Below are 72,089 nucleotides of genomic sequence, written 5' to 3' on the forward strand. Positions count from 1 at the left end.
GTTTTTTCTTTCTTTATCTTTTTTTAAAAAATTATCCCCCTGTCAAAATTAAATGTGCAATTCACAGGAAATTTAAAGACTAGTTAAAATATTTCAGTATGGTTAAAGTCTTTCTGAATTTCCAGATGCATTATTTCTTCAGTAAATGTTATAAAATGCAAAATTAATTTAACATCTTTGTATTATACACTATTTACTCATTTTGAATCTGCCATACTAATAGTAATTAATGTTTGATACTTAGTAACACTAGTTATTTTGTTAACTAATGTTAACATAGTTAACATGAGCTATTTTGTTAACAAGAGCTTTCCTTTATTTTAAATTCTCTAACAGAATTTTTTCCTAATTCAAGCAGACTATCTGATTTTTTTGCCTGTGACTTACATCTTTTTGTTCTACTTGTGTCTGTGTTTGAAGTTAAATATCTATGCCACATTACCTATATCTAAATGGTCTGATGGAAGTGAAATAGGACTTTATAACTTCAAAGAACAGTATAAGAGAAGGGTAAAGAACAGGGTAACAGAAATTCAGAAGGAAACAGATTGTTCTCCCTGAGGGAAAAGTGAAAAAAATTTGCAAAAGAACTGGTCTCTTTTTTTAATCTCTGGGATGAAAACGGTAACCATAGAAATAACAATAAAACTTAGGCTTTCTTGTCAAAGAATATTTCATGGTGAATGACAGTCCTCGATACTATTTTTAGATCTTTGCCCTTATAGCCTTTCCCAATATTTTAAAATTTCTAGAAAGAATACACCTGTGCCATTCATGGACCAGCAAGTTGGCCTGAAAATTGAAACAGACTTAAAAAAAATTGGGCACAGATATCACACAAAGCATAACAGTCAGCTTTATATGAGGATGGGAGAGATGAAGAAAGGATTGAGTCTCAGATCTCTACCAGTTATATTCTTTCAGTTAATAAGGCATAAAAACTCCTTGACTAATTTAAGAGGAAACTTAGTAGAAGAACAGAAAAATAGCTTATGGAATTTAAGAAGATAGCTAAGTATCCCATATTTGAAAGAAGGAAATAAACTACAGCAGCAGATGTTTGTAAGCTTTTCTTTCTAAGAATGCTATTCTTATTGAGAATTTACTCCAGTGACTCTTGGTCTTGGGCTTTTTATCTACCAAACATCCTGGAAGAGAGAATCTGAAGGGATCAAGTAAATGAGGCAACTACTCAATTATCTGTGACCAAGCACAGGTTCAGGAAGAATGAATAAAAGCAATTGGAAGAACTGCCCCAATCTGCCCCAGACCCTGCCTCCTACTTGGGAGACAGCTGCTATGGAAGGAGAAGGCGTTTTTGCAGGGCCATCATTTTAAAAGACCACGAGAATAACCATACAATAAGGGTCAGCATTCAAAACTACCACGCTGTGATCATAAATTACTAAACAGACTTCAGTATAACAAAACCAGTGACCCCACTGCTAAAGAAATCCATTCAGTTATCTTCTCATTAATGTATTTACACATTAATTAAGCATTTATTATGAAAGAGACATTAGGCTATATAATTAGGATGTAAAAATGACAGAGATACAACCATAGGTTTTAAGACTTTATAGTTTACCGAAAAGAACAAAACATGCATGTATGAAAGATAAACATAAAATCTTCAATGATAAGAACAATTAAAGATGCTAAGCAGTGAATTTAATTTTGAGGAGAACAGAATGCATTTTATGTATTCATATTCTCCTAAATTCAGTGCGACCAGGACTCTCCCAGGATCCATATTTAAAGCAAGCATAGCAGATCCTGTCTCTTGCATCTGTGTCTGTGTTCGTATGCTATGGGTTTCCTGCCTCTCTCTGTTGCGCTCATATCACTTTCATTTTTGAATGAAAGGCCTTGTTTTTTAGATTGGATTTCGGTGTCCTCACAAAGACTCCTCTGATTTCCATATCATGTCCACCTGCACATTATTAGTGCCTGAAATTTCCCTATTGTTGAGTTGTACCTGCTGTCCTCAAGAAAAGAATAGAAATGAACACTACAGTAATGACGGTGATTTTTTTTTTTCCAGTTTTGCTCAGGGATTTACATGGATAAGAAAAAGTAGAATGAAAAGGAGGTTTTTAATCTCCTATGTCCAGAACAATGCCAGAACAATGCCTGCATGAGGTCCATACAGGGGCTAAAAGATATAAAAACTGAATGACTTTTTTCATAAATATGATGCTTTGATTTGTTAAAAGTTGTTGGGCCTGTTTCCAGCTTCTACAGTTAGAAACATGAATGTAATATAGCAGGTTTGCATTTACTGCAATCATTTAATTCTATTTAAAGAGGGCTGTTCCATGTATTTGAAATCCATGCAATGAAGTAGTTTCCTATTCAAACAGAGGTATATATTCTTATTCAGTACAAATTTTGTTTCTACAAGACAATGTCTCTGTATAACAAGAAGCATGTATTTTTACTTAAAAATTTGATGTTACATAAAATTATCTGATGGCAAAATACTTAACCTACCCTGATTGGAAAAGAAGAGATGTGCATGCTAAGTCACTCAGTCATGTCCAACTCTTTGTGACCCATTGGACTACAGCCCACCCGGCTCCTCTGTCCAGGAATTAAATGCTATTCTCCAGGCAAGAATACTGGGTGCCCTCTTCCAGTAGTCTTCCCAACCCAGGGATTGAACCTGTGTCCCTTATGTCTGCTGCATTCACAGGTGTATTCTTTACCACTAGTGCCAAACAGCTAACTTTAGACAAACTATATGTAAATGATAAATAGACATACAGGTTTTAATGAAAAGAGTTGAAGATTGGTATATTCAGTTATACAGTCAGCCCTCTGTGTCAGTGGGTTCAGTTCAGTGTCTGTGGGTTCAACTAGTAACGGATTGAAAATATTTAAAAAATTCTAGAAATTTCCAAGAAGCAAATCTTGAATTTGCAGCATGCCAGCAACTATTTACATAGCATTTACATTATATTTACAACTACTTACATAGTATTAACATTGTATTAGGTATTACAAGTAAACTAGAGACGATGTAAAGTGTATAGGAATGGGTATACTTGGTTATCTGTAAATAGTAGACCATTTTATTATAAGAGGATTTTGGTATCCACTAGGGATCCTGGAACAATCCCTCTTACATCCTGAGGGACAATTGTATGTATTATGAAATGCTCACCATGCTAAGTCTTGTTAATCTCTACCACCACACATAATGGCAAATATTTTTTCTTGTGATGAGAACTTGTAAGATCTATTAGCAACTTTTAAAGATATACTATAGTACTATTAACTACAGTCACCATATTCTATGTTATGTCCTCATGACATATATTTTATAAATTTGTATTGTGACCATCTTCACCCCTGCTTTCTTTGTCATTAATTTTAATCATCATGAATTTTAAGTTTAATTTTAAACATTATCTTTAATTTGGGGAGAATATCCATGAATAAATATAATGGGTAATTATAAAGACACAGAGCTTGGGTCCTGAAGTCAGACTGTAGATCATTGCTTAATTTCTCAGTGTCTTATTTTCCTCACCTATAAATAAGAATTATAGTAGCACCCACTTCCTACGGCCCTTGTGGAATTTAAATGGAATAATACATATAAAATGCTGAAGACAATACCTGTCATATAAAAAGCAATCACAAAAGTTAGCTATTTTCCACAGGCAATCAGAATAATTTTTTAAAGGATTACATTTTTCATTGACATAAGCCTTAGTCGTCACCATTTTAAACTCTTTAGTATACATTCATTTATTCATTTAGCAAATGCTTTTTTTCCAGTACAGATTCCCAGGTGTCTCAGTGGGCAAAGAATCCACCCTGTAACACAAGAGACGCAAGAGATGCAGGCTTGACCCCTGGCTCTGGAAGATCTTCTGGAGAAGGGCATGGCAGCCCACTCCAGTATGGGGAATCCTATGGACAAAGGAGCCTGGAGAGCTACAGTCCATAGGGTCGCAAAGGATGGGACAAAACTAAAATGAGTGAGCACAAACATATTATGACAAGTACTTTATTAGATATTGGCAGCACAAAGATGTTTGCTCCATTCAAGGAGTTCAAGAACTGAAATAGAGAAGCAGACTGTGCCAAAAAATATTCATGCCAATATCATAACTGGAGTGATCGAAGTAGGCATGGGTTGCCATTGGCATATATGGGAGATAATATGAATCAAATCTCCCTTGCATGTAAGTACCAGAAAGGCTTCAGAAAGTGGTTGACATAAGCTGAGTCTTTAAATCTAGTAGTGTGTTCACTAAAACATTGTCTGGGAGAAATGTTGTAACCTAAGTGAAGCAACACAGGTAATAGGTGTAAAAGTGATGAACATTGAGAATTGTAGATAATTTTCTAAAAATGAAACAGTGAGACAAAAGATGGAGAGATATAAAGCTTGATATTTGAGCAGAGTTGGATCATGTGTAATCTTAACTGTTGTGATAAGAAATCTGAGCTTGGAGACTATAGATACAGTCTCTACAAGGTCATGTTGAGACCGTAGATACAACGAGACTTGTTTAGAAAGAAATTCAGTGAAGCAGCAGGTGACAGGTCAAAATGATGGGATCAGATAGTGTTTATCATCTTTAACATGTATGCAATTTACTTCTTATATTTTTATTCTCTATCCCCTCGCACTAGAATGTATAAACTCAAGAAAGACAAGGATTCAGTCTTTATCCCCAGCAGTAAGAGTAGTGCCTGACACATGGTAGATACTCAATAAATATTTGCTGAATAAATTGAAATCTCAACAATCCAGGTAAAAGAAAATGACAGTCTGAATGAAATCAGTACTAATGAAGAAAAAAAAAAACACAGATTTTAAGGAGCACAGGATCAGAATTTGTGACTGATTAATGATCAGGAAAAGAGAGGATTTTTTTTAAAGCAAATACTCAGTGTCCAAACTGAATATTATGTCAATTCCCAAAAAAGTTATGGAGAAGGAGAAAAGTCTGGCGTGAGGAGAAAGGTGGTCAAGGCAGTAAGAACTTAGCTTTTGGTTCATTGTTCTTGCGGGACACACAGGCAGGAATTTAGAGATGTCCAGGAAGTACTTAGGTATAGGATTCTCAGTATTAGTATGGTTTAATTCATTTGTGAATGTATTTAAATCCAATATCTGAATGTACATTCAGTGCCTCCAACGAGATGGTAGTAATAGTTTTGTTTATTTTTCCCCTATTTTCCTGCCACTCTTCCCTCCTCTGACCCCTTCCTCCACTGACTCTACATCTTTAAAATATATGTATACTTCTTATACATTATTATTAATCTATATTACTCTGAGTAATATACTCTAATTATAATTTCAATAATAGCCGTCACAGGTGTAAAGTGGCTCAGTTGGTAAAGAATCTTCCAGCAATGCAGGAGATTCAAGAGATGTGGGTTCAGTCCCTGGGTTGGGAAGATCCCCTGGAGAAGGGAATGGCAACCCACTCCAGTAGTCTTGCCTGGGAAATCCCATGGACAGAGGGGCCCAATGGGCTACAGTTCATGGAGTCACAAAGAGTCGAACACAACTTAGCAACTAAACCACCACCACCACTCCAGGTGTAAAGATTGAATTATATCTAGTAACAAATCAAGGATGATAAAATTGAAGGTTTTTAGACAATTTTGACTGTCTCTTTTGAGCTTGTTCTGTTGTAAATTTGAGATATTTTTTAAAAAATATTTTGCACATAAAAAAAGCACTTTGGTACACTTTTTTTTCCCCACAGAATAAGTGTTATCTATCAAGAGTAAGTATATTTTATTTGATTCTGATACATTTTAATAATTCACTTGCATGGGCCCTAGTTGAAGCAACTCCTTCTGGATCTAGGTGTTTTCTGCCATAATATACTCTGTACTTTGTAAAAGAATAGTTCATATTTATGTAACAGTTTCAAATGCATGATTCTTTTTGATAATCCTAATTACCCTATGAAACTGGAGTATGGGAGATTATCTCTGTGCTATAGATAAGGAATTAGGCTCAGACTGGTGGTACCAGATTCACACAGCAAACAATAGAAATCAGGTCTCAAAGTCAGGGTCAGCTGAATACTAGTCTACTGTCTTTCCCCTACAGTTACCTCTTCATCTAGCTCTGACCAAGAGGCACTGCCCAGGTGGTCACTAGGCATGAATTATAAGAGAGATGATAAATCTGGACAAAATTAGCATTGATTGCAGATGTTAGCCAGCGATCACAAAACATAAAATGCAAGAACACTTAAAGTTGCATAAGATTAAACCTATGCTTCACGTGTGCTTGGTTGTGTCCGACTCTTTGTGACCCCATGGACTGTAGCCTGCCAGGTTCCTCTGTCCATGGAAATTCTCCAGGCTAGGATACTGGAGTGGGTTGCTATTTCCTCCTCCAATGAATCTTCATGACCCGGGGATCAAACTCAGGTCTCTTGCAATTCAGGTGGACTCTTTACCACCTGAACCACCAGGGAAGCCCCCCAAACCTATGCTGCTATATTGCAGAATGCATCCCAGAATGACTTTCATATTCTATACGAGTTATTTCAAGATATTTCTAGCTTCTAAAGCCTCCACCCCATCATCAGCCAAAATTCAAAGATTCAGTGGAAGCCATAAGGCCTCCCCACCCCACTACCTGTTCATCTATAACCACATATGCTTCATTCCTTCCCCAAGATCTCACATAAAATGTTGCTTCCCTTCCATCCAGTGTTAATAACATGCCTTGTGGCCATGATCCCATCGACTTACACCTACTCAGAGACCATATTCTTTTAATTATACTCTCTTAAGTCTATCCAATATTGAAGCAAATAAATGAGTAAACAAATAATCGTGGATAAAACTAAAACGGCTCTGTAAATCTTTTATGCCTTATAAGCTGCTGAATTTCTCTCATGCTGTAATCATGTCTATAAAGAGGAGTCTGTCTGTCCTTCACTTCCTAACTTCTCTCATTTTCCAGGCCACTGACTACACTATTCTGTTTCAGTGTGGTTGACCAATAACCACCTAATTGCCAAGTCTGATAGACTTATTTTCAACACCTTTTTTCTGTCCTCATTTTACCTTATTTTAATGTCACTTTTGACAGTAACTTTATTCCCTTTAAAATTCATTTCTCTCAGTGCTTCCCTAAATGTCCTCTTGTCTTATACTTTTAATGAATCTTATGTAGGTTGCTTCTCTTTCACTGGTTATTCTGTATTTATTGGTGTTCTTCAGGGTCTCATCCTCAACTCTGTTCTTATGCTCTCTTCTCTTATAACTTCATTTTCATCTCTGTGTTGGTGACTTCCAAGTTCCTTTGTCATCCTGTGTCACTCTGCTCAACATCATTGAACATGCCTAATGCTTCCACTTCTGTGGGACACTGGCATTTTGAGTTCAATATGCTTCAAACGAACTTTGTGATTTTTCCTAAGCATCCACCTTCTGTAAACTTCTCCTTGCCCTATATTTTTATCTTGCTGCATGGCACCACCATCCATCCAATGTTCCAACCCATATGCTAAGAATCGTTCTTAGCTCTACCAGCACTTTTATCCCATCCCTAAACCTATAAGTCTCTTAATTCTTTCCATCCTACTTCTTAAATATCTCTCAAATCCACTGAAGTTTCTCCAGTTACAAAGCCACTGCCTTATTTAAGATCTGTATTACTTCCCAAGTGGATTATTTCAGGGGTACTTCCAACCCATTCTCCATTCTACAGTTAACGATCTTTCTAAAACTTCTTTTATGCCAAGTTCCTATAAACAAACTTTTAGTGATTTTGTTCCCTTCGAATTACAGTCCAATTTTAAAAAACTGAATTCACATGATCTTTGGAAATGTGAACTTGCTGACATATTTCTCCAGCCATCGGTCTGTTGCTCCTTCATTTGGTCAATTCTTGTGCATCCTTAAAATCTTTGCTGAGACATCACTTATTATAGGTAGTTTTTCCTCATTCCTCTGTTTTAGAATAACAGAGGCATCTCCTCTGTGCTCCCACATTTCCGTGTTTCCATTTAACAGTGGAGTGTTTCCATTTATCATATTTTGTACCATCCTTTTATCTGTCTTTACTGTTAGCTCCTTTTGCTTGGTGAACCCAGAACATGCCATCCAATGAAAATTTGTGAGATGCCTGAATATAATATAGATTTAGTGGGAGCATACTGCCTGACATGCACCACTCTAGACATTGATCATACAACTACGAAAAATACAGAGTCCCTGCCCTCAGAGAACTTACCTTCCAAAAGAGATAATAGGAAAATAAACTCATATTCTAAATGGTTAAAAAAAATAGAGCCATTAAAAAACCTCTAATCAGCTGTTTTTTTGTTACAACCAGAAAGACAGCTATTCTTCAAATTGCAGATTTTATTTTCAGTATCAGAATTTCTGGATAAAGTGTAAAAATGATACTAAGCTAGAAGTTTTATCTATAAACCTCATATCAAACTTCAGAATGTCTCTGAATGTGTATGATTTAATGTAAGTATGATGATCATCTGATAAAACTCATAGAAAATACTGTAAACAATTCCAATTACATTGGCTTAAAACATTTAAAATCAAACTTTGCATATAAAATTTATTTCAGAAATCTCAAACCATAAAGCGTGCAAAGAAAATGGGCTGTGAATGGATATGAGAGTCTAAAAAAGTGTCTAATTTCTAATTCCAGCTGCAAGGGAGAAGAATGTCAACTATGTGAGACTGTGGCTGTGTCTGCATCCACAAAGTGATTTTAAAAATGATTGAATTCATTTAAATGGCCAGTTATTTTGACAAAACCAACAACCAAAAGTGGCCAAATCTTGTCAATACCGGGTTGTTTGCATTCAGCCTACTTGCCCCCTCAGTTTGGTTCTTATGTGTAGATAGTCTGTTTATCAAAAATTCAGGGTGGGCCACTAATGTCATTTTGTGGAAACAACATGATACCAAATAAGAGTGTTTTCTGGCCATTTGCTCTTGGCCACCCACGTGTCTGAGAATGCAGTACACAGGACTCAGTACCTTAAGGCTTCATATTTTTTCTCATCTTCTGAAGGTGTGGGAAGAAATAGTTTGATTGGAAAGTAGTCAGCCTGGTGGTTGTAAAGACACAAATCCCATAGAAGATTGTTATCAATCCAAGGATCAACTAGCAGGGACTGCTACCTAAGGACCTAGCAATTTGTACTTTTCTATAATTAACCTGTTCATGGGGTTCTCAAGGCAAGTATACTGAAGTGGTTTGCCATTCCCTTGCCTGGGCTGTTGGATAGAAATGTTTACTCAGAGGCATAGACTTGCGTAAAAAAAAAAAATTTTTTTTAAGTGAAGCTACTTTTGCTCTTGAATTGCATTTGTTTCTGTAACAATTCCCCAACTTTAGTTTCTGTCAAATAAAAGACCAACTAGTATTTTTCTAAATACAAACACCAACAAATATGCTTACTGCAATTACGATATCTGCTTTTTCACTGTTGTCAGGAGATACTGAAAGGCCTCATTGCTTTTATTTCTTGTAATGCTGATTAAAAACAAGAAAAATGTATGCATACAATTCAATGAGGACTGTGAGGAAAACAAGGTATGGCTGAAAATGTAGTCTCATGGTCCCACTGATCTTTTGCCAGCGTTATTACAGTATTAATGTATAAAAGTACAAAATACATATAGAGGCTACCACATGCTACTATTTTAGTGTATTTTTAACAATGCTTATTCCTTACACCTAATCAGTACATCTTATTGCTCTACGGTGTCCGAAAGTAAAAATTTATCCTTGGAGCCTAATGCATATTTGATCTTTTCCTACCAGGCAGGTCAAAAGTCTTTTTAGTGAAACAGATATTAAATAGACATAGTATTATTATTATTACAAATTTAAGTTGCCCTGACTAATCATTTTGTGTAGTTTAGAAATAGAAATGGTAGAGATGGCAGAACTAGAAGAGGACGTGGTAATTCATTTGCTCATACTTTGACATTTACATTGGGAAGAAATGACTAGAAAAACAATCGTTTATTATTCTTCAGGATGACCGAGTCAGCAAAATCACCTGCGCATGGTTGAGAGAGGGGTCCCTCACAGTGCAGATTTTGTGTTTGATTTTATGGAGAACTCAAAAGCCAGTAGCTGTGGATGGCATTTATATTTAGTAAGAGTGCAATATACTCGTTTGAAGTTGGGAGATGAGTATTTATTGAAACAGCTGGCAAATCAGCAGGAAAATGCTGATTTTGAAAAAACTATTCTTCTTCTGTGGAATCAGACCTACTGTATTTAGCAACACTATTATAATTGAACACAAAACTGCATTAAAATACCATTAAGAAGGAGACAGAAATCCAGAAAAATAAAGAGAATTCTCAGTTAAAAGCTGTCACAGCAGTCCTGAGTCAGCTCTTTTAAGCATAAATGCACAAATGCACAAATGATCTTTCAAGTATGACACCAGATGAACCCACTGGACTCTCTTTCCTCATCACTTGCCGCCACTGTCAAATACAGCCAGTACATTTTTCCAGGCTGACTCACCTACGGGAGCTCATCCATCTCAAAACTCAGGAGGACTGATTCCATCCTCTTGTGAAATTTAAATGCCAGGAAATTGGATGAAATTTAATTGCAAGCAGGACACAAATACAGCTTAGCCTTCCCCTGAAAATAATCTATGTCATAGTAAGGGACATTTGTAACTCCTGCCGATCCTTGATCCACCACTTAGAAACACAGACTGTATTTCTGTATGGACATAAGGAAACCAAAGGATCACCAGGTCTTTTTTTTTTTTTTTTTCCAAAGGGGAATACTGGGAACTGCTTAATATATGTAACTCACTAAAGGTCACAAAACTGGTTTGTGGCTAAAACCAAATCTTCTGACTTTCAATCCAGTGTCCTTTCCACCACACTCTTTGCCTTCTCTACTTTGTCACTGATGGTGGTTGCTATGTTGAAAATAAAGATAGACTTCATCCCCACCCTGGCCCTAAAAGGCAACTAGGAGGATTGGAGTGGGTATGAACAGTGGGACATTTTGTGAAGCACTTAACTGTTACTATTTTCTCCTCCTACATTTAATAATGACAGCAGTCAAGTAGGGTTCGTCTACCTCCCCACACAAGCCAGGAAAGTCCTGTGGCATACCACTGAGCAGTTTCCAGAGCAACAGACCATTTCTGTGCCTTCTGCTGCCCTGGAAAAGTCAGGGAAATACTGGCCATTTAGAAGGGCACGATGCAGATACCTGAGAACTCTCCCAGTGTGGTTCAGCTCTGGCCCAGGTCCATCTCAGCGTCAAAAGTCCATCCAATCATTCCTCAGAAATGTACTAATGTTTGTTTTGTTGTTGTTGTTTTAATGGTATATAAGAAAATAAAAGAGAAATTCTCTGGAGATCCAGTTGAGTTTCACCTTTATTTATACCGCAGTCTAAGATAAGTCTCATCTTCCCTTGTACAAATTATATCTGAATCTAGCTTTCAATAACTCTCTGTGGAATCGCAACAGCTTAAGGGTGAGTTGGCTTCCCAGGATGCACTGCTGGAAGTCCATGTGGCTTAGCAATGTCCATCTCTTCTTAGATCTTAATCTTCTTATATCTTAATCTCTGTTAATTTAAGATACTGTAGAGGCAGAGAAGGCAATGGCAAGGCACTCCAGTACTCTTGGCTAAAAAATCCCATGGACGGAGGAGCCTGGTAGGCTGCAGTCCAGGGGGTCGCTACGAGTCAGACATGACTGAGCGACTTCGCTTTCACTCTTCACTTTCATACATTGGAGAAGGAAATGGCAACCCACTCCAGTGTTCTTGCCTGGAGAATCCCAGGGACAGGGGAGCTTGGTGGGCTGCCGTCTGTGGGGTCACACAGAGTCGGACACGACTGCAGTGACTTAGCAGCAGCAGCAGCAGAGGTGGTTCCAGTGGGTTTCAAGAGGCCATTTTTTTTGTGTCCAGCCTTACTCCTCAAGGCTTCCCTGGTGGCTCAGACGGCAAAGACTCTGCCTGCAATGCAGGAGACCCAGGTTCGATCCCTGGGTTGGGAAGAGCCCCTGGAGAAGGGAATGACAACCCAGTCCAGTATTCTTGCCTGGAGAATTCCATGGACACACTACGGGATTGCAAAGAGTCAGTCATGACTGAGCGACTAACACTTTCACTTTAACACTTCCTCCTCAAAAGTGCAATCCTGCCACCTTCCACATTCTCAAGATTAGAGATGGGTTTATCTAGAACATGCATTACCTAGCTCTCACCAAATCCCACCATTTTTCACCTTTGGAGAAGCTAGAAATTATTCGTTAAGATTCCTATCATGGCTCTGGGAAGTTTAGCAGGTAAGAAACAGAAAACTTGAGAACTTACTCTTCAGTTGAGAGCTCAGTTAATGTTTTTGTGGTTGAAAATTTAAACCTAGCTTAAACTTGTGAATATTCAAGTTCATACCTTCTTGGCAAAGCATGACCTCCCTTTCTTCATGGAGAAAAAATGTAAAAACTTTAAAAGTTACTTTTTAAATCATTTTAATTGCAAATGAATTCAAAACATAAGGATGAAATATCTCTGAAGTTGCACATAGTTACTAATACTAGAAGGGAAAAGATTGAAGTCATTTCTTCTAGACTTCATCAAACCATAAATATCCAATGTTCTCTTGGAAAATTTGGAGGGTTGTGTGCATAAATTCTACATGGTTCCTTATTTTTTTAAATATGAAATAGAATTGAGGAGAACTTTGTCTAGAGTGTTTCTAGTGAAAACCTCAAATCTGCCTTATTCTGTTTCCAGAGAGGTGTTTTAATTTTCTCTCCTATTCTGTTATTTGCTAATATATTTTTATTCTTCTAACCACATGTATTATCAAGAAAATCATTAATAAATCCTTGTAAGAAATATGGCTTTGGCCTTACCAAATTCTGAGGATGAATCTGTGTTTTTTACAGTAATTGCCTACAACCTTTGTTGGTTCAAAGTTTAAACAATCCTGAACCATAACTACATTACTTTTTAATAGTCCCGTATCAATGATATTGAACATTTTCACATTTTGATTTAAGGCACATTGATTTACATGACAGTCCCGGTATAATCTTTCAATCTATCTTTTAGTAATTTTTGTCTGCCTGTATTTAATAACATTTATTTTGGCATTTCATTTTGCTTCTAGCAGTTTCTTTATGAATTTTTTGATAGAACATTTTTAGCACACTCTTGGCATTGAATGTAATGTTACTTTTATTAATTTTGTGGAGAAACAACATTTATTGAGTGCTTACTTGACACACAATTATGCAAAAGCTTTACATCTGTTGAGTTGTTTTATGTGGGAACTTTTCACACAAAATTCTAAGCCCAATAGTAAATTCTTTTCAAAGGCAAATGTTCCATATTTTTTGTTGCCCTTTCCCATTTTCCCCCCAAGCTACCACTTGGCCATGCTACACAAAATTTCCTGCAAATATTTTGATTAACTATATATTGCAGTTAAACACAACATGGGAATCTAGGTCAAGATGTGTCTATGAGAAGTAGTACTATACTTCACCTGCTTATAAGTTCAGAAGTTGTTATAGGTAAGGACACTCAGGACATCTTTATTGATCCATATACCAGCCTGTTCTGCTCCACTTCTGTATGAAATGATCATGAGACCAATTCTTTGAACTATCTCCTAAGATCAATGCCTGAAGGATATAAAACTTGAAGGTTAAAGAGAGATCTATATATACTTCATATACATTCATGCAGTGATTTACTTGCATGAAATGATTTGCTAGAAAATGTTGGGATAGGAGTGTGAGAAAACCTGATTTCTATGCTTCTTTGGGCTAAAATGAATATGGAAAAGTAGGTTGGGCTTGGAAGTATTGATGTTAAATCTTCACTGTACCTCACTGATACAGTTTCAGTCTACACTGGCCCCAAGTAAATCTGGATTGCCCCAAAGCCAGACAAAACCTATAAATAGGGCAATGAGGAAACAAATAAGCTAACAAATACATACAGATATACATACATTTTGGGTAAAACAAACAAAAAAATGGTGTTGGAAAAGTGCTTTTTTATTGTACCAGCATATAATGATGCTCCTGCTTTCATCCAGAGCAGTTTCCTCACCGATCCCTGGGTGCAGAGGAAGGCAGCCCTAAGTCCTATCTGTGTCAGTTCAGGTCCTTCAGGAGACGTTGGCTGACAAGCTGGAATGAGCCTCTAGGGGTTTCAAGGAGAGGGAGCAAAAGAGGGCAAGACCAGCATTCTTGCAATGGCTTTGTGAAAGGAGAATGAGAAGAAAGGAGAGCAGGGTAGGGAACATTTTAGAGTCATGGCAGTTCTGAGATGAGCCCAGTCAAGCCAGTGAGGAGTGTCCTAACAAAGGCTGTTCACTGGAGCCCAGCACTGGGCATGAATGACCAGGCTCGAGTACCCACACTGGTTTTAGTCATGGATGGGAGGGAAGTATAGAGTTCGCATTGACACTACAGTGGATCCAGAGGTGCTACCACTGGGGACTATCAGCGAGCTGCACCCACAACACATTCAACTGGGGAGAGCTTAGTGGCCTACGTTCATGTCCATATATCCTTGATATCCATAAAGTGTGAATCTTTGTGTTGCGATCTAATGTTCCCTAAAGTGTCTTAAAATGAATCTTCCGTTGGAAGATGGCTTGGTGTATGTCAGCTCACATAATTAAACTAAATGCATCTCCATTCTCTGTGCAAATATCTTTGTGGTTAGTTCTTCCAAGCTTTATGCTGCTCCTCTAATTCTCACAATTTCTTTTGTTTTAATTTTGAACCCTTCTCAAAGTCTCTTTTAAGAAAACAAGAACAATCTGTCCCTTTGTAACATTCTCCCCACAATAAAGCTATTCCATACTTTTAATTCTCTGTACTATGTATCTTTTTGAAGGATCACGTCTCTAAGTCCCATCTCTTATTTCTTTTTCTCTAATGTTGGTGTGGCAATTAAGAGCTATGTAACTTTTATTTGGGAGGGGGGGAAGATACTATGACCTCTGGAAAAAGTAGAGTTAGGTTCAAACTTAATACCTTTGGAAAGGAATTTTCAACTCTTCTTGCTTCCCATATGTTACTAGTTAAGGTAAGTAATGCTGCTGCTGCTGCTGCTAAGTCACTTCAGTCGTGGCCGACTCTGTGCGACCCCATAGACGGCAGCCCACCAGGTTCCCCCATTCCTGGGATTCTAGTTGCTACAATAAAGACAAACTCCAAAATCTTTGTGTCTTATTAATAATAAAAGTTATCCAGCATAGTTTTGTAGAGGGTTCTTTGTCGTTTAGTAACTCAAGGATTCGGGTTTCTTCCATTTTGTTATGTTCCTTTATCATCATATAAATTACAGGATAGTTGCATCAGGGGAAGAGAGTAGGAAGCACGCTGGCTCTTGAGTCCTCTGAATAAGACGTGACATATGACTTCTGTTCACATTCTCATCTGCCAGAACTTACTCCCTTGTCCTCAGCCCAGCTGAAAAGGATCCTGGGAAATATAAACAAGCATAATGACCTTTGTTGAAGACTGTTCTTGCACACCTTGCCAACGTTAATCTCACCCCAGGCTGGTGTGACTGTCTCATAGCCCCTGAAGCATCTCCATATGCTCTCCTATATCAGGAAAGTCAAGTGGGCCTTAGAAAGCATCACTACAAACAAAGCTAGTGGAGGTGATGGAATTCCAGTTGAGCTATTTCAAATCCTGAAAGATGATGTTGTGAAAGTGCTGCACTCAATATGCCAGCAAATTTGTAAAACTCAGCAGTGGCCACAGGACTGGAAAAGGTCAGTCTTCATTCCAATCCCAAAGAAAGGCAATGCCAAGGAATGCTCAAACTACTGCACAATTGCACTCATCTCACACGCTAGTAAAGTCATGCTCAAAATTCTCCAAGGCAGGCTTCAGCAATATGTGAACAGTGAACTTCCAGATGTTCAAGCAGGTTTTAGAAAAGGCAGAGGCACCAGAGATCAAATTGCCAATATCCGCTGGATCATGGAGAAAGCAAGAGAGTTCCAGAAAAACATCTATTTCTGCTTCATTGACAATGCCAAAGCCTTTGACTGTGTGGATCACAGTAAACTGTGGAACATTCTGAAAGAGATGGGAATACCAGACCACCTGACCTGCCTCTTGAGAAACCTGTATGCAGGTCAGGAAGCTACAGTTAGAACTGTACATGGAACAAGAGACTGGTTCCAAATAGGAAAAGGAGTGCGTCAAGGTTGTATATTGTCACCTTGCTTATTTAACTTATATGCAGAGTACATCATGAGGAACGCTGGGCTGGAAGAAGCACAAGCTGGAATCAAGATTGCTGGGAGAAATATCAATAACCTCAGATATGCATATGGCACCACCCTTATGGCAGAGAGTGAAGAGGAACTCAAAAGTCTCTTGAAAGTGAAAGAGGAGAGTGAAAAGGTTGGCTTGAAGTTCAACATTCAGAAAACAAAGATCATGGCATCTGGTCCCTTCACTTCATGGGAAATAGATGGGGATACAGTGTCAGACTTTATTTTTTGGGCTCCAAAATCACTGTGGATGCTGATTGCAGCCATGAAATTAAAAGACACTTACTCCTTGGAAGGAAAGTTATGACCAACCTTGATAGTATATTAAAAAGCAGAGACATTACTTTGCCAACCAAGGTCCGTCTAGTCAAGGCTATGGTTTTTCCAGTGGTCATGTATGGATGTGGGAGTTGGACTGTGAAGAAAGCTGATCACCAAAGAACTGATGCTTTTGAACTGTGGTGCTGGAGAAGACTCTTGAGAGTCCCTTGGACTGCAAGGAGATCCAACCAGTCCATTCTAAAGGAGATCAATCCTGGGTGTTCATTGGAAGGACTGATGCTAAAGCTGAAACTGCAATACTTTGGCCACCTCATGCGAAGGGTTGACTCACTTGAAAAGACTCTGATGCTGGGAGGGATTGGGGGCTGGAGGAGAAGGGGACGGCAGAGAATGAGATGGCTGGATGGCATCACCACGATGGACATGAGTTTGAGTGAACTCCGGGAGTTGGTGATGGACAGGGAGGCCAGGCATGCATGATTCATGGGTTCGCAAAGAGTCAGACACGACTGAGCAACTGAACTCAACTGATACCAGGAAAGAAAGGACAAATCTTTATAAAAAAAATAAATAAATAAAGAATGAGGTGTTGCTAAACACACTTCAAAATACTCATCCAAACATCACATGTTTCTTCATGCCAATATTCTTTATGTTTTCAAAGCTTATATTATTTCTCCTTTTTTCAAAATATCTTTTTTGAAGAATGTTCCTTGAATAACTAGAATCAAGAGGAATGTACACTAAGGGTAGCAGAAAATTAAATGATTATGTTTAAGACATATGAAAGCACACCTAAAGACATGCAAACAAGCCAGTGGATTATTTAAAAACAGATGATTACATTCTGTCTGTTATAAAAGTAGACCATAATGTGATTGTCTTAGTCTTGTCTTTGGAACAAATTTTAAAAAATTGTTTGTTTCTTGGCAGATGAAAAATCCAATTTACTGAATGTATTAGCTTTCTATTGCCAATTTAACAAACTATAGCAAAGTTAGTGGCTTAAAACGATGTATTCTTTCTCAGTTTTGAAGGTAAGTAGTCTGAAATGAATCTTACAGGAGTAACAATCAAGGTGTCGGTAGGGCTGGTTTATTTTGGAGGATCTAGGGAAAACAAAACCCATTTGTTGCCTTTTCCTACTTCTAGAGAACTTCAACATTCTCTGGCTTGTTGTCTCATCTCGCCAATCAGTTCTTCTGCCTTTTCATCACTTTCTCTGTCTTTGATCCTCCTGCGTCCCCTGTAAAAGGACTCCTGTGATAATATTGGGCACACACAGTTAATCTAGGATAACCTCCTTACTCTCAACATTAATTCAATCACATTTGCAAAGTCCCTTTTGCCATGTAAGGGAACATATCCCTTGGTTTCAGGAATTAGGATATGGACATCTCGAAGAAGAATGGGGATTATTCAGCCTACTATACTGAGTCATCTATAATCTTCCTTACATTGCGTTCTTGTCAATAGCCTATGCTTAGCAATCAGCTGGATGATGCAATAGATTCATCTTCATGAAACTAAATGACTGATGCAATAGCAAATCTTCATCATTAGCTAACTATGAATTGGTTAATGAGTGCCCACTTAATAGGTGATATTGATAACTGGAAAGAGTTGAGCAAATTTATGTAGAAGCCGAGGAATCTTTTTGGAATAAAAAAGAGATAAAAAACTCTACCACTTGCCTGTTGGGACTCACAGTTCAGTCTTCTCTGAGATTCTGCCAGCTAAACTGCAAAGGTCCAGAGGTAAGATAGAGTCTCCAGTGGCACCATATTCTCGTGACAACCTATTAGGGACAGTACAAATCATCTTACCTGATAGAAAGGGACTGAATTTTTAATTTAAGTCACAAATACCTCCAGTCATGATGGCAGATTGGGTGATCTAGAGGTGAGGAAATGTTCATAAAATTACATAAATGCAGTAAGATAAGGCTATTTAAATAGACCCGATTCTTTCCTGAATATTGATCTGATCTTTCCTAACCTGGACCTGGTTTTTCCTTTTAAGTGTCATATACTCTGATATTTTCTATGACCTAATTTTTACTATTGTAGTGGTGTTGCTGTAGAACTGCTCTGAAATCTTTTAACCAATGTAATGGAATTATAATGGCCTTATAATGGGCTCCCCATAATTTCTTTTTACTATTGTAATGCTGTCATAATGGCATTGTAAGGGGTTTTCCATAAACATACACTGAAATCATTTCGCCACCATCATGACAGTGAAATGAGTCCCCATAGAGTTTACTTGAAATTATTTTGCTCTTCTAATGGCATTATTAATGCAGTCTTCATAGACTTACAGGGAAACTGTTTGACCATCATAATGTGGTCTTCATAGACTTACAATAAAATCGCTTATAAGTGTAATGTGGTTTCCATTAACTTGCACTAAAATAATTTTCCTACCATAATGGCATTATAATAGGGTATCCATGAACTTGGACTACCAAAGTTTGGTTCTTCTGATGGCATCACAGCAGCTTTGCTACTAAGACAGTTAAAGTAATGTCGATGTTCTGTTGTGTCATAAGCAAAGACTGTAAGTAATGCACATCTACTTTTCACACTTAAGTATCAGGTGGTTTTTCCTTTAAAAATAGTGTCCTGACCACAATATAATTTATAAACCAACAATAATCAACTTCTCAAATAACTAGATGAAGGAACCCTAGATTCTTAAGTCATGAGATCTCATCTTATGCACCTTCTATATAAATCTGATTTTTTAAATTAATTTAACCGTTTTTCTTTTCCTTTTTTAAAAAGTGATACATCATTTCCTCTTGGCCATTTAAAATATTATTTTTTTAATAAATCCTCTTTTATGAGATTGCAATGAAGTACAAACATTGCTTTCTAGTCCTTAGTTTGAGCATTCTGAAGTGTATGAGATTTATTACTTTGGTTCCTTTTATTTACAAGAGAAAACACAAACAAAAATCACTGGGAATAAACAGGTACAGAATCAATACAGATCAAAGGCATGTAATAAATATATTGGATTAAATATCTACTGGATGAACAGATCCAGCATTAGTTAACGTTATTCAGATATGCAGGCAGAGTAGAAGGTATGAGGTTGAGAGAGTTTTATGTTCGCATAGCTTGCCATTAGGTTTACCAGTAATGCAACTTCACAAACAACTTTTTGGGACACATCTAATACAGACGATACTTGTCAGCCTGGAAAATTTTAATTAGTCCTTTTCTGAATTAGCAGTAGCATAGTGAAGATATATATGATTTCAGGAAGTGCAATGTTTGATACTTGTTATGGGTTTGATTTCTGTTGTCATTAAAATCCTACTGTGTTCTCAGTTTCATTTCCTTGAGGTACACTCATGAGTTCTCATACCAGAAAGAAACTCTATGTAATTAGGTATGAAATAGATGGGAACCACTGCGCATGATTTAGAAAAGAACTTCAATTATTTTTAGAAAAAGCAAGTGTTTTATAAAAGCCACTAGCCATGTCTTTGTCTTGGTGTTAAGAGAAATTGCCTTGGAGGAGTTCCTTTTTTAGCTCTAGAATGTCTCTCTAAGGTCAGCTCTTCAATTATAAGCATAAAGCAAATATGTATTATTGCCCTGGATAAAGGATATAACAAGATTTTTCCACTGGTAAGAATTGTCTCTCTGATACACACTTAGTAGGTAAAGAAGAGGTGAAAAAAATTATACAGGGGTCAAGGAACCTTTGTGGAACATGGAAATCAAGACCTAAACCATTTTCCTTTTGAGGTTCAGTCCTAACCCATCATCTTTGTTAATTAAAATGGTTAGCCAGCAGAGGTTCTCAGGTAGAAGAGATTTTCTAGGAGCATCTCAGTGGAATTATACCTCGTGGGATGCCTGGAGTGGTAACCGAGTTCAGTGCTGAGACATTTATGGTCATGGGTTGATGGACAAAGGCAGTGGGGTATGTATCTTAAGCTTGTAGCCTCTTCCAATGCTGTGTGTGCTTTCTCTGGTGGCTCAGATGGTAAAGAATCTGCCTGCAATGCAGGAGATCCAGGTTCCATCCCTGGGTCGGGAAGATCCCCTGGAAAAGGAAATAGCTACCCACTCCAATATTCTTGCCTGGAGAATTCAATGGACAGAGGAGCCTGGCAGGCTGCACTCCATGGGGTCACAAAGATTTGGACACGACTGGGCAGCTAACAATTTTCAAACAATAGCTATACATTATTTAATAGGAATAAAATAATATTACTGCATCAGGGACTTTTCTTTGTGCCTTACATGAATTATCTTGAAACAACTTTATGATATTTGCCTTACCCATGGGAAAACTGGGAAGATAAATGACTTGACTAAGTTCCCATAGCCTTTAAGTAGTTGAGCCAGAGAGATTACTTTAATCAATTTGATCTGACGTCTACATTTTTGGCACTGTAACATTTTGGGATCTCAAGCTTCGGGACCCTCATCCCTAGCACATTGACACAGTAGGATTTTACTTTCAAGACTTGAGATCAAAGATGGTAGGAATGATGTAAGAACTGGAATTTATGCTTGGAGTGATATAACGAAACATTTCGGAAGTCAACTTCCTCCCCTTTAGATTCTGAGACCTTAGAGAGTATGCCAGATTACTAGTGACATCAGAGAAGCAGATGAATTTTAGTATCCCAAGGTGTGGGTCCACATGTGTTTGCAGCAGACTGAGGAGCCTTCTTTCATTGAATTCATGAGGTTTTCTAGTTCTTTCTCCTGAGTGTGAAGTAGAACTGATTCCCTTGGAATGAGAAAGTCTCCAGAGTTGTTGAAATATTCAGGGAGTTGGAAGAGTCCCAAGAGAGATCTTTGAGTTCCTGGTAATAGGCATGTGAAGGCTCTAGAGATTAATTTGAATGCTAAAAATAAAAATGACCCTATTTATATCACAAGCTCATGAAACAGGCCATTTTGCATATTCTGCAAAGACCTATGGATTAACATATACTAGCCAGATTTCATAAAATAAAAATACAACCAATGATTATCTCAGAATTACATAATAAAAAAGTCACAGCCAAGGTTGGGTAATAGGTTTATGAATATAACAGAAAAACAAATTGCAGGGGTCAGAGGATGGCAACAAAATAACATCAGGATATAGTTAAGAAAATAACTGCATCCCAAATATGAGATAGCTATCACCTAATTGGCATTTAAAATGACAAAAACAAACCTTTATGATTCTTAGCATTTCACTGTTGCAAAAAGATTCATGTCAACATTCATCCCTCAACATTAACAAGGGGCCTTATAGGTCAGTGGAAAGATATTCAGACTGGCTATCAGGGTATATAATGCAACCTACCTCAAAGGTTTGTTGCAAGGATTAAACGAGATCATTCACCTATAGCATTTAACATAGCACTTGACACATGGTAAGCATCCAGCGGATGGTGGCTGTTATACAGCTTTTATTTTTGTGTTCTTGTTATTTGCCAGTAAGCCATGTGCCTTCAGCCAAGTCCTGTCTGAGTCTTAAGTGGGCTGTCTTCAAGATGGGGAAATCAAATTAGGCAACTTGTAAGCTCTTCTTAATATTCAAGTTTCAATATATGCTGGCAGAATTCTGCTACAGTTTTCTTTCTTTCTTTTTTCCTGCAAACTTCTTTAAGATAGCTCACAATTATGTAGGCATAGGAAGTAAAACTATTGTGAAAATCTGATGAAAAAATAACCAAATTATTTAGACCAGGTGTGAGAAAGGCACATAGAGTGACTTGCTGGACAGCAAAGATGAGGATTCCAAGGGTAAGATTTACTGTGGACCCTTAAGAAGAAGAAAGAAAAAACTGGTGGCTAAATAACAAGAATTACTGCCAAACACAGACTAATCATGGAACCGCTTACTCAGTAACCTCACGAGATGCCAGAAAAGCAACATTATCAGCAGAATCCACTTCAAATAAAAATATATTTAGGGTTAGCAACATGAGTTACATGGTGAATTGTGGACCATCAAAACTCTTTAAGTCTTTTGAGATATTTTGATATGAAGAGGAAATACTTTTATCAGTCAACAGGACTTACTGAGATTATTTGAGCAAAGAGTTCTCAAAGTGCTACAGAAAAGCAAAAAATTAACCTTAGTAGGATGACATCTAGATAAATATTAAGTAAGCTGAGTTCAATGGAAACAAAAAACTAGGGCTAATTAACTCTGTGGCTTAAAAGGCAGAACATGAAACACAATGGGGGCTTCCCAGGTGGCGCTAGTGGTAAAATACCTGCTTGCCAATGCAGGAGAAATGAGACACAGGTTCTATCCCCGGGTTGGGAAGATTCCCTGGAGGAGAGCATGGCAAACCAGTCCAGTGTTCTTGCCAGGAGAATCCCATGGACAGACGAGCCTGGCAGGCTACACTACAGTCCATAGGGTTGCACAGAGTCGAACACGACTCAAGTGACTTAGCACACACGTGTACATAAGCACAGATCTTGATCTCGACAACTGTCAAAGCTTTCTGGTTTACAATTATTATTTTGATATAGCCTCATTATTCTGACAAGTAGAGCAAGCCTTTGACAAAAGTGACATGAAAAAAAATATTGGTATTTGGGGTTTTTGACAAAATTGAAGCTTGAGACGTTGTTCATAAACTGTTAAAAAATAACCTAGACCTGCAGACATGCTCTTCTCCTTGTAGAGATGTCTAAGAAGATTATGTGACATGGCAGGAGGAGATGGTAGCAGTAGTAATGAAAAGTCTCCCATCCTGGTCCTAAAAATCCCTAGAGTTACCTGTGTGTCCTACAATTTCCCCCTTCCTTTTATTTTTCAAGCCACCTCTTTATTCTCTCTCCATGCTTAAACTGTGACTTATAACAAAGATACACTAACAATACATCACCTGCTCATACTGTCTTTTCTCTGAGTTCTTTGCATCATTTGGTCCTTTCCTTAAATAGCTCTTCTTGTTCATCTGAACTATTAAAACTCAAGGTTTATTTTTCTGAGCATAAGAAGTAATGATGAAAGAGCATGGAATATCACAAGGAATGATGTTATAGCCCTTCAATGGGTTATTACAACTCACAGTTTTTGTAGTATGAGCATTTCTGCTTCTGCAACATAAATATTATTCATTTAACATGTCATTAAGTAACCTGAATTGTTCAAACACTTCACTTTGCTTGAAAATTTACTACCCCTTCTGTTCAATGAGAATATACATTATTCATACTCAAAAGCATTTTTTCAGAATCAATTTCCAAGAATTTTAATTAAGGTATAAATATATATACCATGGAGGGGGTAAGTGTATAAGCCTGAAGTGTACAGGTCAAATGATAACCATGGTATATGTAAGTGTGTATAACTTGGTAGTAGCTAAATGGACACACACACACATACTGTAAAACAGTTTTGATACCCTGGAAAGTTCTCTATGTATCTTCGTAGTCAATATCAGCATCTACCCACCTCTCACGCCTCCTTCCACCAAGAAGTAACCACTATTTTGTTTTCTGCCATAATTGATTAGTTTTGTCTGTTCCTCAGCATCACATAAATGGAATCAAGTAATCGTTGTTTTTGTGTCTGGCTTCATTCAATCATCGTTATATCTGAGGTGAAAGAAAGTGAAAGTCGCTCAGTCATGTCCAACTCTTTGAGAGCAACTATTCAGTCCATGGAATTCTCAAGGCCAGAATACTGGAGTGGGTAGCCTTTCCCTTCTCCAGGGGATCTTCCCAACCCACGGATAGAACCAAGGTCTCCCACATTGCAGGCAGATTCTTTACCAGCTGAGCCACAAGGGAAGCCCAAGAATACTGGAGTAGGTAGCCTTCCCTTCTCCAGCAGATGTTCCCAACCCAAGAATGAACCAGGGTCTCCTGCATTGCAGCCAAATTCTTTACCAGCTGAGCTAACAGGGAAGCCCATATCTGTGGCAGCTACCCAAATTATTGTATAAAGCAGAAAATTAGCTTTTTCATGACTGTGTAAATTCCCTTGTATGAATATAGCAAAATATATTGATTCACTGCACTTAATGGACAATTGGGCTATTTCAGGTCTTGTTGGACTAAGCATTCATGTTCAGATCTTTGTGTGAACACATTATTGTTTATCTTAGGTTTATGTCTTGGAGTAGAAATCTGGGTCATAGAGTGCTATGCATACAGCTCTAGTAGGTATTGACAAATGGTCTTACAGAGTGGTAGAAGCAATTTAAACTCCCAACAGCATATAAGAATTCTAGTTGTTGCAAACCCTTCCCATCACTAGATATTGGGAGCATTTTTAATTTTAACCTGTCTGGTATATGTGTCATGCTGTACAATCTTTTTTTTTTTTCAGGATGTATACAGTGTTTTTATTAACTGAAAAGCAGAAAACTAAACAAAAACTCTATTTTGGGAAGAAAAAAAGCACAAAGGTAACATAAAAAGAATAAGAAGTTTTTTTTCATTGTTATGCATTACTCCCAAAGTTGCTACTTTATTTTTTTAATTAATTATTTTATTTTAATTGGAAGCTAAATACTTTACAATATTGTGGTGGTTTTGCCATGCATTGACATGAATCAGCCACAGGTATGCAGGGATTTTTTTAATTGAAAACTATTAATAAATGCTATGAGTGAACTCTGGGAGTTGGTGATGGACAGGGAGGCCTGGCGTGCTGTGATTCATGGGGTCGTGGAGAGTCGGACACGACTGAGCGACTGAACTGAACTGATGGCAACTTGTATTATGTTCTACAATCTTATATGCACTTAATGTGAATTTCCATGATGTATGATGCTAAATTCATAATTGAAAATTTGTGTTTCTATAGACTAGGTTACCAGCTTCCATGGCAAACATGGTTCAGTTACTTACAAATTAACACAAAAATATTAGCACATTGAATTAGGTGGGAGTTCAGAACTGGTTTTTAATTCTAGGTCTGCCAGAGACTGATAGAGTGATGTTGGACAATTCATTTTTCTTTTCTGGTTCTTAAGTTCCTTACTTATTAATTAATGGTTTAACCGTGTTGTTCTAAGGTTGTTTTTATTTCTGACATATATGATTTCATAAATATTTTATTCTCTGCCCCAGTCTACATCTCTCGCCAGGGCAGGTGCCTAACTTTCTCCTCAGTGGAGAGGAACACACATGCAGAGAAAATGTGTTGTTTTCGAAGTCGTTTTTCATCAGTTTTCAGATTCCTTTGGATTCATTTAGATTTGTAATTATTTTCTTTAGCAGAAGCTGAAAGGATCTAATGGCCTGAGTTACTATTGATTCTTTGATGCATTTTTTTCCTGTAAAATTCCCACAGAAATTCCTCCCTGGTCCTCTTGGCAGAGGGATTTTGCTCCAGGGCGGCCGGTTTTCTCTCATCAGTGCTGACATAGCTCTCCTGTGAGATCTAAACCTTAAAAAGGGTTGTGCCCTCACCAAAGTAGAGGGCTTCCTATCTGCTGCAGGCAAACTCCACACCTCAGGAGTGTTGGAGCACATCTTGTGGCCACAGGAACAGAAATAAATCTTTTTTTGTTTCATGTAGTTAGGGCAATTGTGATCCAAATTAATGAAAGGGTCATCACTTTTATCTGTATTTGAACTGGGGCTACAAAGATGAGTTCTCTTCTTCCTTTTGGTCTAAACCCAAGCCAATGGTATATATTTTGTTTTTCTGTTAAGATTTTTCTTAATTCTCCATAAATAAATGATTCCATTGGAGACTGTGTTTTGTAGTCTGCTAACTATAAAGTTCAGTTCAGTTCAGTTCATTCGCTCAGTCGTGTCTGACTCTCCGCGACCCCATGAATCACAACACACCAGGCCTCCCTGTCCATCACCAACTCCTTGTAAAAGCAGCATTAACTCTTCAAAGCCATTTGATTTCTAGTTACTGTAGTGAAGTCATTGTTTACATGGAAATGAACCTAGAACATCATTGATTTATAAATACTGGGAGCATTATACCTACACCAGGCACTATGATATTCCTGAGAATAGAATTGTTTTTAACAAGTCATCTTTCTCTGCCTTTGTGGGCTTAGTGTCTGTGAATGTCATTGTGTAAGTTCTTAAGAGTCTAAAGTTGATGGCAAAATAGAGAAAGCAAAGTCTAACAATGACTAGACCCTTCAAATGCAGACAGAAGAATCAGTTTCAAGCATCAATTTTTTCTACAAATATTGTTTTGTTGTAACCATGCTTTCTGGGAAACAAACTCATTCAGAAGGACAATGCAGATAGTCGAGTACAGTTTATTACACCGGTAGGCCCAAGGCAGAGTCTCCTCTTAGCCAAGGACCCCAACCAGTTTTTGTGAAAACCTTATATACCCTAAGTGGATGTGCCCAAACCTACCTCCCCAAATTCCCTGAAACTAGTCTGAACAAAGGAAAAGAAAGATATAATCAAAGTTATCCATGATTCATATGGCTTAAGCCTAGGTGGTTAGCAGTGGACAATTATCAATAGGCCTGTGGTAATACCCCAATAAGCATAATAGAATGTATGATTCTATTCAGTTACACAGATAATTAGGGTATTCTTTTAGGCAATGGAGAGTCTAGGTATGAGCCCTGGGGCTCTTGCATCAGCAGGGACTGGTTTTCCAGTTGGTATGTTGTTTCCATAGATATTGGGTATATAGCTCAAAGTCCACAGTCCAGCCCAAGATGGAATCCTGTTTTCAAGATGGAGCTTGTTCTGTCTGTTTCCTCCTTCAGTTTTACTTCATCTGATTCACCTGGTCTTGTTCTTAGCCCTGAGGAGTCGGAAGTGAACAAAACCTATGTACCTTTTGTCCTCTAGTGTTTCTGACCCGTGGCTATCTGAGATTCTGCATGCTTAATGACTAAGAGTCTGCATCACTACTAAATTATTAACAACACAGTTTTACTCTTCATATGAATGCTTATTTTCATATGGAAACTCCTCCCAGGAAACCCAGGACCTGGTTCTTTCCTTCTTAAACTGTAAATATGGTTTTTGTATGTGTGCTTGGGATTATTTAGTGTTGTCAAGAACATATGCAACTTGGAGGGAAATGGAATAACTCTCACATCTTAAATATGCCCTGTCAAGCGTGCATATTAGTTACAACCTGCTCCATCATATCCCATGCAGACCAGTATGTGGTACAGTTAGTCTACCAGATTTAGAATTGGAAATTTGAATTTAGATCTCAGCTCTGCCATTCAGTCTTAAGTGAACTTGATCAACTTATTTCTTGTCTCTGAATTTGAATAACCTCATCTATAAAGAAAATTCCAGGAAAACTTCTACTTCTGCTTCATTGACTATGCTAAAGCTTTGAGTGTGTGGATCACAACAAACTGTGGAAAATTCTGAAAGAGATGGAAATACCAGACCACCTTACTTACCTCCTGTGAAACCTGTATGCAGGTCAAGAAGCAACAGTTAGAACTGGACATGGAAAAAGCTGGTTCCAAATTGGGAAAAGCTGTATATTGTCACCCTGCTTATTTAACTTATATGAAGAGCACATCATGCAAAATACCTGGCTGGATGAAGCACAAGCTGGAATCAAGATTGCTGGGAGAAATATCAATAACCTCAGATATGCAGATAACACCACTCTTATGGCAGAAAGTGAAGAAGAACAAAAGAGCCTCTTGATGAAAGTGAAAGAGGAGAGTGAAAAAGCTGGCTTAAAACTCAGAATTCAAGAAACTAAGATCTGGTCCCATCACTTCATGGCAAATAGATGGGGAAACAATGGAAACAGTGAGACTTTCTTTTCTTGGGCTCCAAAATCACTGCAGATGGTGACTGCAGCCATGAATTTAAGACACTTCCTCCTTGGAAGAAAGCTATGACAAACCTAGACAGAGTATTAAAAAGCAGAAACATTATTTTGCCAACAAAAGTCCATCCAGTCAAAGCTATGGCTTTTCCAGTAGTCCTGTATACATGTGAGAGTTGGACCATAAAGAAGGTTGAGCACTGAAGAATTGAAACTTTTGAACTGTGGTGTTGCTGAAGACTCTTGAAAGTCCCTTGGACTGCAAGGAGATCCAACCAGTCCATCCTAAAGGACATTGGAAGGACTGATGCTGAAGCTGAATCTCCGATATTGGGGCCTCCTGATCCAAAGAACTGACTCATTTGAAAAGACCCTGATGCTGGGAAAGATTGAAGGCAGGAGGAGAAGGGGACGACAGAGAATGAGATGGTCAGATGGCATCACTGACTCAATGGACATGAGTTTGAGCAAGCTCTGGTAGATGGTGAAGGACAGGGAAGCTTGGCGTGCTGCAGTCCATGGAGGCTCAAAGGGTCGGACATGACTGAGCAACTAAATGACAACAACAGCATCTGTAAAGTGGGGATAATAATTCCCATTGTCTGTTTAATCAAATTTTTCAGAAAGGAAATTGGACTGCATAGGAGATTCAGGACAGTTGTTTTAATTGTGTGGTATTAACACCTTTCTGTGTAATAAAAGGAGTTTGTACTACAGTTACTTCTCATGTTCATGGCTATGGACAACTGGGAGGAGTGAAGAGGGGTGCTGCCTGCTTATAACCATTTATGCACATCACACTTCCTTATTCTTTGCCAGTCATCATTTATTGAAAACATCATTTTCCAGGGATCATATCATGTTTTATGTATAGTTTCTGGTTGACTGGGCACATTTGCTTTCAGAAGTATACCTTATTTCATGGAGTGAGGACTTCCACAAAGTTCCCTCAACCATGTTTCACTCAACCATGGGGTGTTTCCTTTCCCTATGGGTCAGTTATCCCATTGCACTAATGAGGCATCGGTAAATCAAATAATATCACTCAGGCACAAAGGACAATTAGATGGCAGAGCTGGAATTTGAACCCATTAGACAGCTTTACTTCCAGGTCTATTCTCGTGTCATTGAGCAAGGCTCGTGCTTCGTTTCAGCTCAGATTTCTTATTTACAGTTGATGTCTTGTTGTCTGAAAGTTCACAGCCTTAGCTCTTTGGCCCCTTAAAAACATGTTTAAGCAATTGTAGCACTCTTGCCTCAGTGCACTTTTATTTTTGGTTAATCAATTCATCAAGGCCTTCTATTGTTAGTAGGAGAAAGGCAAAAACCAAGAACTTTCACGACAGCTCCAAACATTCAATTATTCATTGGAATGAGTAGTGTTTTACAGAAGCAAAATAGACACACCCAGGATTATCATGATTTAACAAGTGAGCTGCTCTATACCTGAGCATACATGGAATATGCCTGTGTTATAAAAGAAATAATATGAAATCTGACTTTATAATTGTTTTTATCCCATAAGAAATGTTATTTTCTATATGCATCTAGTTTGTCTGTATCTGACTTTATAAATTAGGACCAAATTCACCAGAAGTAGACAGTTCAGGTGTAGTAATTGACACCACTGAAGTCATCAGAAAACCTTCCTTTCTCTCTTTGTCTGTTTCATCATCCTCCAAGTGTGTGGCTTTCATCCTCATGGTCCAAAGTGGCTGCTACAGGGCCAGTCCTCATGTCATATTTCAGGAAGCAGGAAAGAGCACAACGGGAAGGGCAGAAGGGCTTGTGCAAGCTGCCTTGAAATAAATTCTTCTGCAAGTACCACACAATAACTTCTGCTTAATCCCTTTAACTATATCTTATTCTCCTGACCTTTCTTAGTTGTAGAGAGATAAAAGTTTCTACTTTATTAATAATCACGCCCACTGCTCTTTGCCATTCTCTCTCCCTCCCCACTTCTCAGAAAACCAAAGCTAGCTGTTATACATATATTCCTACATTTCTAAAGCATTATACAAGTAATTGATATATGTGTTGTTTATAGTGATCAGAATTGGATCATCCTATACAAATTATTCTGAAGCTTTATTTTAGATTCATCTCTGTGAATCTGTCCTCATTCTTTTTCAATAGCTGCTTCAGATCCTTTAGTATCAATATGCACAAATATTTCACGACACAACTTTTACTGATTAAGATGTCCAAAAGGGCAGCAAAATCAGCTTGATGAAGTACTGAACACAGCTAAAAAATCAAGAGACTGAATAACTAACTGAGAGAAAGTTAGAAGCTTTAGGGTCAAGCACAGTAAGTGGGTTAACGTGGCTAGCTGAGGACACAGAGCATGCTCAGAGCGTGGCTGCAGCGTTTTCAGGACAGAGGGGGCACTTGTTAGCAGAGCTTCTGATGCCACAAAATCCCTAAAGATGCCATTTATGCCATCTGGCTTTGTTGTTCCTCTCAATCAGCATCTTTAGACATTTCTACTATTCATTTTTTCCCTTTTCAAAACGTCTCTCCAATCAAATCACCATCTAATTTCTAAATTCTGGGGGAAAAAAAAGAGTTTAAAAAAATTTAAAACTTTGCCCTTAAACTACTTTTTCAAGTTATTAGTCCACCTGTTGATAGCCTGCCTGTCCATTTTGAGTTCGAGAATTCTTTTTATTCTTCTCGCACACATTTTTCCTTCTCATTATTTGGCCCACTTTCCCCTTTGGCTTGCTCTTTGATAATAAGATAATTATTTATTGAGACACAAACCAGAATATATGCTCTTATCTTGAATTTGCATAAGTATTTTAAATTTAACATGGAAAGGAGCTGCATTAGACTCTGAATCTCCAGGTTTGTGGTTGCTCCTTCTGAAAATTGAGGGTTGTGCCTTACACTGCTCTCTTTCTCAACATGACCTATTTGTGAAGCCCGAATGTAAGTCCTGTGTATGGTGAATAAGTGGAGAAAGTAGCCACAAAGCAAAGGTAACTCTATGAAAGAGACGGAAAGAAAATTTCCTCATAATACAAACATAGATATTTCAGCATGCAGGGCAAACAAAAATGATCAAGAAACAAGCTGCTCAGTTTCTTTTGGCTAATCCAAGCTTCAAAGGTTTTCCCTACCTCTGTATTTTGTGAACTGGAACTGGGTAAACAGGGAAGCTGTGAGGATGTTCACTGGGAAGCTATCATGTGTCAACCTCACTGCATTCTCTCATCTTTCTGTTTTTCTGGTTTCCTCGCTTTATAGTGGGAGGTACCAGGAAATAGGGGTGCTGGTTGTGAGAGCATCTAACAGCCTAACTACATTCTTTCCTTGGTTTTGACACCTCTTTGTTCTAAGAAACATGACCTATGTTTACAAAACAATGAGCCAACACTAGTAAGAACACAGATCTCAGAGAATCTCATATATGGAAGTGATTTGCATATAGGGAAACTGAAGGGATAAAGTTGTTTGTCCCAGTTCATGTTATTGTTGGCAAAGCCAGAAGCAAATTCTCGTCCGTTGTGCAAGCTCCCCTCACTGTGCCCTTGGCTTCAGACTGCTTCAAATGTTGAACATTATATCCAAGGGAAAAAAAAAAATTAATCACCTAGCATTTTATGGAATGCTGACCACACACCAGAAACTATTGTGCAAGATGTTTTCATTCTTTCTTTTACTTCATGCATATTTATCTGGGGATGTTTATGCATGAGCCAAAGAGGGTTTTGTCCTCACGGAGCTTATATCTGGGTGTGTGTGCACGCCTGCTGACAGGATAAGGGAAGGTAGGGAGTGGAAGAAAAACAATAAAAGCAAGTAAGTTCAGTTCAGTCACTCAGTCGTGTTGACTCTTTGCGACCCCATGAATCGCAGCACGCCAGGCCTCCCTGTCCATCACCAACTCCCAGAGTTCACCCAAACTCATGTACATTGAATCGGTGATGCCATCCAGCCATCTCATCCTTTGTCGTCCCCTTTTCCTCCTGTCCCCAATCCCTCCGAGCATCAGGGTCTTTTCCAGTGAGTCAACTCTTTACATGAGGTGGCCAAAGTATTGTAGTTTCAGCTTTACCATCAGTCCTTCCAATGAACACCAAGGACTGGTCTCCCTTAGGATGGACTGGTTGGGTCTCCTTGCAGTCAAAGGGACTTGCAAGAGTTTTCTCCAACACACAGTTCAAAAGCATCAATTCTTCTGTTCTCAGCTTTCTTCACAGTCCAGCTCTCACATCCATATATGACCATTGGAAAAACCATAGCCTTGACTAGACAGACCTTTGTTGGCAAAGTAATATCTCTGCTTTTTAATATACTATCTAAGTTGGTCATAACTTTCCTTCCAAGGAGTAAGCATCTTTTAATTTCATGGCTGCAATCACCATCAAGTAAACTTATGCTTATATCTGATGGTTTTAAGTTAAATGATCATCTGAGATAGGGTAGGATAGGGAAGAGCCTACTTTGTATTATCTCATTTAATTCTAACATCAAGTCTATGAGACAGGAACTAGTATTCTCTCTAATAGGTAGATAAAGAAACCAAGGCTCTGGGGAGTTGAGTAATTTCCTTAAGTTCATCTGTCTTGGGCAGGAAGGCGCTAGATCTGAGCTCAAGTCTGCCTCACTCAAGAATTGTGCTCTAGTCATTATGCCCATTCGTCTCTAAATGAGAATGAAATGGGGGAAAAAAAATTTTTTTTTTCCTTGAATTTTATTCAAAGCAGCGATTGTTCAGTGAGTAGATATAGCAGTTAAGTGCTGATGATTAAGTAGCTGAACAATCGAGCTGAATGGCTTAATGAGGTTAAGGTTCGTGACATCAGAACTCGAGCTATTTCATCCTGAGAATGGTAGAAAAGAGGCCAAATAAAAATGCATTATTGGATTCATCTGGTTCCTATTTTCAAGGATCAAAGAATCAACTAATAGGTACACGATTCTTGAAGGCATGCTGTTCAAAGCAAGGTCAGCATCTAATAAAGACATCTACTATTTAATCATGGATCAGACCACTTGACTTTGCTTATATCACTGATACCAGCCATTATTGGCCGAGAACCAGCAGGGTACTCAGTACAGCGTGAAATAAGAGATGTTGGGGGATCTGTTAATTGCATCTTGTCTCGGCTGTAGGAGGTACACTCCTCCAAAATCAGTCCCTTCCAATTATGCCAGGTTGCAGCTGGCATGGTAAACCCTGGGTTGTTTTCGCCCAATGAAAGTCTAATTTTATCACAGAATCACAGGACTGGCAAGACCTTGAGAGGTCAGAGGAGGCTTTCAGGCAAGACTGCACTGAGTGAACGTATCTAATCCTATTTTAAACCATCTCCAGCGGGGAGATTCCATGATTTCTCTTGAAAGCCAATGCCAATGTTAAGCCACCTTTTGTATAGCCAGTCTATCATCCCTAGTGATTTATTTTAGACTCACAGGGTTCATAATGCTAGTTTATATTATCTCTATGTTCCCTCTTAATTTGTTAAAAAAGTATTGTTGTAAGTCGAAATAAATCTTATGTTTGGGTAAAGGGATTAATGATTTGTAATTGCTCTTTAATGGGGTATTATATCATTTATTAGTGAAAAAGCCCTCGATTGAACATTTATTCTGTGTTAGCTTTAAGAAGTCCAAATCAAATGACTTTGAAGGACTTCCAACCCAGCTCCCACTTTGTCCCGTGTTCCGTTGCTCTGAGCACACTGGCCATTTTATATCCTCAAACGTGCCCAGCTCATTTCTTACTCAGGGCTTTTGCACTTGCTATTTGATCCTGTGCCTTTGACAGTCTGCTCTAAATTCTTCATGTGAAGGGCCCCTTCTCCTCAGAAGAACCATCCCCAATCAGCCTATTTAAAGTCTCCTCCGAGCACGTATCAGTCTCTAAAATTATCTTATTTATTCCCTAGTTGGCACAGTTGTTGTTTGTCTCCTTCTGAAAGAATGTGTGAACTGTGCAGACAGTAGCCTCACCTGACTTTTTTGTTCTAATCATTGTAATCCCAGCGTCTAAAACAGGCACATGATAAGCACCTGATAAATTTTTGCTGAAGAAATGAATGAAATGATATTCACATGGCAGTAGAGCAGTGGAAAATGTTTATTGGGTCTGTGTCCTCAGAGAACTCCCAGAGCGATCAGCCCTGAGAGGGTGTACAGTATGCTTCTGGGAACTTCAGCATCAGACCATGTGGCTAAAGTCCCGGAGCCAGCATTTACCAGCTGTGCAACTTTGGGCAAGTTACTTACATCCGTTGTGTAATCTGTGAGATGGTGTAGGTAAAACTCAGCCCCCTTGTCAGTTGTTGGGATGAGTGGGTTATTTTAGCTTTAACTTTTGGAAACAATGATTATTGAGCACTTACTATATGCCAGGTACTGATCTAGGAGCTGAGGATACAAAAATGATCAGTTGATAAAAATCTCTCCCCTCCAAGCATGCACTTTGGTGCACATAATACATGTATGATAATTAAAGAACTGAGTTTTGAATTTAACCTACAAGGGGATTAGATCTGCTCAGTGTGTTAGTACAGGCTCTTCATTCAATAGTCAATGTGTATGCACTTCGGGCCTCTTATGTTTCCAAGAATAAATATCCAGTTAATAACGGTGTATTGGGTATATACAAAGAGAGGTCTATGTATAAGAGGGCATGGCCAGTTTTACCTACAAAAAGATTGTTTGTGTTTGACACCTACAGTGCATAAAGAGATCTAAAGAGCAGTCCAAAAAAAAAAATTGTTTAATATTGATTGTATTGCAGAAAGATTATCAACCAAAAAACAGGTGAGTATTTCCTTGAACTTTTGATAAAGAAAGCCCTTTTTCTGGAAAGAAGGGTGTTTCTTAACTTTAATCAGTGCACCCTTTGCATTGTTGATGTCACACTTCGAATCTTGAATTATCTATTGAAGTACCATTGCTTTAAATGTTGCATTAGTTTCTGTTGTACAACAAAGTAAATCAACTGTTCATATACACAGACCCCCTCCTTCTTGAGCCTCCTCCCTGCACCCCTCTTCCCACGCCTCTAGGTCATCATAGAGCACCGAGCTGAACTCTGTGTGTCACACAGCATCTTTCCACTGTTGTGGTTCAGTTGCTAAGTCATGTTCAACTTTTTGCAACCCCCAAAACTGCAGCACACCAGGCTTCCCAGTCCTTTGCTGTCTCCCAGAGCGTGCTCAAACTCATGTCCATTGAGTCTGTAATGCCATCCACCATCTCATCCTCTGTCGTCCCCTCCTCCTCCTGCCTTCAAACTTTCCCAGCAGCAAGGTCTTTTCCAGTGAATTGGCTCTTCACATCAGGTGATCAAAGTATTGGAGCTTCAGCATCAGTGCTTCCAGTTCATATTCAGGGTTGATTTTCATTAAGATTGACTAGTTTGATCTTTTTGCTGTCCAACGGAGTCTCAAGAGTCTTCTCCATTACCACAATTAAATTCTTCTGTGCTCAGCCTTCTTTATGGTCCAACTCTCACATCCATATTTGACTACTAGAAAATAACATAGCTTTGGTTATATGGACCTTTGTTTGCAAAGTGCTTTTTAATACTCTGTCGAGGTTTGTCATAGCTTTTCTTCCAAGTAGTAAGCATCTTTCATGGCTGCAGTCACCATCCACAGTGATTTTGGAGCCCAAGAAAATAAAATGTGTTACTGTTTCCATTTTCCCCCATATATTAGCCATGAAGTAATGGGACCAGATGCCATAATCTTAGTTTTTTGAAAGTCAAGTTTTAAGCCAGCTTTTTTCACTTTCCTCTTTCATGCTCATCAAGAGGCTCTTTAGTTCCTCTTCGCTTTCTGCCATTAGGGTGGTGTCATCTGTATATCTAAGGTTGTTGATATTTCTCCTGGCTGTCTTAATTCCAGTCTATGAGTCCTTCAGCCTGGCATTTCACATGATGTACTCACTGGAAAAGACTCTGATGCTGGGAAAGTTTGGGGGTGGGAGGAGAAGGGGACGACAGAGAATGAGATGACTGGATGGCATCACCGACTCTACGGACATGAGTTTGAGTGAACTCCAGGAGTTGGTGATGGACAGGGAGGCCTGGCGTGCTGTGATTCATGGGGTCGCAGAGAGTCGGACACGACTGAGCGACTGAACTGAACTGAACTCTGCATTTAAGTTAAATAATCTGGGTGACAATATACAGATGATGGACTCCTTTCCCGATTTTGAACCAGTCCTATGTTCCATGTCTGTTTCTCTCTGTTGCTTCTTCTTCTGCATACAGGATTCTCAGGAGGCAGGTAAGGTGGAATGATATTCCTGTCTGTATAAGAGTTTCCAGTTTGTTGTAATCCACACAGTCAAAGGCTTTAGTGTAGTCAATAAAGCAGAAGTAGATGTTTTTTTGGAATTCCCTTGCTTTTTCTCTGATCCAGCAGATGTTGGCAATTTGATCTCTGGTTCCTCTGCCTTTTCTAAATCCAGCTTGTACATCTGGAAGTTCTCGGTTCACATATTGTTAAGCCTAGCTTGAAGGATTTTTAACATAATCTTGCTAGCACGTGAAATGAGTGCAATTGTATAGTAATTTGAACATTTTTTGGCATTGCCTTTCTTTGGGATTGGAATGAAAACTGACCTTTTTCAGTCCTGTGGCCACTACTGTTTTCCAAATTTGCTGGCATATTGTATGCAGCACTTTAACAGCATCATCTATTAGGATTTTAAATAACTAAACTGGAATTCTGTCACCTCTGCTAGCTTTGTTCATAGTGATGCTTCCTAAGGCCCGCTTAACTTTGAATTCCAGGATGTCTGGCTCTAGGTAAGTGACCACACCATTCAGGTTATCTGGGTCATTAAGACCTTTTTTGTACAGTTCTTCTGTGTATTCTTGCCACTTCTTAATCTCTTCTGCTTCTGTTAGGTCCTTGCCATTTCTGTCCTTTATTGTGCCTTAACTTTGCAAGAAATGTTCCCTTTTATCTCCAATTTTCTTGAAATACCTCTAGTCTTTCCCATTCTATTGTTTTCCTAAGGCTTTCTTATCTCTCTTGCAATTCTCTGGAACTCTGCATTCAGTTGGTATATCTTTCCCTTTCTCTTTTGCCTTTTGCTTCTCTTCTTTTCTCAGCCATTTGTAAGTCCTCCTCAGACAAACCACTTTGCCTTCTAGCATTTTTTTTTCTCCCTGGGGATGATTTTGGTCACCACCTGTTGTACAATTTTATGAACTTCCCTCCATAGTTGTTCAGGCACTCCGTCTAACAGATCTAGTCCCTTGAATCTTTTTGTCAGCTCCACTGCTGCTGCTGCTGCTGCTGCATCACTTCAGTCGTGTCCGACTCTGCGTGACCCCATAGACAGAAGCCCACCAGAGTCCCCCGTCCCCGGGATTCTCCAGGCAAGAGTACTGGAGTGGCTTGCCATTGCCTTCTCCGGTCACCTCCACTAGCTATCTATTTTACAAATGGTAGTGTATATATGTCAGTGCTTCTCTCCTGACTTTTCCCCCCCTCCCCTTCCTCCCTTGTGTCTACATGTCCATTCTCCAAATCTCTGTCTCTATTACTGCTCTGCAAATAGGCTCATCTCTGCCATTTTTCTAGATTCTATATGTATGTGTTAATATATGATATTTTGTTTTTCTCTTTCTGACTTACTTCACTCTGTATGATAGACTCTAGATCCATCCACATCACTACAGATGACCCAATTTTGTTCCTTTTATGGCTGACTAGTGTTCCATTGTGTGTATGTACCAGATCTTTTCTAGCCATTCATCTGTTGATGGACATTTAGGTTTCCTCCATATCCTGGTAAATAGTGCTGCAATGAATATTGGAATTCATGTGTCGTTTTGAGTTATAGTTTTCTCAGAGTATATGCCCAGTAGTGGGTTTTATGACCTTGATTTCTTTAAAGCTATTTTTCACAATAATTCATTCTCATTTTAGGATACTTTTTAAAAGAGATAAGCAGCCAAGAGAATATATGTTATGACCAACCTTGATAGTATTTTAAAAAGCAGAGACATTACTTTGCCAACCAAGGTCCGTCTAGTCAAGGCAATGGTTTTTCCCGTGGTCATGTATGGATGTGAGAGTTGGACTGTGAAAAAAGCTGATCGCCGAAGAATCGATGCTTTTGAACTGTGGTGTTGGAGAAGACTCTTGAGAGTCCCTTATACTGCAAGGAGATCCAACCAGTCCATTCTAGAGGAGATCAATCTTGGATGTTCATTGGAGGGACTGATGCTAAAGCTGAAACTGCAATACTTTGGCCACCTCATGCGATGAGTTGACTCACTGGAAAAGACTCTGATGCTGGGAAAGGTTGGGGGCGGGAGGAGAAGGGGATGACGGAGAAGGAGATGGCTGGATGGCATCACCTACTCTGTGGACGTGAGTTTGAGTGTACTCCGGGAGTTGGTGATGGACAGGGAGGCCTGGCGTGCTGTGATTCATGGGGTCGCGGAGAGTCGGACACGACTGAGCGACTGAACTGAACTGAACTGAATATATAAGCAGCCTTTATATATTAGTAGGTGTACACAAACATGTATGCATAAGTTTTTTAACATAGGTGAGTTTCTATTTCTAAAGTTTACCTTTGTATTTACCGATACGGTGACTGCATTCTATGTCAACAAATATACAGACTCCCCATTTTTAATAACTCCACATCTGTGCATGAATACATCATATTTGTTCAATCCTCAGTTTAAAATTTTGGTTAATTCCAGCTGTTTTGCTGTTGTAAACAATATTGGTAGAAACATATCTGACAGAGCAATTTTTGTAATTGTTTGATTTTCTAAGGATATATTTGAAAAGAATAACTGTACCTGAGAGGAAGGTACAGAACAATGGATTTGATTATATGAAAACTAATTCTTAACATATATATTAACAAATCAAATAAAATAGACAATGTGAAGCTTGGGAAATATTTGCAACACATATTTGGTATAAGAGCATGATTGCTTCAGCCAGCCTGCCTGAGTTCAACTTCTTTACTTGCTAGTTCTGTGAGCTGGAGAAATTTACTTCCTCTGATTTCCTCATCTGTAACAATAGGGATAATTATAGTGCCTGTCTTTAAAGGCAATATGAGGAGTAGATATGCTATGTCCTGAACTGTGCCTGATACCGAAGAATGGTTATATAAAAGTTTGTTAATAAATATGTCAGCATTGGGTAGCTTCCTAACTATCTAAAGAATTTAGAGATCAGTAAGATTAACCACTATAATAAGATTAACACTTAAAACCTGAGCAATAAACTAAGCAATGTAGCAGAGTAATCACACAAGAAATATACAGACAGTTGATTAATATATTAAAAGATGTTTACCATGTCTAAAAATCAAAACCACGAGAGTTAAATCCATAAAATACATTTGGCCCATCTAATTAACAAATAGTAAACAGTGTAATTATTAACCAATACTTAGATCTCCTGAACTCATTTGGATAACAATATAAATTTGATTAATGCATTTGGAAAATAACTTAGAAAATAATTATGCTATTATTATGTTAAAAGTTTGAAAAAGGGTTCATCCCTTTAGCTCTGTAACTCTGTTTCTGAGAGTATACTTAAAGACATAATCTAAAATGTGCACAGAGATGTTTACGAAGGTGGTATATCTAACATGGAGCCAAAACACAAAGTGGTTAAGACACAAGATAAAACCAGTTTTTAACTCTGCCTTTACCATAAACTAGTAGTTAGTTGAGATAAATGTTTAATCTTTTTTAACTGCATTCTTTCACCTGAAAAAGATAATACCTAGTATAATGGGTTTGTGCATAAAGATGTACAATGAACAGCACAGAGCAAACTCTCATGAACTGACTGCAGTTATCACTATTAATAATAGCTCCAAACTTTAGATAACCTAAATAATTGTAGAAACATAAATTACCATATTTTTCTAATATTTTAAAGACATATATAATATATATATATATAAAGACATATATAATGTCATGAACATTCTAAATGGATATAACATTTTGTTCTAACTGGGGTTCAAAAGTGAATCTTTTGTGTAAACTTAACTATGTAAAACTATATACATTTAGAAGGTAAACAACATCAAGTGGTAGTTATTTCCAATGGTAGAATTATAATTTTATTCTCTCTGTGTGTATATGTATATACATATGTATAATTTCTGTAATTTCTAAGTTTTCTATGGCATATACATGGTACACTTACATCCACAAAACAGGTATTTATATTAATAAAACAAACTCTTAAGTAAAATGTTTTGTAGTCACAGTAATATACAAATAAGTATATACTATTTGTAATTCCTTTGGCTAAGAATTGATTTTTCCTCTTATTCCAGCATCTTCCAATCATCAAATATTTATTATGTGTTCCCAGGCACTTAGCACTTGCTAGAGGCAAGTCTTAGTAAGTCCCTGTTCTCAGGGTATTGACACATAGAGATCATCTCACCAACACACTCACTAAGGAATCAGAAATTCACACATTTCCATGGTGACTTTGAATAAATTCAAAATGATAGTAAATATTTCAGAGTAGAGTTTTACCTTTCAGCGTTGATTTTTTCATTTGTATACATAGACTAAGTTCATTAAAAGTTTAGCATTTAAAAGTGATAACAGACTAGGACCTAATATTTTCTCCAGAAAAATGAAAGACCCAAACTTTCGAGTTACTATTAAGTTTCAGGTGTGGAGTATGGAAGTGTACAGATTGGGCAGACCGAGTGGTTTTGCTGTGTGTCAGTATAGAGATAGTTAGCAGTTAACATTTTCTTTGAAACAATAAGAATCACCACCTCTACCTGTATTACCCAAAGAATGTCTGTCTTTGCTTTGCTGCTGATGTCAGCTGGACTACGCTAAGCAAATTGATTAGCAGATTTGTTTCAGTTCTTATTGGTTATTGGTCAGGATCTTCCCAGAAAATCAGTTATAGCATGAGATTTAACATGAGATTTTATCATCCTTGAGCTAATAAATAATTTATAATAAAAAGCCAAATGAAATGAAAGATCTGAGTGATATTCTAAAATGAATTTGGGTTCACCACCCCTGTCTATATTTTGGTAAGACTAGGATCACACTGCTCTCTTTCAGTGTTCTATTTCCTGTGTACCTGGCACAGTGTGTTTAGCTTCAGAAAATACTAACACGAAGAGAAGATTGCATTATAATGAGGCTCTAACATTAAACTAGTAATTTAAATAACATTAACTTTCTGATTAAAATATTAATGACTACAAAAATACAGAGAGGCTTCAGTGGCCTAACATCCCCTGTTACATTCAGAATTTGATAAAGATGATTCTGGAATCTTCCTTTAGTCAGTTCTCAGCACAGTTTATATAGGACCCGTGAAGTCTTACCATCATATATAGTGAAAAAAATGAGTTACTCTTTGGAAATAAGGGGACAGTACATAGTTATTTGTCATAGTGGTAGGCAATATTTATGAAAGCAGAATCTTAACATTTAAAACTCTTTCAAATTAATATTTCAGATACACTGGCAAGACATGCTCATTATATAAAATTGAAAACTATGAAAATTAGAAAGAAGAAAAACTATCCCATTTTGAACATCTATGGACATATACTTGGACAATTTGGTAAATTCCCATTTTTAAGCAACCACCACCCCAAGACACACACAAGCACCAACAACTGTAGCTATTTTTCCTATTAAACAGAGCTAAAGAAAATACCCATCTCTCTGTTTCATTTCTTTGTTTCAGAATTCTTTATACTATATTCAGAAGAATTTGAAGGATTTATTCTCTGGTTCTTTTCACACCTCCCCTAGTAGACATACAAGCTATGCATTCCATTTGATTAGCAAGTGAAAATTTTATTTAACCCCCAAGATGGAAGTGATCATGATGTACACTGTTCTTTCAGTGGTCCTGCCCCATACTAGACAAGGGTCATTTGTTATCTTTAAAATAAGGAAAGTAATAGCACCAACTTCCAAAGTTTTATTATAATTAAGTGAATTGATAACATGTGAAGGAATTTGAAAATGACAAGTGTATGGCATATGAGTTTAACAAACACTAGCTGTTATTACTGTTGATGTCATTGCCATTGCTATTGTTCAGATGGTCCCTGTGGCTTTATAGAAAGTAACAGGGCAAAAAGTAGGAAAACTGATGCCACATCATTATTAGCCAAAGCAAAGAGAGGAAAACAAAAAAGCTGTGTTTTTTAATCTATATTTTTATCACAGTATAAAGGGGAAATCATTATATGCACACATGGAGAAACCCTCTTTGTGAGTATGCATGGAAATATTAGGCTGTATGGCTACAAAATATTTTAAAATATTATGTAAATGCAATATAACAAATTATCATAGTAAAGATTGTGAAATCTCTCGATAATTATTTCACATGAACATTGTGTAACCAAAGCTAATATTTGCTATTCAACAGAAGAGTAAAATAAATAATTTCATGGAATTTGTAGTATCTTAATTAATCTAATTTCATCTGTAAAATGTATGAGTCAACTTGGCGAGGAGCAAGTGCAATTTTATTTATCAATTTAAAATTTAAAATTCCAGTTGACTATTTTTAAATTGTATAAAAGTAAAAAGAAACAAACAAAAAAAAAGGATTATTGCTTTCAAAGGCATCCTTTCTGCTTTTCCTACTCAAAAATGGCTCTGATTAAAATTTTTAGCTTTGGCAAGCAGTTATCCAAAAATATGATCAAATGATAAATGGATGAGAAATTCATGACTAAAACCCAGCTCTATGCTGTGCTTTCTAAGTAATATTTTTCAACCAAATTTGAGTAATTATTTGTACAATGCAGACTGATGTGACTAATATTTGAGCAGTCTATTAAAAACATAAAGTGGGGGAAATGCTCATATTATAAGGATCCAAAAAACAAAGAGAAATTCATAATTAAATTCCTTTAAATTTCTTCAATTATCAGTGTCACAGGTTGAGTTTCTCAGTAAGCAGACTCTGAGACAGAGGTATAGGATGCTAATTGAGAAGCTCTCGATTTTAAAACTTGGGCAGGGGAAGGAAAGACGCTGAGGGATAAGTTGAAGTGTACCTCAGGCCTCATGTTATCCTTGGTTGACCTTACTAGGGGCTCTGAAGCAAAAATGGCGTTTAACTGTTCCCCCATATTGAACACAAAATGACCAACCCTCCATAGGACATGAGATGTTGCTCTCCCTCATAAAGACATGACTTTGGAGGAGGCAACACTGTCCAGCTTAGGAAATTTCTTAAAGGGGATAACATCCAAACGTTATGCAAAGAAATATAGGAAAACAATAGAATGGGAAAGGCCAGACATCTCTTCAAGAAAATTAGAAATACCAAGGGAACATTTCAAGCAAAAATGGGCACAATAAAGGACAGAAACAGTATGAACCTAACAGAAGCAGAAAATATTAAGAAGAGGTGGCAGGAATACACAGAAGAACTATACAGAAAAGATCTTCATGACCCAGATAACCATGACGGTGTGATCACTCACCTAGAGCCAGACATCCTGGAAAGTGAAGTCAAGTGGGCCTTAGGAAGTATCATTAAAACAAAGCTAGTGGAGGTAATGGAATTCCAGTTGAGCTATTACAAATCCTAAAAGATGATGCTGTGAAAGTGCTGCATTCAATATGCCAGCAAATTTGGAAAACTCAGTAGTGGCCACAGGACTGAAAAAGTTCCGTTTACATCCAATCGCAAAGAAAGACAATGCCAAAGAATTTCAAACTACCACACAATTGCACTTATCTCACACACTAGTAAAGTAATGCTCAAAATTCTCCAAGCTAGGCTTCAATAGTACGTAAACTGAGAAACTCCAGATGTTCAAGCTGGATTTAGAAGAGGCAGAGGAACCAGAAATCAAATTGCCAACATCTGTGGGATCATAGAAAAAGCAAGAGAATTCCAGAAAAACATCTACTTCTGCTTTATTGACTATGTCAAAGTCTTTGTGTGGATCACAACAAACTGGAAAATTCTGAAAGAGATGGGAATACCAGACCATTTTACCTGCCTCCTAAGAAACCTGTATACAGGTCAAGAAGCAACAGTTAGAACTGGACATGGAACAATGGACTGTTTTCAAATTGGGAAAGGAGTACATCAAGGCTGAATATTGTTACTCTGCTTATTTAACTGACATGAAGACTATATCATGCAAAATGCTGGGCTGGATGAAGCACAAGCCGGAATCAAGATTGCCAGGAGAAATATCAACAACCTCAGATATGCAGATGACACCACCATTATGGCAGAAAACGAAGAAGAACTAAAGAGTCTCTTGATGAAAGTGAAAGAAGAAAGTAAAAAAGTTGGCTTAAAGCTCAACATTCAGAAAACTAAGATCATGGCATCCAGTCCCGTCACTTCATGGCAAATAGATGGGGAAACAGTGGCAACAGTGGCTGACTTTATTTTTCTGGCTTCCAAAATCACTACAGGTGGTGACTGCAGCCATGAAATTAAAAGATGCTTGCTTGCTCCTTGGGAGAAAAGCTATGACCAACCTAGTGTAGTAATAGTGTTAGTCACTTAGTCCTGTCCAACTCTTTGCGACCCCATGGACTGTGGCCTGCCAGGCTCCTCTGTCCATGGCATTCTCCAGACAAGAATACTGGAGTGGATTTCCATTCCCTTCTCCAGAGGATCTTTCCGATCCAGGGATCGAACCCAGGTCTCCTGCATTGAAGGCAGATTATTTACCGTCTGAGCTACAGGGAAGATCCATGACTAATCTAGACAGAAAATTAAAAAGCAGAGACATTACTTCACTGACAATGGTCCATATATTCAAAGCTATGGATTTTCCAGTAGTCATGTAAGGATGTGAGAGTTGGACCATAAAGAAAGCTGAGGGCCGAAGAATTGATGCTTTTGAACTGTTGTGTTGCAAAAGACTTGAGAGTCCCTTGGACAGCAAAGAGATCAAACTTGTCAATCCTAAAGGAAATCAGTCCTGAATATTCATTGGAAGGAATGAATGATGTTGCTGAAGGAATGAATGATGCTGAAGCTAAAGTTCCAACACTTTGGCCACCTGATGTGAAGAACTGACTCTTTAGAAAAGACCCTGATGCTGGGAAAGATTGAAGGCAGGAGAAGGGGACAACAGAGGATGAGAGGGTTGGATGAAATCACTGACTCAATGGACATGAGTTTGAGCAAACTCCAGGAGTGGGTGATGGACCAGGAATACTGATGTGCTGTGTTCCATGGGGTTGCAGAGTCGGACATGACTGAGTGACTTGACTGACTGACTATCAGACAATAGCACGCCCAGTGTCTGGACAACACCTTTGAAGGATGATCTGGGCAAAACTCCATGATTTGGGCAAAATGTCCACTATATACTCTATCATGTTTATTTAGACAAGTAGTGAAATTTCTAAGTAAATGTTCAAGAGAAGTTTTGTGAACCATTTTTTCTTACTCCTCTCTCCCACCTGATTCAAGTTAATTCATAATTGTCCCTGAGAAATAAAACTTCTATATCACCTCCTTTAGGAGGACTTCATCATCCAAACAGATGTGTATATATTACTTCTACTAAATTTTGTTTTTGAATTGCTTTTTAATGTATCAATTTTCCTCAAAAAGGAGAGTTCCATTAGAGCAGGGCTTTTATCTTGAGTACCTTTCTCTATTAACTGTCTACCATGTAATCTGCATTATAATAGTCACTTGGTTAAATATTTATTGAATGAATGAATCAATAGTTCTTGTGGCTCTGTTCCATCATCTTAATCCCTCCTAATCCTTCCCACATAGCAGAATTAATACAATATGTTCTCCTTACCACAACTTGCAAGCTTTGTTTAAAAAAGAGAGAAACTGTCTTATCACCAGTGTATCACCAAGGGCTCTGGCTTAAAAGAGTTTAATAGTCATTGAGTGGATGAATATTGTATTAATAGCTCTGGAGATGACAATAATGTAGTCTGTATGCAAGGAACTGGGGCTCCCAGGTGGTTCAATGGTAAGGAATCTGTCTGCTAATGCAGGAGATGCAGGTTTGATCCCTGGGTCTGGAAGACCCCCTGGAGAAAGAAATGGCAATCCACTCCAGTATTCTTGCCTGGGAAATCCCATACATAGATGAGCCTGGTGGGCTATAGTCTATGGGTTGCAAAAAGAATCAGACACAACTCAGCAACTAAACCACAAGAACAATACAAGGAACTACACGATTTGGATATTTGTTGCACTTAGTGTTGGAAGTTTTAGTAAATCTGAGGGAAAATATTGACATCAAAATTTTAATATTATTAGGTAATAACGCATTTTATTACTTTACTGAACATTGATCATAAATTATACCATATAATACTTTTGTTGATGTCTGTTTAGAAATGTCTAATTCCTGTTTCCAAAGTCACAAAAAAGTGTCTACAGTAGTATAGACAAAAAACATATTTTAATAGCCTGAATGAATGTTGCTGTGTTTTAATTTTAATATATCTCTTAACCCTGGTAATCATATGGGACATGTATTATTTTTTCCTCATTTCTCTAGATAAGGAAAATTAAGGCTCCAGAGATTTTAGAAGGTTACCCCATGCCCACATCTTATGATTTCAAACTATTGAGATTCTAATTGATTTATCAAATTTCAAAACAGTTTACTTTAAAAAACCACCAACAACCAGCAGTGCTTTAGAAATCTACATGTATGTACAGAGTTTTTGCAATATGCATATAAATTCATCCTCAGGATTTGTGAGGAGTAAAACATGGCTTAAAAAAAATAAAAGAATTGATTGTAATATGATGTCAGAGAGACATGTTGCATATTGCATTTTCCAAAGATGGCCACAGCTGTAGATTCTAATCTCACATTCTCTTCTGCAGTGTGACTTGCTATTCCCCATCAAACATGGAGTCTTTTTCTCTTCCTCTGGAATCTGGACTAGCCTTAGTGACTCTTGAAACTGATACAATGATATAGGAAGGACACTGCATGACTTCTAAGGCTGGATCAGGGGAGTCTTGAGGTTCTTCCTTGGTCTCTCGGATCACTCTCTCCCCAGCTGTTCCCTCTCCAGTTGCTCTCTTTTGGACTCCACACATCGCTTATGTATCTCACCCAGGGATCCCTCCAGCAACACTAGTCACCTCCAGCCATTTAAATTTCCTGATTAAGACCCCAGATATACTTGAGAATAGATGAAGCATATCCAATCTTTCCTGTCTTGACTCACAGATTTTTTGAGCCTAATAAATGGCTGGATTTGCATGCTATTAAAATTGAAGGTGGGGGGTGAGATTTACACAGTAGCTATCAGACATATTAGAACTTGTGATTTTATTTTCTGTTCAGTTTTAGTGAGTTACCCGTTAAAGATTAAATCACAGTTCCAAAATTCCATAACATACTATTCCCTAATGAACACTTTTTGTTGTTGTTGTTGTTTAGTTGTAGTCATGTCCAACTCTTTTGAGACCCCATGGACTGTAGCCCACTAGGATCCTTTGCCCTTGGGATTCCCCAGGCAAGAATACTGGAGCGGATTGCCATTTCCTTCTCCAGGGGATCGTCATGACCCAGAGATTGAAACCGTGTCTGTTTCTTTGGCAGGTGAATTCTTTACCAATGAGCCACCAATGAATGCTTCCGTTCCGTTCCGTTCCGTCGCTCAGTCGTGTCCGACTCTTTGCGACCCCGTGGACTGTAGCCTACCAGGCTTCTCCGTCCATGGGATTCTCCAGGCAAGAATACTGGAGTGGGTTACCATTTCCTTCTCCAGGGGATCTTCCCGACCCAGGGATTGAACCTGGGTCTCCCGCATTGGAGGCAGACCCTTTAACCTCTGAGCCATCAGGGAAGCCCCCAATGAATGCTTACTATCACACAAATCTGACTCTTGAGTTTAAAAATTCCAAAGTTATTTAAATTAATAATGGAAAAGACTTAATGATTAGGTCACTGAATACTAAACGTTTCCTTCATTTCCCACCCCAGCTCCTGAAAATTGTACATTTAACAACTTTAGAATGAAAAATTTTATTAATCTCACTCCAGTGTTCTTGCCTGGAGAATCCCTGGGATTCTCCAGGCAAGAACACTGGAGTGGGTTGCCATTTCCTTCTCCAATGCAGGAAAGTGAAAAGTGAAAGCGAAGTCGCTCAGTCTAGTGTCTATTAATATTTTATAGCTGTGGCAGTACAGACACAAACTCTATAGGACATGATTAAATTCAGATTTATGATAATGAAAATAGAAATACTTAACTGCTGTTGTTTAAATTTATAAATCCAAATAATTAACTCTGAACTCAGAGAGATTTTTAGTTAATTAACTATTACTATAGAGTATATGTGATATGTGTGTCATATCACATACTCTATAGTAATTTTATGTGTCATCTTAACTGGGCTTAGAAATGTCCAGAATTGCTGGTGAAACATTATTTATGAGTTTGTGAGGGACTCTCTGGAAGAGATTAGTATTTGAGTCCATAGACAAAGCAAAGACTATTTTTAATGCTAGTGGACATAATCCAATCCATTGAGGGTGTGAGTGGAACCAAGAGGTGGAAGCAAGCGGATTTGCTCTCTCTGCTTGAACTGAGACATCCATCTTCTCCTACCTGGGTTCCCAGACTTTCAGAGTCAGACCAGCATTCATACCCTTGGCCCCTTGGTTCTTGGGCCTTTGGACTGAGACACCATCAGCTCATACGACTGGTTTTCCTGGTTCTACAGCTTTCACCAGGTAGATCATATGAATTCTTGGTCTCCAAAATCAGTGAGCCAACTCCTATAACAAACAAACAAATAAATATCCTTTTGAATCTGTTTCTCTGGAGAACCCTGCCTGATACAAGGTTCTCATATCAGAGTTTTCATAATAAGTTTAATCATTTCTTCATTGCTGTGTCACTTTATTTTTATCATATAGATTGTCCCTAAACAATTTAAATCACAAACAATGTGACCCCAGTAAACACAGGTTTGAGGTTATAGTCTCTAGCTTCTATTGTCATCCTTGAGTAGAATAAAATATAAGTAGATTTTTTTGCCCAAATTGCCAGTTATTTTTTTGCCCAGATTGATTTAGTAGAATGCATGTATCGACTTCTGGGAAATGCCAAGAGCCTAAAACTTCTAGACATAATATTTTTTACAACTGTCCATATATAATATTCCCTAAAATAGTTTGGTCATAATTATCTTCATCAGTGTTATCAACATTTGAGAACTGTGATTTTTTTTGTTGTTACATTTCATTAGCCCTTGGATCCCATCTGTTCGTCCATATTCCAAACATGTTATATGTTTAAATGCATGTGTGTGTGTATAATATATATATATGTATATGTATAAATATATGTGAATGATTATGAAAAACATAATAAAGTAGGTAATTTATCTCTATATTTAGAATTTCATAAAACACATTGAAAAATATTAAAAAACAGAACTAGGAATAGTCAGCATAAATCTATTAAGATTCTTCATAAAGTGAATGGAATGTTTGTTTATGTCAGCATTTTCTTTAATATTGTATTGCCTAGTACAAAGCAAAAGAATAAATATATGCTTCTTCAAATGGTAAAACCAATCATTAATTGCCATTCATCTTTCCTTGATATGGACTCTTGGTTCTGAATACATGCTAAAATGAAATTTTTGATGTGTCTATTTTCATGTTTCTCTTACTCCAAGACATCAGGTTAATAACAGCCTTTAGCTGATGGGAAATAAATCAAACCCTGGATGTAGTTAACATTAAATTAAAAGAACAATTTGGCAATTGGTCTGCCATTAGGAAGAGAACGGGTAGGTGAAAACCCAGGACCTGGAAACAAATTTGTCTTCCTTAAATGCTCAGTTTCAAGTGTGTCTGATTTGTAGCCCAGTTTGTATCAAAAGGGATCAATTTTTCCCCCTTTTCCCTGTTCTACTTTTGCACTGGTATTGTCTGAATCCCAGAGTGAGCAGCAATACATCATCTTGCTTCAACATCTGCTGGAGCCCCCTCTCCTCCTAATCTGCCCAGATCCCCAAAGCCTTTTCCACCTGCTATAGAGCCAAATGCTCATTATAGCACACAGCAACGCCCTTCACTGTCCTTCCTCCAAGATCCTCAAGGTTACCATGGAACAATGACTGTTATTAGGTGGGGGCTTTAGGAATATAAAAGCAGAGCAGGCAAGGAGAAAGGGGGCGGGGTGGTGGAAGCACTGGGCAGGAGCCAGGAGAGCTGGCAGGAAAGAGCTGCTAGAAAGCTGTGGCCAATTTTCCAGTCGAAACATGAGTCATTGAACAGAGATGCCCTGAAATAAATAGCTTCCCTGTTCATTGCCCAGGACATGCAGAGACCACACCCTCCGGTGGTTTTCTGTTGGGGCACTTTGGTGGATGGCTTTGAGCACAGTGAAGAAAGGGAGATAAAAAATGGCCAGTTCTGTGGAGGCTGGCACGTCTAGAAGTTGTGTTTACTGCTCGGCTAACTGTACATTGTAAGCAATGGGAAGTTGTTCTGCTTCCTCTTCTTTTTTCCTCATACCGCCAACCTGTTCCTTCAGCTTGCATCCTCAGACCAGCCGCCAACGGAAAATTTGAAGCTCATTGGATGAAACTGCTTAGAAAACAGAGAAATTCAGAAATCTCTCTGATGCTCTGTATTCACCTTATATTATCATGAGACCTGAAGAGAATTGAAAAAGGAATCTAATCGTTGGGAAGGGGGAGTAGGGGGAAGAGGCAGCTTTCGTTTAAGTTTCCTGCCTTCAGCAGCTGTGTAACTCATTTCCAGATGCCATGCTTGGTGCAGTTTCCTTGCAGCTTTTTAGGAGATATTTTAAGAAGTTCAGGGCTGTTTCCTGAGTGACATTCATAGGGATGAGCTTGATAAACCACACGAATGCTGGCTGGCCTCTGACACGGTTGGCCAGCTCTGCCCTCGACATACTCTCCTGTTAATGGACCTTTGGGCAATGCCTGCAGGAGGATCAAGTCACTCTTGTTGCTCTTCAGTTCCTGGAGAAAAAAGAAAACCACAAATTCCCCCAAAGGCTACCTAGTAAAATTTTCTTGCCTCCACAACCTTGAGCCCCAAGGAAGCGTGTCACTCTCCTATAGCCACACGGTGTGCCGATCTAAATAAGGTACTGGCCACCTACTTCTATGACTGCTCTAGCCAAGAGACTGGAGGGGTTGAATGTGCTCTCATTAACAAAAACAAACAAACAACAACAAAAAAAAACGGCTAAGTGTAAGAACTGTCTGGGCTGATAGAGAAGGAGCTTCTAATCTGCCCTATAAAATGACACCTAAACTGTCAGACTTACCCTTAGGAGATGATTATATTTCCCTTTTCTTTTTTTTAAAATCCAAGTTTGAAAGTTACAATTTATTTGGGATAGACAGCTTTTTGCAAACCAGTGAGAATGGAGGGAGACACTTTGAGGGTTAAAAGTGTCTCATTTTTACTTGGATTCATCAAGATACCAGATCTTTGCTGTGGGTTTGTGTAGGCTAGAAAAGTAAAAAGAGTTTAAAAGATGGACATTTCAGAAACATAGTTTTTCAACAGCTTTATTGAGATATCGGTGACTTTAAAAATTGTATGTATTTCTGGAGAAGGGAATGGCAGTTCACGTCACTATTCTTGCCTGGAGAATTCCATGGACAGAGAAGCCTGACAGGCTACAGTCCATGGGGTCACAAAGAGTCAGAGACAACTGAACGACTAACATATACACACACACACACACACAAGGTGTATAGTTTGATGTTTTAATATAAATTGATCACCAAAATCAAGCTAATTAACATATCTGTCACCTCTTGAATGGGTGTGATGAGGAGACTTAATTTAAGATCTATCTTCTTAGCAAATTTAAGTATACAATATAGTATTATAAACTATAATCACCATGCTGCATAATAGAACTCCAGAACGTTTTCATCTTGCGCAACTGGAACTCTGTACAGTTTCACCGGCATCATCCCATTTTCCCTTCCCCTGGGATCTTGACAGTCATCAGCCTACTCTGCTTTTAAGTTTGTTTCAGATTCTACAAGATAAGTGAAATTATACAGTATTTGTCTTTCTATGGCTTGCTTATTTTATGGGCATAATATCTTCCAGCTCAATCCATGTTGTAAATGACAGGATTGTCTTCATTTTGAAGACTGAGTAGTATTCCATTGTGTGTATGTATGTGTGTGTGTATTTCACATTTTCCTGATCCATTCATCCATTGAAGGACATTTTGGCATTTGTGTTATTTGCTTATGTTGGCTGTTGTGAATAATGCTTCAATGAACATAACTTTGAAAGTCTAAAATCTAAACCTCATCCTAGACATTATATATATATATGTATATATACACACATACACATATATATGCTTCTACCACTATTGCTTTACTACTTCCATTTCAGGATTGAGAGGCAGTAAGTAAATGTTAACTTGGGATATTTTAAGTAAGTGTAATTTTACATGGAAGTAAAAAAAATTAGGGAAAAACAGTTTTTTATTTAGGGAAATTTTACAAAGCATTGGATACTATGGAAGCATGATCCTAGCTCTTTCACAGGCTTATGGAGTAATATTAAGCAAGCATTATTTTACCTGTCTGGCTCCTTTTTTCTCTTATGAAAAAAAAGGTTAGCATTACTATTTTACCTACCTCATAGAGTTATTGTGAGAATTGAATGAGTAAGTTTGGGAAGATGCTAGGAACATAGTAAAAGATCAATGAATTTCAATTGGCAATATTCTTAGTCTAGTCTATTCTAAGACATCTGCAAAATGCTTAAAATTCTTCAAAATGATTGTTTCTTTGCTCCTTTTTTCTTTCATATTTTTCTTGCTTTTTTTATTACTATTCAAACCTTACTGAGAGTAGGATTCTGCTTTGTTTATAAAGTTTCAAAATCTTAGACTTTTGAATATTATTCTATAAATACCCCACATTGCAGCTGGGGGCATGAAGTGGAAATCAATGATTGAGTCTTAATTAGCTTGGTCTCCCATAACAAAATACCATAGACTGAGTGGCTTAAACAAAGTAAATTTATTTTGCCACATTTCTAGAGGATATTGAAAGCTCTCTGGTGTCTCTTCTTATTAGGGCAACTCCGGGAGTTGGTAATGGACAGGGAGGCTTGGCATGCTGTGATTCATGGGGTCGCAAAGAGTTGGACACGACTGAGCGACTGAACTGAACTGAACTGAATCACATCATGGGCTTCCCTGATGGCTCAGTGGTAAAGAATCTGCCTGCAATGCATGAGATCTGGGTTGGATCCCTGGGTTGGGAAGATCCCCTAGAGGAGGGCAAGGCAACCCACTCCAGTACTTTTGCCTGGAGAATTCCATGGAGAGAGGAGCCTGGTGGGCTACAGTCCATGGGGTTGCACAGAGTCCAACTAGACAGAAGTGACTAAGCAGCAGCAATTCCATCATGAGGATGCTACCCTCATGACCTCATCTAAACCTCAGTCATCTCCCAAAGGTTCCATCTTTAAATACCATCACATTGGGAGCTAAGGTTTCAAATAAGAGTTTAGGAGGGACACAATTCAGTCCATAGCAGATTCTTGTCTTAAAATCTGAGACCTGATTCTGTCAGCTTGATAGCAAGATTTTCAATGGAACCAATAAACTTTGATCATCAAGATTCCACATTGTAAGACATTTTGATATTACAACTGCAACTTTGAGTTTGATGAGTTTGAGTGAACTCCGGGAGTTGGTGATGGACAGGGAGGCCTGGCGTGCTGTGATTCATGGGGTCGCGGAGAGTCGGATACGACTGAGCGACTGAACTGAACTGAACTGAACTGAACTGATACATTATTTTGACCAAATTCTTTTTTTTTCATAAGAAGTCCCTCAGACTTCTGTATTCCGTATTAAGCACAGTTACCAATCTAACACAAATTCTGGACTTTCTCTCCACTGTTTGTTTTCTTAATCTTTCTTTAGCTAGCTTTATCCTATCCTCTCATCTCCTCACTTTCCACTTAGGACCCAATTTATCCTACAGAGGCTTCAGTCAGTATAATACCTGAGTCTCCCTTTAGGAACTCAGAAAATCTCATCTTTATTTAAACTCCTTATTATTACATCTCTTTTCTGGTTGCTTTTTGTCAGAACTCTGCATTCAGATTTCTTGACCATTTCTCTCTGCCACTTTTAGGAAACTGAGCTTTCCTGACTCTCACTTTCCAGATTCTCCTCCAGTGCTTCTCACCATGCCTTCTCTCCTTTCTCCTGCTCCTCCTACAAACCTAAATCTAGGCATTCTCCTAAGGTCTCTTGCCTTCATCCCTATTCTCAGTGATTTTAGTGAAATCATCCATTTTTGAAAGTTGGGGTTCCCCCCTTTATGAAGCCATCAGAGCCTTTTTCCTTGGTCTAACTTGGCAACTTCAGACTGTAAGACTTAGGGCTCATCAGGAGCCCCAGGCTTGAGTGACAGTCGGGTGCAGGAATGGGGAACACAAGAAAGGGCAAGGAGGAAGGAGATACGAAATTTTTATTGGTTACCGAACACTTCAATAAGAAAGACAACTCTCTTTAACAACCTTCTTAGCTGATTCATGATCTGGCCACTCATTTCATGTAACACTTTTTTAACTACTTCTTCCAGAAGAGAAAAAGCACAGGCTCCATCTACTTCGCTGTATCACACTCACACTGCTGCAGCTGACTCACTTTTCCAGCTGCCGCTTGGATGTCTCCTAAATAGCACATGTGTAGGACTGATTTTACCATATTTTTCTGATTTTTACCATCCCCATATTTTATATTAGTAGTTTAATCTCTCTGCCAGATATCCAAGCTCAAATCTTCTTGATGTCCCTACATTCTCCTGCATGCATGTGTGCTCCGTCACTTCAGTCCTGTCTTTGCGACCCCATGGACTATAGCCCACCAGGCTCCTCTGTCCATGGGATTTCCCCAGGCAAGAATACAAGAGTGGGTTGCCATGCCCTCCTCCAGGGGATCTTCCTAAGCCAGGAATCAAACTTGTGTCTCCTGCCTCTAATTTATTGAAGGTAGATTCTTTACCCACTGAGCCACCAGGGAAACCCTGCATCCTCCTAGATTGACACATATTTAATGGTCATCACATTCTCTGATTCTCTTGGAATTTTTCTTGTATCACAACACCTCCATTTAATTTTTATTGTCCTTATTTTGTTAAGAGTTTTATTTTACTTTACGCAGCTTATGGTATTCTCTCCCTCAATGAAGCTGCTATTTCTGATCATTCCCTTTTGCCTGCTCAAGGGTTTGCCTTCCTGAACAGGAAGTCTCCTAGTTCATTGCTGTAAGCCACTCCTTTTCTTATATATTAATCCTTTCAGTGGGTCCTCATTGCCTATCTAACAAACCCTAAGTCTTTACCTCAGCTCTCAAGGCCTTCTACTGATCAGGTTGTACCTAATTTTTATTAATCTCCCTCCAAAATTTCCCTTCCATCACCCTACATTGTGAAATCATATTACCATTCTTGAATGAATTTGGTTAATCATGCCTTGGTGACGCTGCTGCCTTCCTATGGTCAAAAGACTCCACATTTGCCATTTGTCAAAATGTTCCTTCCTTCAAAGGACAACCCAGATGGCAACCTCAAATGAAACCTTCCCTCTTTGTACCTGCCAAAACTTTTAAGTTACATACACATACACACAGACACAGAAACATGCTCTTTTAAAATTTAACTTTCTTATCATATTTAATCTTCTGCTACAGTTATTTCTGGGATTCCCTGGTGGCATAGACAGTAAAGAATCTACGGGAGACCAGGGTTCAATCCCTGGGTCAGAAAGATTCCCTAGAGAAAGGAATGGAAACCCATCTCAGTATTCTTGCATGGAGACTTTCATGGATAGAGGAGCCTGATGGGCTACAGTTCACGGAATCACGAAGATCTTTGTTTCGAGAACCAGATCTTATTTTTACCTTTCTCCTTCTCCACCGCCAGATAAAATGCTTGACTCTATAAATATCTATTCAAATAATAGACTAACTCTCAATAAATATCTTTTGAATAAATGTAAAATAAAATAACTAAATTATTGAGAAAAACTCTGGATTTTAATTACTAGGTTTTATTTCTTAGGTGATAGAATCCCAGGGACGGCAGAGCCTGGTTGGCTGCCGTCTATGGGGTCGCACAGAGTTGGACACGACTGAAGCGACTTAGCAGCAGCAGCAGCAGCAGACGATTTAAGATAATTATGATGGTTACAGGAAGCAGCCTTTGGTTTTCTGAACACATTTTATTGGTAGAATGACATGATATGGGCAGCTGCATCCTTCTGTTTCTAAAAATCTCCATGTTTGCATGTAAAATGGGCAACTGTGATTTTGTTTGCATGGCTATACATATCTGCATTAGGAGGAATGAAATTTTGAATAGCAAAATAATTTTTTTTTTAAATAAGGGAATATGGTTAACATTTAGTCATATTTATAATACAATCATAATCTACTTAATGAACGTCATAATATATCTGTAGCATATAATTTAATGAAGACAATAAAAATTAAAGAGTCTGTATTGAATAGTTGATTTTTAGCAAGAGAGACTCTGATGCTGGGAGGGATTGGGGGCTGGAGGAGACGGGGACGACAGAGAATGAGATGGCTGGATGGCATCACCAGCTTGATGGACATGAGTTTGAGTGAACTCCAGGAGTTGGTGATGGACGGGGAGGCCTGGCATGATGTGATTCATGGGGTCGCAAAGAGTTGGACACGACTGAGCAACTGAACTGAACTGAACTGAAGGTTATTTCATAAAATCATATTAACAAAACTTTCTGCTACTTTTCTCAATAATTTTTTAAGCTATATTTAAGGTTTCCCTGGTGGCTGAGATGGTAAAGAATCCACCTGCAATGTAGGAGATCTGGGTTCGATCCCTGGGTGAGAAGATCCCCCAGAGAAGGAAATGGCAACCACTCCAGTTTTCATGCCTGGAAAATCCCATGGACAGAGGAGCTTTGCAGGCTATAGTCCACAGGGTCACAAGAATCAGACACGACCACCACCCATATATAAGGCAAAATTTGTTTTGTTTTGAAACACAGGAAATTATTATCAAAACTAATTCCTTAATAGAAATTACAAAGTCTTGATTTTCCCTGAATTCCACCAAAGTCCAAGAAATTTCTAATATTTTGAAGGAAGAATTATGAGATAGTTTAAAATTGCATTAAAACCTTATAAGAAAAGTCAGTTATTTCATGGTGTTCAGGAGATACATTATCAGCAAAACACACACTATAAAAATCTATATTTAGTAATGTTCTTTTTTTTAAAGAGAGAAGAGAAGCTGGATGATGTGAGGGCAGCTGTGGGTGGCCATGCTTGGGAGATCCCGTGAAAGGACTCGGTCTACTGCAGGAGGTTTCATTGTAAGTGGCAGGATATTTCCATGTGTGTTTCCTTTCAGTTGATACCTTCCGGTAAAACTTCCTGTGTGACACCAGAGTGCTCACCTCCACCACCCGCAGCAGTTTCTTGATTTGAATTAGGTTTCATAGAGTGGGGGGGTCGTGGGCGTGTGATTCAACAGCCAGACATATGAGAATATAGTGAAGCCCTGATCACTCATTTCAAAGATTCTCATCATGGCCAAAAAAAGTTTTCATAAAGAAAAAATCAAAATCCATAGACCTTAAATATATGACTGTAGAGTCTTAAGTAGGAAAGGCCTGAAGTTATGCTAACATTGTGATTCTGCAAATGAGGAAACAGAGCCTGAGAAGAGGTAAACAGCCTCCTTAGGGTAGAATCACAAGATGAACATAGGTTTCCTGACTTTTAGTCATTTGACCTCATAGTTTGACTTCCCTAAAGAAAACCATCACCTTAATATTAACCATTTGAATGCCATATTTCATACATTAGTGAAAACTACTTTTTACCCTATATCCTTTTCAAAAGAGCTCAATAAAAGAACAAGAAAATATATGTCAGATTAAAATGCCATAATTTGGTTACATATGATTTATCTCTTAGAACCCCCTAAAGATTGCATAAATATTATATATATATATATATATATGCAATAGATGTGATTTCTAAATGGTAAAATTATAAATCATGGAATGAGATGCAATATATTTAAATTGCTATTGAAATTTACTGGGATAAGTCTCATACAAGTATAAAATGTTATGTAAAAATTGACTTGTTTTTCCTTATATGTTATTTTCCCTAATGAGTTCATGCAGGGTGAAAAAGAGTTAGTGGAAATTATCTTTGTCATACACTTGAAAAGGCAGAGAGGCAAATCAGAAAAAGGATAGATTTAAATTATTTTTAAATCTGTCTCCTATGTGGCTTTGTTTAAACATCCTTAAGCCAGCTGAGATCAATCATTAAATAAACTGCTATCTAATACATGAAGGCAAAGTGATTTTTAACTTCACTGTTACCTTAATTTGTGCATAAATATCTTTGAGTCAAAGGAAATTTAAAAAGAGTATAGCATCTGTTATTGAAATATACCTACCTCATCAGTGGTCAGTAGCCATTAAGAAATTGATGACCTTCTAGGTTATGACTATATCTGGTCACTGTAATGATTACCTATTAGGTGTCTAAGTCTGCTTAGAAAAAGATATAGTTGGTAGAGGCTAAGGGAAAGAATCCAGACTTTCAAATATAAGCACAAGAAATTTGTGAAAAGTTGTAATCAAATATCTTACTAGTCAAATGAGCTGGAATAGAGAATTCTGGAAGAGATATCCAATACGAACTGGAGTGGGCAAAAATTAGAAAGAGGGCAGGTATCATTTTCATAAGACATAAAAGCCTGAGGATGGAGTCAGTGGAAAAGAAGGGATAAAACATTGTTGTCAAAGAATGGTTACTAGAAGCTGCAGAACAGTATGAGAAAAGAATGTTTAAAAACCTAGTATGTGTAGGCCTAGAAAACAGCAACAATGAGAGTTTCTGGTCAAGCAGATAGGAATGGTTATTTTACAGCATGATCCTTGCAGAATATGAGGGAATTAGGATTTGTTCTCAATATCATAATAGAAATGAGAAAAAAATACAAGATACAAGGACAGTTCAGATGTGTTCACAATAAAAGGTCACAAGATCTCATTCGACTAATTCATAAAACTCAGTAATCCTCACATACAGTGCTTTCAGCTGTTATCCCCTCCTTCCTGCAGCTCCACACCCACACTCATGCCTGCTGCCCCTGACTTCTTTGGGGGCATCTGTAAGGGGGAAGTAAATAACCAGAGCTTTTTGACATCTTGAGGCAATCAAACCACTCTCTGAGACACGTGAAATGATACTTACACTGTGAAGCAGTATAAACCTTAAATATGAAACTCAGTTTGGCCTCCAAACGGAGCAAATTGCATCTAATCACTTATATCTCAGTAATCTTGATGATAGAGATAGATAGATAAATAAGATAGGAAGAAAGAAAATATTCCCTTAAAACAACCAAATGATTTTTGCCTGGTCAATACTTACCCCTTCCTAAGTGAAGTCCTACATCTTGAGAAAGGCAAGATTTTCATCCTACCTTCCTTTCAAAACAGTATATGGGTCCATCAAAACACTTTTCTAAAGAGAAAGAATTCTCCACAGAGTGTAATTGTAAAATTCATTGTGCTTAGGGATTACATTTGTTCAATTCAGAAGGAGAAGGGCGCTTGGCACTTGTGCATTATTGGAAATTCCCCAAACACAGACAACAAAAGCTCAGTCAGTTTAATCAAATTATCAGCTTTTCCTCAGTCTGTGTTTAGTCTGTGTTTGTCTAATGTCCGGGTGCATATTTTCTACTTAAGAAAATCAATAAATCTGCTGCTTTAAAAAAAGGCACATTTCAAATGCAGTATACAGCGTATTGCACTATCTGATCCAGCAATCTGTCTGCCTCTGCCCTACAGAAGGAATGAACAAGAAATATGCCTGACGAGCTTATGAGATGGTTTAGAAACTCATGTATGAAGGCGAAAAAACTGATTCTATTGAAATGTGCACCCCACCCACTTTTGATATAGAAGGAGGGTGTGAAAATACCTGAAACTTCTTTTTGCTGCTTTGAATGGTTTTAAGGATTGGGAGCAGAATTAATATGATCTTGGCAATGAAGTTGCTAAAATGGGTTTCTTAGGTATAATATGTCTCATAATATTTTTTTCATCAACGTAATAAAGACTTCTCTGTTTATCTTGAAGTTTGACAGCATCTCTTCTTTTCTTATTTGCTTTTGTTCTGTAAATATTTGAGTTGTCAGTCTAATATATGATGCACAATTGTTCCAACTGTGAGAAATGATCATTTTGCTCCAGGAACAGTGCCTCACATTAAGTTGCTCTCAGGTTCTGTCTTGTCTCATTTGCAGCAACACATCATACGTGAACCAGCACAAACAGATGTTCACATAGATCATCTAAAGTATTAATACTTTTGATAAATAAGTAGTTTATAGTGGTTTATAAAGATCATCTCACTAATAAGACAAATCAAAGCTCAGGTTTTTCTTTGACCCAAAATTCAGAAAATTTCAGAATTTTGGTAGTGAGAGTAGATAGGAAATAAAATTTAAAGGATGTAGAGAAGAAAGACATTTTGGGAACAAGATCAATTTTCTTGTATTGATTGCGATACATAAATTTATCGGAAAATAGATACTACTTTTCTTAATAACAATCAATACATGATAAGATGCCATACCTAAGTTATTAGAAATTTTTGACCTAAAGATCTGTTTACCATTGATGCTTTGAAATGAGCGTGTCATGATACAAATCTTTAATCTCATAACCAGCACTGATGGCTCTAAATAAGTTTGTTTGGGCAATGACAGTACACTGGATTTGGTTGCTAAAGAAATGTTATTTACTCATCCCTGTCACTATTTTGACAGTGAGAAAATAGAGGGAAATTGTAAAAGTCACATTCCAATAAGTTTCTCAGCTATTAATAATTGCCCAAGTAATTCATGACATTTTCATTGATGTGTGTGTTTATGGTCATAGGGGAGAATAAATAAGTCCCAGAGAAGAAAGAAAGACCACAACCCAAATTAATTCTCAGTAAAGAGAAATTCTGACTAGCTAACTCCCTCCACCCCACAATTTGGTAGCAAATATTTGCTTTGTTTAGTATAAAAATGCAAAAGTCACCATCATCAAATAACTTTCTTGCTTATTTCTAACGATTCTGGGGGAATATTTTCATTTTTGGTACAAAACTCTCTGGTTCTGATTTGCTGCTTTCCCCCCACTGTTGTTTATATGAAGAATTTCTAGTCAGGGTAAAAAAAGGTGTTGCTTGTGCAGAGAATTCGTTTAGTGGAGCAGGCTAATAGGCTGACCAGTCATTAACTAAAACACAGCTGGGAAGAGGCTATAATCCCCCAATTTCCTTCACAAATGCAGTAAATAAATATTCAAATGAAGCAGTGCACACATTTGCATATGTGTTAAACAAAAGCCCAGCTGAAGATTTGGTTTAAAAGCTCAGCTAATGTTTTCCCCTTTTCTACCTACAATTCCTCTACCTGAAGAGTTTACAATGTCCCCATATTTTTCCCAAAATAGAAGTCCCTTTTACTTCAAGAATTGTCTTAGAAATCCTCTCTCTTGCTGACCCTCATTAGCTCCCTTACTGAACCTCATTTTAACAGGAATAAAAGCTTCCTATTAAATCAAGTTTCCTTTCAGTGTTTTAAATCTGAGCATCTTTAATGTGTAACATGCCATTGGTACTTTTTGTGTTCTGTGATTCATGGGGTCGCAGAGAGTTGGAAACGACTGAGCGACTGAACTGAACTGAACTTCATGAATAGAATTCTTTTTTTTTTTGGACCCCAGAGCAGGTAATACTTAAGAAATAAAACTCTAAGGCTTGACCACGGTGCAAGTAATTTGTTAACCCCATGGATTTAGGAAGCAGATTCAAATCATCTTCCTAAATTCTTTAGCCTGTCCTCTGAGATTTCAAGCAAGTGATGTAACGTAGGATGCTGTTCAGTTAATTATTCCTCAGAATGAGCCTCAATATTGTTACAAATTCCCCATTCTGCTTCTTTCCCTCTCCTGCTTTTATTCCATGATTGCAATTTCTAGAGTTAAATTCTAGGGCACACCTGACCTTAGGCTCTTCTGGGTTGCTTTTCCTGAAGCAGTGTGAGTTCCTCCCAAGGTGAAGAAATATAATTAGAAGAAAAAGAGATCATTCAGTGAGGAGCCTAAGGTAGGACACAAGGGGTTACTTTCTAGGGGAAAAAATAGATTAAAAAAATATTTTAAAGTGATTCTGAAAAGAGAGGAAAAAATACAGAGTTCTGCAGTTACAGAAAGAAGCATATGAGAAATTAGCAAAGTAAATTGACTTGCACTTGTTTTCAATCCTGCTTGTGACTCTAGCGAGTTTGCCTCCCCTGCCCCCTTCTCCCCCTCCACCCTGCAGTGGAGAAAGAAAAATAAGTAGACAGGAGCCAAATGCCCAAGGAGTTTCTAGGTTAAAGTGAATGCGTGCTTTTTATTCTATTTGCAAGAAGCGGGCTATAATTATTACACATAATTGTATAAAGACATATACAATGATATATATAATATATAGCTTGTATGTGTACATAGATATTTGCATACCATATATAAATATGTTTGCATTCGTTTAGAAAACATTGACTCTCAGCAAAGTGAGGTACATAGATTTGAAATCTGTGAAACTTGGGTTAGTTATAGAAAAACTAAATTAGAATTTGGGCCTCTAATATTCTATTTTAAAAAGGTAATAGGGGAATTATTTTTGCCAATCTGTATTTAAACGCATGAGAGGAATCTCTATTAGTGCCTTGTTAGTTACTTGCCATACAACATCCTGACGTGTTTTAATTCTGCTATACTTAGGAGCAAGAGTAGCTTAAACAATAAAGCTTTCGAGAGCTGAGATAATAAAAGATTTCTTTTTTCTTGTCATTCAGTCACGTTTACAAAGCATACTCGTAGGGAGAAAGTCACTATCATATAAATGATAATGCTTTGTATTTTTAACAAAACCCTGTCAGTGTATTTCGTGTTACCTGTTTTTTACAAGTAAATTTTTTGTTCCTGAAGAAAATAAAAAGCATTAATACTAGGAGGCTAGTTCAATATCAGACTCTCTAGCTGATATTATCAAAGTACAAAAGGCACTTTTAAGAATCAAGTTGTGTGAATTGTGCTGTGTATCTAGGAGCATTGTTTGGTAGAGGCTTCAAAGCTTTCAAAGTGCATATAAAAACATGGCAAAATAACAATTGGTGTCTCTCTGGTTTGTTTTTTATTTTTTGGTAATTTCTTCAACAGGTTGTTGCTGTTGTTTGTTTTTTTTTTTTCCTTAGTCAAGCCACATTGGACAAAACACCTTATTTGATCGCAAAAAAGCTTAACAAGAAAAAGTGCCCAGAGGAATACCTGTTGAATTTATATATAGCTTCTTCTTTTTGTCTATTTGCCTGCTATTCCAGTTGAACTTTTCAGAAGTGGTACCTCCCTGCTTTGTTTTGTCATCCTCAGAGCTTCTGAAAGCTTACCTAAAAGGTTCTACTAAAGTCTGATTGCACACATTTATCCACAGCTACTTTCATGTAGCTCATCCATAAATTAATTGAGAATGCTCCCTAAAAAGCAGCCATAATAATATCATTCCTCATTTGTATAGGAGGTAAATTATGTTTTCAAATAACTTTCAAGAGAATTATCTTTTGATTATCATATGTTACTTTCTGTTATTATTACAGCGTTTGCTGATTTATGCACAAAAAGTTATGCATAATTACATTTTTCCTATTTTTTTCCTTCTCATTAATGTAAAGGCTCCAAGTCACATGAAATTGTGCTGTTGTGTATTAAGTTAATGCTTCCTCATCAGCTTGCATATCATGCAAGTGGTCATAAGCTGTGAAGTAACATAATCCAGCAGAGAGAGGGTGGGCACTTCAGGCATCGTGGCAGGGAGATTTTTATCAGCCTTTCTGTCTGAGTAAACACAGTGTGTCCTGCAGTCCAGTCTGAGGTCATGGCTGCCCCAGAATTTGAGTGGTTGGGGATATTTTGGGATGCTTTCATTAGAAGGTACAGAGTACAGTTAAGAAACAGGCTCGGGGCGCCAGCATGTGATTATGGCAAGACGGGCTGACCACTGGGAAATTGCTGAGCCAACAGGCCAGGGAGTTGGGTTGACCTCCTCTGGGGCCAAATCCACAGAGAGCCACCACCCAACACACCTTCTGAGGGGTAATCTGAAGCACTCAGTGTTCCAAATACTCATCTGAGCAACAGATGTTTTTGTAAGACAAAAGTATTGTATATTTTCAAAGGTTCTGTTTATGAATCTTCTTGCCTTTCTATTTTTAAAGGTGCTTGTATCCAAAAACACAGCCCTTCTATTTACTTTAGAACTATCCAGCATCCTCGCTGCCTGTGCCATCGGTGGTGGTGGTTGGCGGGGGTGTGGGGTGGTAGTTGTAGAAGGGCTCTAACCGCAATGCAAGAGTCACACTCTGAGCAGGCTGCAAGCTACCAAGGGCTTATTCAGAGAACGAGTATATGAAACAGGTATTTTTTAGACTTCTTACTTTAATGACATTTAATGCTTCTGGATAAAATCTTTCCAATTTCAATTTGTGGTTAACAAAATATTTCTTTTCTTCTTGTGTTTTGTGCTTCTTAGAGCACTCAAACTTGATGTTTTTATTTTTTTCTTCTTCTTCTTGATTTTCAAGCAGCCTGTTTACACAAAGCATGGAAAAAGAGTTAAAATGAGAAAGAATTTAGAGAAGGTGTCATTTGATAACCATGACAACTCAGAAGGCAATAAGAAGAAATTTGGAATCTAATATTTCTTTTATGAGCATAGAAAACCTGGCAATTGAAGCAGGAGTCCTCTGTTACCTGGCATAGTCAGAACATAGTTGAAATAGAATAAATCTGAAGAAAATGGGGAAATGTTAATCTGATAACTTGGAAAGAAAAATATATAACAAAAATCCACTAATGTCACTTTTTATCATCTTATAACATCTCACAGTTTTTCTATCTGAAAACACAATATTATCCCCTGGTGCCCCTGTGCCCATCCAGTCACCATCCGTAGTTCCTCTACCATCCCTAATACACATGACACACCCCTTCATGATATTTTGGTTGGATGGTAGTATGTATGTTTTTGTGAAATAATAGAAAAAAAATGAAATAAAATGCTAAGCAAGATAAACTAATAATGATAGACTCTAAAACAAGTTGAGTTAAGACACTGACTCAGGGTGTCAGGGAGTTTAAATCAATGTGATTTTAAGGCTGACTTTTATAAAAGTTTGAGCTTTCATACATAAAAATTCATCTTTAAAGTTGAAATACTATAGGAAACCAACCAGAAGAGATTAAGTTCAGATCAGCCGGGACTGCAATTATCATGTTTCTGCTGAAAATACAGCAAATCAACAATAATGGAAATTAAAATTTCTGTGGAAAGAGGAAATTTATAAAAAATCAGGCCCTAGTTGCCAATTTATAGTTTGTCTTCATTTGAGTACGTGTATGTGTGTGTGTGTGTGTGTGTGTGTGGTGTTTGTGTGTGTTTGTATATGTGCAAATACTTTTCCTGGCCAAACATTTGCCTCTTCTCTAATTTATTTCCTCCCTTATTGTTTCTTTCCCTTTCCTCTTTTAAATATATCTTAAGGTCTTCTTCAGCAATTCCAGGCCATCTGTCCTCACCATACTAAATAAGCATTCATGGACACATGGCTGCCTCCTCCAGACTGACAAAGGCTCTTTAGTAAGCTAAGAGAAATGACCCAACAGCAGTGGTAAAGAGGCCTAAAAATATTTAAAGAACAAAAAAAAAAAATAGCAAGACCCACCAACTTTCTCTTTCCTTGACTCCCCTTTTTTCTTAAGTTTATTTTATGTTTTACCATTGGAATCTGCCCTAACAGAATGTATTTGCATAATTGCCTGCCAAATTAGATGTAAGCTTATTTTTAAAGTTAAAGAATCCTTATATCAGAGAAGAGAAATTAATAATAAAAAAAACAACCAAAACAACCTTTAACTTCCTCTTAAGCCATGGTTGCATATATTCCCTTGTAGTATAATTGGCAAACATTTAAGACAGAAAGGTGATTATGTATAAGAAGCATCCCTGAAATTTCCACATCTATAATAGATATAGGGGGGTTGATATATATATCTATATATAAATATATATATATATCTTTCTAGCAGTTTAATATGAATGCACCCAATGAGCAGATATGCTTTCAAGTAACTTACATACATTATAAGGTGTAAGAGGACACAGAGTTCTTAAAAATAATACAATGGATTAAATTTTTACATAAAAGACTGACTTTCTTTCCTTTTCTGGCTGACCAGTCTTTGATATTTTGCATGTTCTACAGAAAATTGATTTGTTTTCTTCCCAACGAATGCTGTCTTCTTACATAAGTTTGTTAGTTTATTAAAGCATTTTATCTAATGAAAAATATTTTAATTGGATGTAAATTATCACTTTATTTTTTCACAACAGATGCTGTGTGAATTACATGAACTTATATGAATTTCTGAGCTACTCATAAGTATTCAGAAAACTGCGAAAACCTGTTAACTGAATAGAAGATAAGACATTCCTATCCTCTTTATGGACTAAACCTTGCTTATGTATAAAGCTCATTAGGCATTTTTTCCCCTGAAACTTGAGAAATTATGTGTAAGCCAGTGTTTCTTCATTCTTATACCTGTGCTGTATGTACTTGCACCGATCCTAAGTATACCCCAAAATGATGTCTTTTAGAACTAAAGTTCCAAAATGGCTGTACACTATGTTAAAGAAAAACTTTGTTCCACATTGCTATAATCTATATAGACCATCATAAATCTTTTCTTAGACTGCTTTTGGCTTAGTTCCAGTTATTACTATTTAATTTGCTGAAAAAAATGTTTTTTTTTAATATATAGTAAAAAAAATTAGCAAGTTGTATTTTTATATTTACTAGAAAGGAAAAAAAATTTAGATGGTCTTTAAATTATGATAGCACAAACAACAATATGTCCTTTTGATGCAACAAAACAAGTTAAAAAAATTATCATCTATTTGAAACACAAGCCAGGATTTTCAGTTATATGAACCCTTTTAGAAAAATCTTGGTGTACATGCTGTTAGAATTGGTCTTATGAGAGCGTGTGTGTGTGTGTGTGTGTAATGGGTAGAAGCAACGAGGTGGGAAAGAAGGAACTGAGTTTGATGATAAATTTCATTAAGCAGTAGGTGTTCATCAGTGTGTGTCTTAGAATGTTCAGTGTTTTTTATAGAATGTTTTCCCCCTTCAAAAAAAATCTAGTGGGTGTTCAGTGGGTTCTTTTGTTGTTCAATCTGTTAACTAGAATTTTGCAACAAATCTTAAATGAGGAACAAAGTATGGTAGAAAGGTCTTACTTTAAAATTTAGAAAATGTGAATGCCAAAATCAAAGTCAGAATTATAAACATGAGTGGAAAAACACCAAAGGATCCTATATGTTTGAAAAGAAAAAGCACAGTACCCTCTGAGAAATATAAAGCTAGAATTTGAGATGTGTTCAGGAACCGACTTGGGAAGAAAGTGGGAACAAGGAGCAGAATTCTGTACAGATAGTAGATAAAATGCCCACACATTTAAGGTTTCATTTGGCTGACAGGAAGATAGCAAATTACAGTACTGACTCAGAGTTTTCCAAGTCCTGGATAAAGGGGTAGAAATCAAGGAACTACTTCATCTTTACTATACCAAACTTTATTATTATTTTTTTAATGGAAGAAAAGAGATTGGGAAGAAAGACCAGGGAATGCAAACATCTGGGTCAGTCTACCCCTCCCTAGATGTGACTTAAGTTGCTTGCTATTAACACAAGAATAAGGCATTTCTTGTACATTTGTGGGCTCCGTTAGTGAATTTGTCTTCAGTAAATCTTTTCAGTTTATCATGTCACTCTCTTGATGAATATCAATGAATTAATAATTTGAACCATGTATCATCTGTATATTTTAAGTTTCATATGAGAAAAATAATTAGCCAAGCACTTATGGACAATCCAATTGAAAACAAGTCCCAAACTAGTGAAGCAGCAACAGCATCTGTGGGAAGCCATGTGAAATAATGGAATAATATAAATATTAAATCACAAGGCCTAAATCATAACTTCTCACTCCACTTCTTACCAGGTACATGCCCCTTATCAAATTACCCATTTCTCTGAGCCTCAGCCTCCTTCTCTGTAATCAGAGGATTATTGCCGCATCCCAGACTTACTATAAATACTAAATATGATAATATACATAAAGCGTCCAAAAAAGGTTTTGACCCCTAGTAGGTGCTGCAAAATGTAAAGTCCCTCACCTCTACCTACCTCAAACTGGACTATGTAATGGTACATGATCAGTTTAATCACCAGAAAAATGACTGTGTAAGAATTTTCTGGAACAGTCAGATATATTTAGTATTGAAGTCAGCAGCCTTCTTAATAAAGACTATGATCAGTGCAAAGTGGATTTTCATATTTTAAAGATGTACATGGTTAACTCTGGTAGGGGAGTTTTCTTTTTAAAAAATCCCCTCTTGAGAGCCATAACTAGCATAAGTTCTACGAATAAGGTCTCAAAATTACTATTTCATTAACAAATTCCCCTTAATTCATGTATATACAATTCTGTTCTATGAATTCACAGAAAGAACAATATGAATTATAAGCCATTCATATAATACTTAGGATTTTGATATTGTGACAGCTGATTAATTTTATAAATATACACATTTGGGTAAGAGGGGGTTATTATTATTTTACAAAATGATCATGAACTTCTCTCTCAATATATGGCAATGAAAAATGAATTCAAATTATCTTAAACTGAGATATTTCTGTTATGTATTGTCATAAACTAATAATAGATCCTTTAAAGCAATTTTAAAATTAATCATATATTTAATATATTTAATTTTGAGAAATAGAATTTATTTCTAGAGAATCATTTTAATCCTGTGAAATTAATGCATTTTGTTACCTTTAAAATGCCTTATAAAGACTCTCTACACGTGGTATATATAACCTTGATAGAACTGACAACTAGCAAATCTTATGCAGAATCACTTTATTGAAAAAATAATATTCTGCAAATGAAAAGAAACTTTTTGGAAAAATCACACTATACCACAATGCTTCCTAAAGTTTTAAAATTTCTTTTCTGTGTCTTGAGAAAAAGAATTTACCTGTGGTCAGTAATATAAAGAATAATTTGTCTATAAAGGCAGATTTTTCTGGAAGTCATCATGGCCTTCTGCCAAGCAAGTCTATAAATGTGGAATATTACTGTAGTAATCTGGAGAAAGAGTGTGAACAAGTATTGATATAATGGTGTTATCTGTCATAACATAAAAATTGAAATGTCCATTTTTAGCTGATTGCAACATATTCTTTTTTCTTTAAACACATGAACAGGTATGTGTGCACACATAGGCACACATGCACACATACACCCACACTCCATTTTTGTTTACTTAACTGTGCTCACAGGAGCACTACTGAAGCTGCTCTTCTGGGCTGATCTCAGAAATAGAGAAACATGGTAGGGTTGCTTTAATGTTATCCAATGCAGGAGACATAAGAGACACAAGTTCCATCTCTGGGTTGGGAGGATGCCCTAAGGAGAGTATGGCAACCCACTCCAGTATTCCTGCCAGGAGAATCCCATAGACAAAGGAGCTTGGGAGGCTACAGTCCATTGGGTTGTAAAGAGTTAAACACAACTGAAATGACTTAGCACGCACGCATGTGTTCTGCTTTACCTGTATTACAAAGGGCTCAAATATTTTTGGAACCTAGATAAGCCTAGTGGAATTGACACCACTTCACAAAGATTCCATAAGGCCAACATCTAACTTTGCTTTCCACGAACAACAGAAACAGTTTAAATTACTGTGCAAACAGAAGCACAAATACTTTGCTAGAATCTGTTCTATAAAGTAGTAATAATTACCTTCTCTTATTGTCAGACAGAATACCACATAAGTAAAGGAGAAAGTTGCTGTAAGAAAAAAAGATAGGGTGTGAAGTATACAAAGAAAAAGGCTAATTCAAAGGAAAATAAAAGGGATCTTCCTGATAGATTTTTTTTTCATGAAACATTGGCTTGATTTACAAGATAACAAGTTAAATTGTTTCTGGCTAGTTCAGGGAGTAAAACAGTTCATCTGGATTGGTCTAACTGTGCATTTGAGTTTCTGTCTGGAGAACATATTTTGTCCACAAACTCATGATTTTGCACTTACCTCTAGCCAGAACAGAAAGAGTCCATCTTATTTTGGTGAGGGGGTTTGAAGCATTATCTTCATTATGACCTCTGAGTCTACAAAAAGATAAAAAATGGTGTTTTTTTTTTTAATGTGTTTTTATATTTTTTAATTGAGCCTTAAATTTACATAATGTTTATGTCAAATATATTTCGAAAACAAATGGTATCCTTTGAATTTCTACAAATCACACTGGGAGGGTATCCAGGGCAGGTTAGTTTATTCCGAGACAGCAGCTCCAAAGCAGCAGGAGGCTGGTGTAATAGAAGCGTGCTTCTTGCTAATATCACGTGCCCATCAGAGGACAACTGGGAACTCTGTTCTACACCTTCCCACTTAGGCAGATGATGCTTCTACCATCTGCAGAGTTGCTGTTTGCCCTGGCAGGAGAAGGGAACAATAGCAAATTGAACTTCTCTTTTAAAAATTTCATCTCGAAATGACACCTGTCACTTCTCACATTTCATTGATCAAAGCAAGTCATAAGGATAAAAATGTGTTTCATGTCAGGAGAACAGAGAAATGCAATTTCATCATGTGACCAAGAGAAGAGATACTAATGACCAATCACAAGAATAAAACCAACCTGAAGCCTGAATGATTGATTTTTGTCTATTTTTATTGCTGTTTGTAATTCCTTTCATCATAATAATTATGGGAAATCTGCATTGATTAATGTGGTCACAATTAATAATTTATCCTTTGTAGTTTTATTTCAGGCAAAAAAAAAAAGAAAACAGTTTCCTACTTGTAGAGATCTACTTCCCTGAAACGTTTTTCCAGGAAAGAACAGCCACTGGAAAAGTACTGGACTTGTAAAATCTTAACTATTATAATAAATAATCTAGAGTCTCAGTACATTAGTTTCAATATACACAGTATAATAGTGCTATGGATATCACTGTTTCAGATTATTCTGAATGCTCTTTTCTGACTTCCTGTGTGGAAAGTCAGGGCTCTCACTTTATGCAAAGATGTCCTTGGCTTGACATCACCATTACGGCTCCAGTTGTTATTGCTGTGCTGTTGCCAAGGCAGCCAAAATATAGACCTGGGTTCAAAGTAGTAACTGGGTGTGTAAGAGGGTAGTCACTTCCACTCTCATGAATACAGCTGCTCTGAATGTGACAAATACCATTATCATCATGGGTCTTATTACCTCAAACCACAAGGTGCTATCTGAACAAATGCTCAGTTTTAACTGTCAGATTCTTGGATGTGTCACATTTTTCTTTGGATCTTTGGGTTATTGTAACAGCTGTTTGTAAACACTGTAAAGCCCACATTAGGTACAGAATCAGTAAGAATATTTTGACCCAAATGTCTGCCCTCTGAACTATCCTAAGGAATGCAGCAGGTCTGCTGATACTTAAAGCAGTAGATTTAAATAGCAGCCAGGATCAACTTCCAGCTGAATAAGTCAATAAGCATTTTCAGTTTCTGGCTCCATCTGGGTCAGTTTTCTTTCATTGG

The sequence above is a fragment of the Moschus berezovskii genome, chromosome 8, assembly GCF_049115385.1.
Source record: "Moschus berezovskii isolate FMDL1 chromosome 8, NW_MosBer_1.0, whole genome shotgun sequence".
Classification (NCBI taxonomy): domain Eukaryota; kingdom Metazoa; phylum Chordata; class Mammalia; order Artiodactyla; family Moschidae; genus Moschus; species Moschus berezovskii.